Source organism: Pelophylax lessonae, assembly GCF_965119305.1.
Source record: "Pelophylax lessonae genome assembly, chromosome: 8".
NCBI lineage: Eukaryota > Metazoa > Chordata > Amphibia > Anura > Ranidae > Pelophylax > Pelophylax lessonae.
This window is the reverse complement of record NC_138775.1, coordinates 237,209,801-237,281,889: the sequence shown is the minus strand read 5'-3', so window position 1 is coordinate 237,281,889 and position 72,089 is coordinate 237,209,801. Positions and strand designations below refer to the sequence as shown.

Sequence of the window (72,089 nt, the reverse complement as noted above, 5' to 3'; positions counted from 1 at the left end):
TGGATGGAGTCCCGATGAATGCCGGAAACGGCATCGATTGGGTCTCTGATGACGTAACCCGGAGGCGGCGTCCATGATGTCACTTCCGGGTTACTGTGCTGCAAAAGGCGGCAGATTTGAAAAACGGCTGTATGCAAAAATGCATTTTTCGGCGTTTTGCATACAGGGAAGTGTAGTGGAGGGGTCTAGGGTCTTTTAGACCCTCGATCCCTCCATAAAGAGTACCTGTCACACATATTGCTGTCACAAGGGATGTTTACATTGCTTGTGACAGCAATAAAAGTGATCAGATTTTTTTTTTTTTTTAAAAACCTGTAATAAAGTTAAAAAGCCTGCACACAAAAAAAAACGTATACGCAAGTCGAGCCGCGAATGAAATCGCTGTTCAAACCACACATGTGAGGTATCGCCGCTATCGCCAGAGCGTGGGCAATGATTAAAAAAAAGAGCTACACTCTAACTCTAAACTGGTAACCGTTAAATAAATTTAAAGCGTCGCAGATTGAGATCTCTATTGACCGTAGTTTGTCGCCATCCCACGTAACATGTTGGGTATCTAATTACTCGGCGTGACATCATCTTTCACAATATACAAACAAAATGGCCTAACTTTACTGTTTAGTATTTTTTAAATGCAGTGAAATGTGATTTTTCAAATTTTTTCCAAAAAAATGGCGTTTTAAAGACCGCTGCGCAAATACCGCGTGACAAAAAATTTTGCAATGACCGACATTTTATTCTCCAGAGTCTTTGCTAAAAAAATATATATAATGTTTGGGGGTTCTAAGTAGTTTTCTAGGAAAAAATACTGGTTTTAACTTGTAAACAAAAAGTGTCCGAAATAGGGCTGGGGCTTAAGTGGTTAATACCATAAAATTATAACATGTTATCAGATTTTTACTCCAGGAGTATATAATGAGTTGGGAAATTCTAGAGACATGCTTAACCACTTGCCGACCGCCGCACGACTATTTACGTCGGCGGTCAGCCCCTTACAGGCAGAGCGACGTAGGGCTACGTCGCTAGCCTGTGAGGGTCTAGGGAGGGAGCGAGCGCGCGCAGTCACGGACCCCCCCGCGCGTGTGACCAGCGGACCCGATGTCCGCCGGTCACTCGGCGATCGTCAGTGCAGAAGGAGAAAGGCAGGCGGCTAATGTAAACAAGCCGCCTGTCATTCTCCCCTGTGTAGGAATAGTGATTATACGGTTCTACTATGTAGGACCGTTGATCCCTGTTCCTACACCTCAAGCCACAGCCAATCACAGTTAGAATCACGCCCCTAGGGACACACATAACCCCTCCCTCTAAAAAAAAAGTTAACCCCTTCACTGCCAGTGCAATTTTACAGTAACAGTGCACATGTATAGCACTGATTACTGTAGAAATGTCACTGGTAACCCCAAAAGTGTCAAAAATGTCAGTCAAGGGTCTGATCTGTCTGCCGCAAAGTCGCAGTCCCGCAAAAAAAAAATTCACAGATCGCCGCCATTACGCGTTGAAAAAAAAAAAAAAAAACAACAAAAATCTTTCCCTTTGTTAGTAAACGCAATAACTTTTGCGCAAACCAATCAAAATACGCTTTTTGCGATTTTTTTTTACCAAACATATGGTAAAAAAAAAAATTGGCCCAAAATGTTAAAAAAAATTTAGATTTTTTTTTTTTTTTTTGGGGAATTTCATATAAAGAAAATTTGAAAAATATTGTTATTTTTGCAAAATTTACGCTGTTTTTTTGTTTATAGCGCAAAAAGTAAAAATCGCACAGGTGATCAAATACCACCAAAAGAAATCTCTGTTTGTGGGAAAAAAAGGACGTCAAATTAGTTTAGGTACAGCGTCGCACGACCGCACAATTGTCCGTTAAAGTCACGCAGTGCCGAATCGCAAAATAGGCCCTGGTCAGGAAGGGGGTAAAATCTTCCGGGGCTTAAGTGGTTAAATAATGCATTACAATTTGAATAAACCCATTAGATTTTAGTTGACTAAAATACGATTAAAACAATTCAGATGACTAAAATGGCATTTTAATCAAAAGACTGACTAAAAATAAATAGAAATTTGACGTAAACTTTTACATTGGTTGTCAATGACAACTCGAGTCCTCAAAGACCATCAAAAAATTACTTAGAGTGGTTTTCGACCATGCAAACACGATGTCCGCTATAACAGGGATCACGTGCAGACTTGAGGCTTCATTGACAAAATAAGCCTTCAGTTGACAGATGATTCTGCAGCCTGAATGTGGAGGCGTTTATTAGTGAAGTTGTCAGATACAATTACAGACTTTGTATTCCTGGATCTACAGAACATTTTGCCATGCAGTTTTTACTAAAGAAGACTTCTCATTATACATTTAAAATACTTGTTTCTGTATTGCCCAGGTTTACTTTAAGCTTTAGCCTTTGTTTAGGGTCAATTCACATCATATGCAGTCCAGTGCGGATTTTTTTCTGCATCAAAAACACATGGAAAGTAGGTTATATGGTTTCCAATGGCATAGTTCACATCAGTGCTTGCAACGCTGTAAAATGCATTACAAACACACTGTAATGGACCAAAAATGCACTGGAACACACACGTCGTTATTTAAAGATTAAGAAAAAAAAAAGAAGAGGGAAAAATGCACTGGACTGCATCAAAAAAGCACGTAAACGCATCAAAAACACATGCGGAAAAGCATCTGGAACGCAGCCCAACTGCATTTCTATGGTGTGAACTGGCCCTAAATGTTAATCACACTACATTTAAAGGATAAGTTCACCTTGGAACGTGTTATATGTTCCAGCTCCTGCCTCCTCTCGCTCTCTCTCCCCCCTCCCTGTGACAACGGGCAGGGAATCTTCTCCTGTCACAATTTAAAAACAGCATGTCTGTGCGGGACTCCGCTCACAGAGCTGCCTCAATCCTTCACACAGTTCTGTGAGTGAATGAACTAAATCTATTGTCGGCATCTGGGGCTGACAGCTTGTAGTTCTCAATGTACTGAGAGGGCTCTGGTGAGCGCCCTCATAGTTCATTGATTCTTCCTGATAATCAGTAACTGTCTGCATGTAAAAGGTACAAGCAGGAGCCTGGCATTGCACCCGTTATCTGCTGATCACAGGCGCAATGCCTTACAGGCTGCAGAGTAAAAAAAATAATAACAAATGCACATTTTTTTTTACCAGCAAAAAGATGTGCATTTGTGTTCTTAAAGGTGAACTTAGCCTTTAAATTAACTTCAACAGAAAATACACACACTTGCATAAAACTTAACACTGCCTGTTAGCAATAACATTGCAGTCATTCATCTTCTTGACAGGTGAAATATTTGAAGATTTCTGGTATATGTACAGAAAGGTCCCAGGATTAACTGATAGTAGCCATGGGAATCCACAATCACTCAGTTCTAATACAAACATTTGGCCTAGGTCCCAGCAAGCTAGACTCATTTTTCTGCTGGTCAAAATACTGAACAAGAATAAGATGACACAGCTTTGTGAAAGCAGTGCTTTCCCATGTGAAACTCCAATTGTGATCAATGTCCTATCCCTTTAGGGAAGCTGCTCACACACTACACCAAGTGTTTAAATAATATCAATGAAGAGTCAGCTCTTCCAAACCCCCTGTAGATGAAAGAACGTTCCTGATGTCAATACCATCCTGTGGACTTATAGGAAAACCAACAAAGGATGCTTACTATGTAACCAAGTAATATAAAAAAGGTAGAATATAGATTTCTGAAATGAACTAAAGGATATTGCCATAGGGTATTAGTTTTGGTAGAAGCGACTCTTCTTTTCTGTGATGTTATAACACACACACAGATTAACTGCCTAAAATAATTTTATCCTTTGACATCATCTCAAAAAACAAGCTGGACTGATTACTATGTGGTCTTGACATTTTCCATTCACACTTGGTAAGGGTAGGCCAGCACTTCCAAACTGCTCAGTATAACTAGGTAACCGTATTGCCTATATGTTGTTTACATCAATGTTTTGGCACTCTTTTTGTATGTACTATGTCTGTGGCACTGCAAAAAAAAAAAAAACTGTATCATTAGGTAACAGAAGGGTATTCTCTTTGGACATATAGAGAGAACTCACCTCAGAAGGAACATACTGGTCAGATGCGGTAGCTACTGTAGCACAACAAATCCAGAGCAGAACCAGGATAGAAAGAATCAATGTGGCTGCAAGGAGCCAGTTGGAATTCCTGCACAAATCAGATACAAAATGAATGTAACAAGCAGAGACAGACAGAATAATTATGGGGGTGAAATTTCAGGATATACATATGGATACCACATACATAGCAAGACATTTCATAATGCTGGCTCCTCTTTCCAATTCCAGGAAGTCGCCTCTTCTGCCCCATGGTCCCTCTCCTGCACCGTCTTCAGGTGCTAGGTCTGCCACAATATAAGACACAATCTGTCAAATCCATGACATAAAACTGGAGGATAATTCTGACATATGAAGTGGATCGTTCACACATGTCTTGTATCAGACTTACTTTGAACAGTATCCAACAAGTTGCCTCTTGCAGATGGGTTTTGGGAGTACACTGGCGGCATTTGCTGAATTTCTGGCTGAGACTGACCAGGCAAGGAAAAAAATAAATAAAAAATTAAATTGTCAGTTATTTAATATTCTGAAAGCCCCAAAAGGCATAAAATACTAAGTAGCAATTTAAAGTTGAACTAAACTCTAAATAAACTTTAGCCATTTTTTATTCATTTAGGTCATGAGCATTAGTACTTGGATGGAAAGTAGATTATTTATTTCCTTTAACATTTTGGGGTTCCTAAAAATTGCTTGCTGGTTTCTGCCCTAGGTCAAAGTTATGTCATAGAAAACAAGGAGATCAGCGCTAGCCTCAGTGGATATAGGGGAACCACAGCCAACATGAACCAATATAGTTTATTGAAAATTGATAATTGAGAATAAAAATCCAAACCGGTATGTGAAGTCCCTGATGGATGAGGGGTGTACACCAAGCATCGCCACTGGATGGGGTCCGCTCTCGGATGGAGAAAGCTTGAGCAGCGAGGGGAGGGGAGCACACCGAACTAGCCGGTGTGCACTAATGGCACTTTTCCACTGCAAGTACCGTCTCGGCTCTACCCTGCTTGGCCCGGTTTGCTTTTCCACTGCTGGTACCGCATGGTACGGTGTTGGAACGGTTCGGTACGCTACGGTATGGTTTGCTTTTCCACTAAAGTAGTACTAAAGTTAAGTGGGTGGGATAACAACGGGGTGGGTGGGATTCTCTGACCAATCAGTGGCTAGTAGTGACTGCATGCAAAGGATTGTGGGATATGGTACCGGGTATGGTACCTCTTGGAACCACAATCGAGGTGGTACTGTTTTTGAGAGCGGCACCGTTCGGTTCCATGCAGTGGAAAAGCGCCGCTGTACCATACCGTACCGAACCGTTCCTACACCGAACCGTTCGGTTCCATGCAGTGGAAAAGCGACTTCTTCCTCCTGTGCTGCAGAGCTCAGCGGATCAGGATGGATGCGTGCAGCCGGAAACCAGAAGGACGTCACTACTGGATGTGATGAAACAGGAATTCAGAGCCAACTTGACTCGCAAACAATGCAGAGTTGCAGTGACTACATGTTTCGCGGAAGTGCCGCTTTGTCAAAGTCCATTGGGGAATCCATACCCAAAAACTCCCACAACTTATACAAACTTTCCTCCTTTGCTACATTCCATAAAAACTGCTGGGAAACACTTTAACATTTCTTATATGGGCAGAATAAGTCTAATAAAAAAATAGTAGCCTTTCCTAAGCTTTTTTACACCATTCCATTTCTCCCCCTGCTCCTGAAATACTCTGATCTCAAGTGTATCTATAAAATGTTCTGCGAGTTCACCTGTTCTACCAGTTTACTTTTGAACCATTTTTTAAAGAACTGTATATTGTCATTTTACTTTTTGTTTTTCTTTGGCCAAATGTTGTGGCCCCTGACATTTTTAAATGCACTCTCACCTAAAATATGAATTAGAAATATAATATAGTCTAATATATATCAAAAGGCTGAACCACAATGTTGTTAAAAGATCATGTCTTCATCTTTGTGTAGGGGTCAGGTCTTTTACATACATAGATGTGAATACTATTAGCCGGCTTAAGTAAAGCATATTACTTTTTCATTTTAGGTTTTCGCAGTGCTATAAACTGAACTGTATTGGAGCACTGCAAACTGAAAACGCTATTTAACTAATTTTTAATGTTCAAAGCAAACCCGACCATCTTTACAGGTCTCTATGTTTTACTTTGTTGAGAAATCACCTTAAATAACACCCCCCTAGCATTTCTAGTTGCAGCTATCTTAATTCCTCGTCATTCCACAGCAACTGATGAAGGATAATTCATATGAAAATTCTTGTCAGACAAGCTTTTGTTTTTTTGTTTTATTGTTGTTTATGGTTTCTGATCTTGCGCAGTCTGTCTTTTCTGATTTTTCTCGTACAAAAATCGTACGAAAACAATACACAAATGAAAATCGTTCATTTTTTTTCCATATGAGAAAAATTTGGAAAATTCAGAATCGGAAAGTTCTGTTCATATCATACGAAATCATAGCTGTCAGATGCCTCCTGGGTGACAGGTTTTTCTGAGCTACCCTGTGTTTAGTATCCCTGGGTGTGAAATTCAATGCTGAACAATAATCTATCAGGTTCAAGAATGCAACCGGTACAAATTGGAAGATATGAATAGTGGTATAAAACTATCCGCAAGGGAGGAACCTGATATTGTCATAAACCAAGGACAGCCCATGGACACTCTGTTTTATTGGTCAGGGGGATCTGTCAACACCCCTTAGATCCCAGAGAAAAAGGGAGATGCCTAACCAGTTGAGAGAGTTCTCTTGTACCATCAAAGCAGGAACATCTGTTAAGTTTGAGAACCGATAACACCTGGCTCATCGACTGAACTCTGATAACACCCAGGACATTGACTGCAAGTATTCTTCCTTCTCCATTCTACCTTATTTTTCAATTGCTGAATTATGTCTGCATTTCTTTGAAACATCTTTTTTCTGTAAACTATTTATTTGCACAAACTTTGACCTTTTCATTATTAAAACCATATTTTGAAAAGTGTTAACCTTGTCCCTAAGCTCTTAATGCAAGCTAAGAACCCGTCTCTTGAAGAGTGATACTGTATAGGATTAATCCTATGAACATACCTGTCTGTGGTGACAGTGTGTTTTACAGACGAATATTCTAAAATCAGGAATGGTATTTCTAAAATTACAAGCTTCCTCCTCCTCAGATTAAAACTGGGGTGGTGGCATTTAAAGGGTTCATTGCTTAATTAGCCCAGTGACAATCGCTCTCAGCCTGCTGACACCTAGATTGTGATCCCGTGAGCTAGAAAATCTTTGAGCAGGATGCAGCTGAGAGTGGCATTGTTACATAAGTGACAGCGGGGTGTGAGATTGGCTGGTCCTTTGTCCCAAGTTAGTGAGAAGGGCAGGGACCGGAGTCTGTCACATGGGTCACTGATTTTTAAGATATGACGATATGGGCCATAAAGGTACATTATAGTTTAAATCTTTTGTGTGGATACTATAATGTTTTCATCTCCATTACCATTTACTAAAGTGATATATAGTTACCGTGGTTTTCCATTTCTCTTTTTTAAATAAGCGGGAGTCACAGAAGTTAGTGGGGTATGCAGATTATAAAATTTAAATTCTAGTGTAATAAAATGTACACTAGAAACCCCCCCCCCCCCCCCCTGTTGAAAAGTATGAATGCATGCTAACAGTAGAAATGTTTTGACTACTTAAAAGTGAATGCCACCTGTCATCTATTCCCCAGCCTAGGGGAAATCTTTCATCTTTCCTTTTCTTCTCTTTTTCAACGTCTCTTCCCCCCCCCCCCCCTTTTTTTTTTGTTCCTACATTTTTTTTCGGTCTTGTTTGAATACTTCCTCCAGCTTGATACTGGAAGGTCCAAACCTCTGTACAGATCAGGGGCTGGAAGAAGAGTTTGCAGAAGAAAGAATTACACGCACAATCTATTGATTATGGTTGCAATGCTCCACAGGTTTAAATGCAAAAAAATAATAAATTCACATTTTTTCTTTTTGCAAAATGGATTAATTTACTATTTTTTTGCAAAAGGTGGAATTCTTCTTTAAACTTTAAGCTCAAATCCTCTAAATCAGAGCAACAGGGGTAATAGTAATGCACATAATTACGATTATCTTATCCCATGTATACATTGTCAGAAAGATTATAGTTTAATTCTGCTTGCATATACCTGTACTATCAGAATACGTCCATTATCTGCTTGAATGTAGAATGTCCATGACGATGATATAAAACTTTGAGCAGAATCCATCATGTCACTCCAGAAAGCTTTCACCATAGTCAGAGGGAAGAGGACATGTATACGAGGCACCATGTCTGACAGCTGCAAATATTAACATACAATACTGGTCATCATGAAGGCCAATCTAAATATTGAAGCTGCTTTACCAAAGCATAGGAGAAGCACCAATTTAATAATGAATCTAATGTAGCACCAACCTCTTCTTGACGCTTCTCTGCAAAAGGCATCTGGCTATTACAGCCCAGGATACAAGCATACTGCTCATTGGACTGGGGGTAGGCTTCTGTACAGGCTGTAGGAAAAATGGCAAATGTCAAGCAAGGATAGAGGTTACACAGAAACTAGGCCAGGTTTACACCAACAGTATCTCTTATATGAACTTATGATGGGTCTTAATAAAAAAAAAAAAAAAAACATCTATGGATTGTGCTGGATATAGATGTTGCTGTTTCTCTCTGGGTGCAATAAACGTGGTCTCATTGCTCTGCATCTTTACTCGCATTCAAGCTCTTAAACTGTTTATGTGTCACTAAGTTGATGTGCCTGTGGGATATTTTGTTTTTCAGTCAATAGGTCTTAAACTTTACATGTTTTTTTAAAGTCTGCAATCCTGCTGCACATACTTCAGTTTTTTGCAGTTGATCGGTATGGGGGTTTTTTTTTTGCCTTTAGTTCTCCTTTAAAAATGTTAACCCAACAAAGCTTAACCCCTAAGATTTCCTAAAAGTGTATACTCTCCTTATTACATGGGGATGTATCCTCCATCAAATGCTTGCTGTTGGCACTGCAAAATCCTGGCACAGGGACAATAAATTATCTGGCAATGGATTGATGATTGTAAGTAGGAAGCTGTTAAGTGGATTCAAAAATTACAACTTATAGAATTGATCCTGGGAGTTTGTGTTTTTTTATTGGGTAATGGTTGATACTATCCGAGGAAAAATAATGACAGAGCTTGCCCATATTTAACACAAATGTATCACACAGACTGGGTTTGTCTTTATGTACATTTTTTCATTTAGGGCATAGCACGCTCACTAGGACTTGCTGCATGGTTGCTACAAAACTGGACAGACCACGTTTTAGAATTCTAGAAATAGGTGATGGAATGTAGCAAACATCTCCAGACAACGTAAGCTTTCAAGTTTTCCTAAAGTGTCAATTCAAACAGAACAAAGTCTAATGTGTCACAACAGCAGCAACTTATTAATCCCTATAAATCACTGTCAGCCAATAAGAAGATGCTCCTCTCAGGTGACCCATACCCAACTTGCCGTTACCCTCAGGTGACCCATCCCCGACTTGCCGCTACCCTCAGGTGACCCATCCCCGACTTGCCCCTACCCTCAGGTGATCCATACCCGACTTGCCACTACCCTCAGGTGATCTTAACCCGACTTGCCACTACCCTCAGGTGATCCATACCCGACTTGCCACTACCCTCAGGTGATCCATACCCGACTTGCCACTACCCTCAGGTGATCCATACCCGACTTGCCACTACCCTCAGGTGATCCATACCCGACTTGCCACTACCCTCAGGTGATCCATACCCGACTTGCCACTACCCTCAGGTGATCCATACCCGACTTGCCACTACCCTCAGGTGATCCATACCCGACTTGCCACTACCCTCAGGTGATCCATACCCGACTTGCCACTACCCTCAGGTGATCCATACCCGACTTGCCACTACCCTCAGGTGACCCATACCCGACTTGCCACTACCCTCAGGTGACCCATCCCCATCTTGCCGCTACCCTCAGGTGATCCATACCCGACTTGCCACTACCCTCAGGTGATCCATACCCGACTTGCCACTACCCTCAGGTGACCCATACCCGACTTGCCACTACCCTCAGGTGACCCATCCCCATCTTGCCGCTACCCTCAGGTGACCCATCCCCATCTTGCCGCTACCCTCAGGTGACCCATCACCGACTTGCCGCTACCCTCAGGTGACCCATCCCCGACTTGCCGCTACCCTCAGGTGACCCATCCCCGACTTGCCGCTACCCTCAGTTGACCCATACCCGATTTGCCCCTACCCTCAGGTGACCCATACCCGACTTGGCCCTACCCTCAGGTGACCCATACCCGACTTGCCCCCACCCTCAGGTGATCCATAGCCGACTTGCCCCTACCCTCAGGTGATCCATACCTGACTTGCCACTACCCTCAGGTGATCCATACCCGACTTGCCACTACTCTCAAGTGACCCAAACCCGACTTGCCTCTACTCTCAGGTGACCCATACCTGACTTGCCACTACTCTCAGGTGACCCATACCAAACTTGCCGCTTCTCAAATGGTGACCCATATCCAACTTGCTGCTACTCTCATGTGACCCATACCTGACTTACTGAAAATGTACCTCTAATAGGCCAAAATTAAAAAACATGCAAGAAAAAAACAATTGCTAATAGAATTATTCTGATATAAGACTCCCCTCACACCCTGCCCACTCTACTTCATAAAGGGTAACTAAATACATAAAATAAATCCACTAAGATATTACATTATTATTACTGTAAACATACAACACAACCACACATACAGACTCCCTTATACATGTCCACATATCTGTTCTTGAATATAAGAAGAATATGAAATATTTAAAAAAAAAGTTAAAAATTTCACATAAAATTCCTAAAACTTTGCACCTGGTGGGTTTATGGACAATACAGCCATAGGGAATTAAATCATACTTCAAACAATTAGTGTGCATTAAGTACTATATCTTTTATATGATGGCAACAGGGCATACGCACTGTAACCTGGATGGGTCGGATCACTACTAATAGCTTTTGCCCACTTTAACCGTCTGGCATATGCTGGGTTCATATTCCGTAGATCTGTACCTATGATCAGCTATGGTGTTTTCAACACATGAGACAAGCACTTCTTATCCTCCGCCCTGCAGCTGCCATACCACACTACAGAACAGTGGAGAAGAATACTCTCAATGGCGCAATGCTAGAAATTGTCCATAAGGCTTCTGGTCAATCAAGCCTGTTTCAATTCCTGAAGGAAAAACTGTCTGCGGATTTTTTTTTCCACTGGAAAACCAGCATTTTGAGACCATGATAACTCCCTTGTAATATGCACACCCAAAAATGTTCTAGTGTCCACCTCCTATATACTGGGCAATGATTGATCCATCTTGATCTCCTATAATCCACCATTATGTATTTTGCTTTTGCAGTATTGAATATTAAATAATTTTCTGTACACCACTCAACCAAATGTACAAATTCCTGCCTAGAAGCTGTGTCATCATTATCTCATAAGAGTCCAACTACAGTGATGTCATCAAGCAAACTTCACTATAGTATTTGATGCATGTATGGGAGGACAGTCATGTGTAAACAATGTAAACAGAGCTGGACACACATTCCTGTATTCAGAATATTGGTATTGGACACCTGATCTTCTATTCTCATGATTTGTGGCCTGTTTGTTCGGAAATCCATAATCCATGAGTGGGCATACACCCAAAGCATTTAACTTTTGAACTTTGTCATGAACTACTGTGTTAAATGTTGAGCTAAAATCAATGAATATCCTAACATATGTTTGTGTGCTCAAGATGGGTCATCAAAGCAGTATGCAAAGCAACAGAAATTGTATTGTCTGTGGATCTGTTTGTATGACAGGTAAACTGATACTATCCAGATCACAGGGATGTGCAATTCCTATCACCGGATGCCCGGGACCTGCATTTCCGAGTACTGGGCAAGAGGTTTTTTGTTTTTGTTTGCCCTGCGGGCAAGCAACAGGATTTAGAACCACTGATCGGCTCTCTTGTAAAGGCAGCCAACTAGCCATTGGATCGCTTTTACAAGGAGTGAGAGGGGACTGCTCCCCTTTACTCCTCGCTGGCGGTGGAATGAGTCAAGTGATAAGCCACGCAGTGTGCACATGTTGGCAAAGACATAGAGGGCCGGGGCTAGGGGAGGCTCGGCCTGTCTATGCTGGCGCTTGTTGCTTACGAGAGTAGCAGTGGCTGGGCTTGTGGAGCAACATGGAGCTCCGGGGGGAACGGAGCCATCAGAAATCTGGCCCCAAGAGGGTTTGGTTCCTCTACCTCTGATATGAATGACCTGAAGACTTCATGATGACAAGTTTACCTGAGGGCCCCACTGACACCATGAGCTCCACATATATGGCAAGAAGTCACTCCTCCATCCTGCAGTTCCTATCCACAGATTCCTCCACCCTTCTTTTCTTATCAATGGATTCCTCCATCCCTATCCCCGGCTCTTCCATCTCACCCCCCCCCCCCCCGACTCCTCCAATTCGTATTCCTGGACTCTTCCAGCTTTCCATTGCTATCCATATATTCCTCCATCCTTACATTCCTATTTGTGGATTCCACCATCTTTAAATTCTTATCTCTGGACTCCTCCATCCTTCATTTTCTATCCATGGATTTTTCCATCCTTCAGTTCCTATCTCCAGACTCTTCCATGCTATATCCATGGACCCCTTCATTCCTTTCCTTTACAAATCATGGATTCCTCCATCCCTATTCCCAAGCTCTTCCATCCCTCGACAGAACGATTCCGGTCATTGTCTACCTCTGTGATATGATGTTTGGTATCTACTTACTCGGCGTAACATCATCTTTTATATTTTAACAACAAATTTGGGTTATGCATGTGTTATTTTGCATTAAAATTCAAAAAAGTATTTTTTTTGCGTTTGAAAAACTGCTGCGCAAATACCATGCGACACAAAATTGCAACACCCACCCAATTTATTCTCTGAGGTCTTTGCCTTAAACAAAATATATAATATTTGGAGGATTCTAAGAATTTTTCTAGCAAAAAACAAACATTAAAAGGTTTAAGTCCCTATAAAGCCCGTTTGGTTTTTAAAAGCCCCAGACATTCCTAAAAGCACCTCTGCCTAATAAAAACACCAACTCTTCCTACTTTCCACCCATTATTATTTATACTTTTTTTTTTATCATCAGGCCAGGTAAATTGTCCCGAGGGACAAGTAGATTGGGACCGCCAATTTAGTCCCTTGGGCAAGTTTTTTTTTTTTTTTAAATTTCCACACCCCTGAGATCAACAGGAATGCTTGTCTTAAGATTTGATAATACAAGCCTATCAAAACACATCATGATGATAGGAGACACTAGATGATAAATTGAAGCATGTTACTGCAGATTTTTTTTTAAAGGTATTGGGACAATAGTAGATTTAAACAAGAAGTTATTGCAGCTTATCGCAAAGCCACTTAATAAACTTCTGCTCTAAGATCTCACAATGGCAACTGCCTGGGCATATGGCCAGTTGGCCACAAGAGCGCCATTGCAGGGCAGGATCAGCAAATCCAAATTCTGATATACCCCCTTCATAGAGATCACGTCTGGATGCTGGGATCGCAAAGCAGCAGTTTTGGCAGCAAACATGATTCCAAATTTTGCTACACTGGCCATGTATATTATCATTTTTTTTTCAGATTTCAGTGCGTAGATCTCCAGAACAACAAGCTGTCATATCCATGCCAGAGTATAGCGCTGCTAAACCACTATAGATGCCTCTGCATCTAAAAGCATCTCATCTCTGACTTCCCTCCATATCAAAGTCCTTCACTTATCCTACATTAGAATATATTATATATAAAACACAAGTGTACTTCAGTACTGCATCCCATAATACCTAGCTACCAACATTACACTGTAGTGTTGCAAGCCTAACAAAAGCTGATTTGCAATTGGTTGCTAAGAGTTAATGCAAGAATGGCATTTGATATGCAATTACAAAATCCCTCAGATATTGGCCTAACGAATTGCAAGTATTTTCCATGTGTATATCATCACCTGATTCACACTCCAGCTTAGTCTTGTTCAAGTCTTCTCCAATCCCTGCAAACTGACAGATAGAGAAAAGACGACATCCTCTATGGCAGGCAAAGAGCTCCTCCTCCTGTACAGAAACGGAAACACAACAGAGCATGTTATTTATGGCAGAATGTGACCCTAAAGGTATATATTATAGGTATTTAGATATTTAATATTATATCAGATAGGTAGGTATTTATATCATGCAGACAATTTACGCAGCACTCTACATACTGTACATTCACAACAACCCCTGCCCTCAAGGAGCTTACAATCAAAAGGTATTTACCTCACATGCATACCTACACGTAAAACACATACTGGGGCCAATTTAGACAAGATTTGGACAGGAGACGGTTAACCTACCAGTTTATCTTTGTTGGAGGAAACCAGAGTACTAGGAGGAAATCCAGGTACACAAAGGGAGAACATAAAACCTCCATGCACACAGTGTCCTGACTGATATCAGACAAACAAGTCAAACACACACAAGGATACGCAGTACAACCCACACCAAACTTTGATATAAACCTTTATCATAAGTGCTCATAGTTCTCCCCGTCCAAAAATAGTACAATGATCATACAAAAAATATTCTCCATGCATCCCATTGTGGCAATTATTATTTACAAGGTTTTCATTCAACCTCAGTACTGCCCCAACCAAGCTCACCTATTTCTATTTGTCACACATTGCCACAAAGGACATTAGTATATAAAAGAAAAACAGTGCAAACAGCAATCACACACAGTTTCCTAAGGTGCGTTGTGTAAAATCTACATAAAAACAGAATGCAATGATTTGCAAATCTCACAAATCCATATTTTAATTTACGGTTTAGGTCACATGGTCGACATACTCCTGGATTGGATTTTAGTTATTTTGAGTCTAACGGCTTTTTTCTGGCTGCATTTTCTCCAGCTTTCCGGTTCCCTCACTGTGTGTATACTTTGCGGAGCACTTCTGACATCCCATTTGAGTCTGTGCAAGTCTCCTTCATTTTACCCCAGCTGTCACCAACTCCGTCCCTTGTCAAGACCCCTCAGGAGATCCAGAGGCTGGGCCATCCATCCATTCAACCTGGCAGTAAAGTGCACCTTACCATCTTTGCGAGTTTTTAAAGGCTCCTGTACCACTGATGGCTAGCGGTCTCTGTCCCTGGTTTTGTTTACATTCATCTGTCAGCAGGAAACCCCGCTGACAGATGAATGAGTCATCAATTGTTAAGGACACGGCGGCCCCAGTTCCAAACAACTGCTGCATTCTTTTGTGTAATTTCAGTTGTCAGCGGGAGAAACCTGCTGCCAGCTGAAAGAACCGAACCAGCAGGTATTGGTTTTAAGTATCGGTGCATTTGCACACGTACCTAAACTTGTGCAAATACTTAGGATCGGTGCAAGCCTAATAGTACGGGGATGTACACAGGGATATCACCCCAATGGATGCATAGTGAGTACAGATTAGGGGTGTACACAGGGATATTACCCCAATGGCTGTATAGTGAGTACAGCACAGGGATATTACCCCAATGACTGTAGAGTGAGTATGGCACAGGGGGTACACAGGGATATCCCACCAATGACTGTATAATGAGTACAGCACAGGGGGTACACAGGGATACCACCCCAATGACTGTAGAGTGAGTGCAGCACAGGGATATCACACCAATGATTGTATAGGGAGTACAGCACATGGATGTACACAGGGATATCACACCAATGACTGTATGGTGACTACAGTACAGGGGGTACACAGAGATATCACACCAATGACTGTATAGTGAGTACAGTACAGGGGGTACACAGGGATATCATCCCAATGACTGTATAGTGAGTGCAGTACAGGGGGTACACAGAGATATTATCCCAATGACTGTATAGTGAGTGCAGTACAGGGGGTACACAGGGATATCACACCAATGACTGTATAGTGAGTGCAGCACAGGGGGTACACAGGGATATAACCCCAATGACTGTATAGTGAGTGCAGTACAGGGGGTACACAGGGATATCACACCAATGACTGTATAGTGAGTACAGTACAGGGGGTACACAGGGATATCACACCAATGACTGCATAGTGAGTACAGTACAGGGGGTACACAGGGATATCACCCCAATGACTGTATAGTGAGTACAGTACAGGGGGTACACAGAGATATTACACCAATGACTGTATAGTGAGTGCAGCACAGGGGGTACACAGGGATATAACCCCAATGACTGTATAGTGAGTGCAGTACAGGGGGTACACAGGGATATAACCCCAATGACTGTATAGTGAGTGCAGTACAGGGGGTACACAGAGATATTATCCCAATGACTGTATAGTGAGTGCAGTACAGGGGGTACACAGGGATATCACACCAATGACTGCATAGTGAGTGCAGTACAGGGGGTACACAGGGATATCACACCAATGACTGTATAGTGAGTGCAGTACAGGGGGTACACAGGGATATCACACCAATGACTGCATAGTGAGTACAGTACAGGGGGTACACAGGGATATCACCCCGATGACTGTATAGTGAGTGCAGTACAGGGGGTACACAGAGATATTATCCCAATGACTGTATAGTGAGTGCAGTACAGGGGGTACACAGGGATATCACACCAATGACTGTATAGTGAGTACAGTACAGGGGGTACACAGGGATATCACACCAATGACTGCATAGTGAGTACAGTACAGGGGGTACACAGGGATATCACCCCAATGACTGTATAGTGAGTACAGTACAGGGGGTACACAGAGATATTACACCAATGACTGTACTTGCCACCCAGAAGTGTAGAAGACTGGTCAGGCCTCCTTACCTACCCTGTACTGTATGTCAGTGAAAGCTGTTCATCAAAGTGGTGAGCTACAGGCTGGAGGGTCATTAATTAAATTTATAGCCTTAAAAAATACCAACTTACCTAAAACCATTACAATTATGATTTTAAAACATGAGCAAAATGCATGCATGTTTGCCCATGTTTTAATGCTTTAAAAACGGCGCAAGTCCAGAAATGCATGCTGCTTAAGATTTTCCTGTTGTGCCTTTTTCTAGACTAAAAAAAAATGGTGTGAGCCCTACCCAGCTAGCTTTTGCCAAGCAGAATCTCTCCCACTCTTCTGATCCCCATGAAACAAAGGTGAAGTATTTTGTAGTCAAAGAATGTGGAGGGGTGACTGAACTCTGAAATAAAGGAATTGTGCCCAGAACAGAGGATAATTTTTTTTTTTGCAGTTATCAAAAATCTATAACAAAAACCTTTCAATGGCATAATTAACCAAAAGAAAGCAAATAAGAGAAAGTCATTGTTATGCAGGAGAAGCCTTCAAAAATGATTGCGCTATGCATCTTGGTCCACAGGCAACTCCACTCCTCAACATAAAGGAAAACTGGAGTATTACATAATGTAAATATCTGTATAGGCTCTGCTGTCAGAGGTATGACAGAACTCACATTATATACACCTATATATATATATATATATATATATATACCCTTGGTTTATAGTAACTATAAGTTTGATGTGTTCTTTCCAGCAGGGTCCACCTGGATCCCAGCCATCTCCTCATGCACAGCCACCACCTCACAACCCCAACATGATGGCTCCTCACAGTCAGGTCAGTGACTCCTTTAGGATCTTACATGAAATATTCCATGTCAGCTGGAGTCAGTGGTGCCTCTGTTTGGGCCACATATGATCTTTACTCTCTAGGTGTAATTGGTATTCTGGAGCTACCATACTGATCTGCCTCATACTGTACAGTGTTTACTTTCTGCCTTGGTTTGAAGGAGGTGCTCTGCATGTAAAGAAATGTGAGACTTTGCACACTCAGATGTACAGGCTGGCTATTGGGGAAATGGAGAAGCTCCATGCCGGATGTTGTGTTCAGCAATGGATGTTTATGTTGTTGTAGAGCTGGAGGAGGCGGGGCTCGGCGTGTTCGGTCTCACACTCACCTCAGGGTAGGTGTGCAGGGGGTAGGTGCCCTCACAGACATGGTGGCAGGACGAGCTGTCCCCTAGGGCGGTGTCCAAGGAGCCCAGAGCCCCCCAGTTACAAAACAGCAACAACACTGCGCTGCAGAAGACCTGCGATGCCGCCATCTTTCTCCTTTCAATCACTTCCGGATACTGTATCCGCGTCCTGACGCCAAGCACGCAGGTTGCGTTTGCCGGTGTCATCAAGGCGCGACGGACAGCGGATAACCGGAAGTGAGCATCCAGCTTGGAACGCAAAGTAGCAACATGGACAAGTTCATCATCAGAAATCCCAATTCGCGGGCCCTGGAGGAGAAATCTCCAGCTGTGAAAAAGAAAGGTCCCATGAGCCAGGCCACCCTACACTCCTTGAAGGTGATTATTAATGCTGGTGACCGTTACTTCTGCTAAACCTGTGTTATTTACTAAAACTGTCTGCATGCCTGAGTGTAACATGGGCCTTGTTCACATTGGCTTCAGCTTCTATGCTAGCTGTGTTCAAGTTTTTAATCCTTTCACTGCCAGAGCCAGTTTTGCATTTTTTGCACACATGTTTAAAAACTATTTTAGGCCAGAAGATTAGGTAAAACCCCCCAAAACGTTGTATGTTTTCTGAAGGCAGAGACCCTGGAGAATAAAATGGTGGGAGCTCCAATCTTGTATGTCGCATGATATTAGGGCATTGGTTTGTCAAGTGCAAATTCTCAGTAAGAAAAAAAAAAAAATACACTATAGTTAGTTTTAGGGCACACAAATACACTATATTACTCAAAAAAAAAAAAAAAAAAAAAGATAAGGGTGTTCTAAGAAAATAGATACTCGGCAGAGATTCAGTCAGTAAAAAAGAGACACTCGCCGTTCCAGGGATCCAGTGCCATCCTCACCCAGGCAGATTCTTCACCTCCTCATTGTGGCTTTGCAGCCGGCTGCCCACTGCACGCGTGTGAGGAGCCATGCTGCACCCTGTCTTCTGGGACCAGTGATGTGTTCCAGAAGGTTAGGGGCAGGGAGGAACTTCTGCTCAGATCACCTAGGAGATACTAGCAGTGCGAGTGGGTACCTGTAAAAACCAGGTGCCCGCCCCCCCCCCCCAAAAAAAATATATATATTCCAAACATGGCAGAGGAGGGGGAGGAAGAGCAGAAGTTCTCCCTTTTGGGTAAAGTTCCACTTTAAGCTTTAAAATTGTTCACACCTGCAAAATAATGACAAACTTCAGTACTCTATATTTTCCTAAGGTGACATTTTAAAAGCTCCAACAGGTCATCAGTTTGGAGTTATGCCTCGTACACACACATCGATTATTGGCCGGGAATTTTCGGCCAACATCCGATCGGGCCGATTTTCGGCTTGTTAGTATGATGCTTTCGACAAACAACTCCGACTTTTCAGCCGAAAAAAATCTGGTGTGCAGATTATAAAATTTTTGTTGGCCGTCAACACTACGGCCGATTTTCCGTCAGTCAGTACAGATTTCGGCAGACAAACATCTGATGAGAAAGACTGGGCATGCTCAGAGAAGAAAAAACACACGGAAAGTAAACCAGCACATGACATCACTTCTGAAGTAGATTTTTGTTGGCCGAGAAAATTCCTGTGCAGTCTAGGCACATTCCAACCAACAAAACACAACTCTGGACAAAAGATGGACGATCAGTCGGCCGTTAATCGTTGCGTGTGTACAAGGCTTTAGTCATGAATAATGGCCCTAGAATTATTGCTCTCTCTCTCTCTCTCTCTGACATGCATGATGATATATGTGTATAAGCAAAGTTTTTGTACATAGGCGTCCCCAACAGGTGCATTTATTTTCATGTGTGCATGTATGTGGGGATATTTTTTGGGGGTGATGTTTTAAGTGCTTGGGTGTAATTTTATTTTTTTCCTTTTTTTTTTTTTTCAGTAAAGCTCTATTTATATCACATAGGAGACTAAAGCCCCGTACACACGTACCGAATATCATCCGAACGATCGGCCGTCTTTTGTCCGGTGCTGTCCTGTCGGTTGAAAAGTGCTAAAGACTGCACACGAATTTTGTCGGCCAACAACAGCCAACTGCAGAAGTGATGTCATGTGATGGTTTACTTTCTGTGTGTTTTTTCTTCTCTGAGCATGCCCAGTCTTGCTCATCTGCTGTCTGTCAGCCGAATTCTGTACTGACCGGCTAACAATCGGCCGTTCTGGTGTTGGCCAACAAAAATTTTAATGCCTGCACACCAGATTCTGTTTGGCCGAAAAGTCGCAGTCGGTTGTGGGAAGCATCATACTAACAAGCGGACAATCGGTCGGTGGCCGAATATTTACGGCCGACAATCGCTACGCGTGTACGGGCCTAAAGGGTGTTTTCACACTTGGCGTGAATGCCTGTTCTGAACCCGAGTTCGATTGCTCCCCCTCCCCTGCCCCCGATGGACTGTGTTCACATTTGATTTTTGTATCCGAACCACGGTACACTTGTGTCATCAAGCTGCAGCCGGCGCGTACTCATGTTGCTTGGCAACCGCTGTAAACGAGAAGGTGCAAAAATGGATAGAATTGCTTGCTTTGGTACGATTGCGTTCTCATCAGAAGCGAACCGTACTGGAGTTCACATGAACCGTACCCCAGACCACCCTTTTTAAGTGGACTCGGGTACGGTTTGCGGGTGCGCAAATTCTGACATCAATCGAACCCGGGTGCGCACCAAAATTGCTAGTGTGAAAACACCCTAAAAGTCCCCTATGTGATATCATATTTTATGACCGGTTCTCTTTGAGACATCAGGGGTCTACTTTTTATATATTTATTGCTTACTAATTATGCTAGGTTCCTTCTACCTTGTTGTTGTGTTTAGAGGGTGGTGGTGCTGGAAGATATAAAGAGATGGAAATGTATTCTGGAGTTGCCCAGCCAGACTAAAGAGAATCTCCTGGAAGCCTTATCACAGCTGAAGAAGAAAATTCCCTCAGAAGAAGTAATACGAACAACAAAAATCGGTAAACCCCGTGACTGACGGTGCTTATTTGACATGATGAACATCTAGAATCATTGTAAAGTAGTCACACATAGGTGTTTTACAACAATGGGCTTCTCATGTGGCCATTTACAAGCTATAAAAACATATACTTGGTATTCTTTAATGCCAAGCAGAACGAAAACTTATTTTTCCCCTTCCACGAAAAGTTTTTTAGCTGCTCTCTGTCCCCAATGGAAAGACATCCAAACCATTCCCTGGTATAGGACAGGAAATGAGAAGAATATTTTCAGTGGTGACACACTTGAATGTTATAACCTGTGTTAGTTTTTTTGTTGCTTAGTTGAGATTTTTTTTTTTTCTTTTACCTCCTGTGCCCTGACATAAGAAGAAAAGATGCAGACAGTAATTACAACCTTAGTGTAATTTCTAACCCTTCTTACTCACATCATTGTTGCTCAGACTGAAGCAGTGCCTTTGCTATCACCTTCCTTTCCTCTATTCATTGGGAGCCAGCATGAACAAAGACATGTAAGGCCAACTTCTAAGTAGTTTGTTGTGTTTTTTGCCACTACAGGTTTTTTACGTGTTAAAAAAAGGACAAGTCACCCCTTTTCTAGCCCGCAGCACTACTTCACTTCTCCTCTTTTTCTGATATCAGGAAATTGAAACTGACAATAACAAACAAATGTAGAGAGTTTTTATCAGTTCTGTTCATTAAAGTACTAGTGAAAGCCAATAGTAATTTAGCAAATAGGATTTTTTTTTTTTACTTAACTCACATTGACTTTTATACAAAATAGGTTATGTACCTTTTGTACCTTTTTTATTTGATGGTCACATGAGCACACAGCTCCCTTGACATTTTTCTTCCCCATACTGAGGGCATGTCAGCATAGCAAGCATCTGTTCAGAGAGAAAGTATGTTCTCTATTTGTTTGCACTGATTTCAGAAGTTGTAAGCTGCTGTCATGAAACACAGGAGGGTTGGGCAGGGAGATGGCAGGAAACACACCAGCATAAATCTGCTTCTGTGATTGGCATGGTCAGAAAGAAACCAGAACAAAGGAGAAATGGCAGGATCACCAGGAATTTAAGAGCAAATTAAACAAAAACAGCCTGAAAACAGGCACATATATTCTGATCTGAATTTTTGGGGGTAATATACACTTTGAGAGATGATTTGGCCCCTGTATTTAAAGTGGAGCTCCAGGCTCCTTCAGAAAAAAAAATTTAAAGTCAGCAGCTACAAATACTGTAGCTGCTGACTTTAAAATTCGGACACTTACCTGTCCAGGGATCCGGTGGCATCTTCACCTGAGCCAATTTTTTAATCGGCTTTTCGGTGCTGCCGCTGCTATCTTGGCTGAGAGAAATTGGCATTAAAGCTGCACAGCCGTTTCCCCTACTGCCCATGTGGGAAGCACACTGTGCTTTGCGAATGGCCTGGACGCGGGGGAAGGAGGAGGGAGGCCAAACATCCGTCCGAGTTTGCCGCAGCTTAGTCAGCCGGAAGTAGGAGCGGGTACCTGTCAAAACCATGTACCCGCTCCCCCCCTCCTCCCTGAAAGGTGCCAAATGAGGCAGCACGGGGGGGGGGGGGGGGGGGTTGTAGGCAAATGAGCGGCGCTTCCCCTTTTGGTTAGAGCTCTGCTTTTAAAGAGTTCCTCCACTTTTGTTGAGAAAAAACATTCCCCTCTGGGTGATCTATGTACATTGCAAGGATTTTAATAAACTTTGTTGCAGATTCCTACCTTTTTGTTTTTCTGAAGAAATCACTTTGTGTTTCTCTGTGTCCATGTAGTAAGTGAACCTAATGGGAGTGGTTTCATAATCATCAGTCGGCTGCTGCACCTGCAGGGCTCTAATGAGGAAAAGTGCAGGGTCTGCATCCATTTAGACGTGATTTCCTATTGGGAATTTCTCACTAGAAATTAAATTTTTGTTGAAGAGGACGCCAAAAATCTGATGTGTGACTTAAGTGGGGTACACACTAGTAGAAAATCTGTGGAAAATTCCCGTCCGAGGTACACAACTTTCAGCAGCCGATGCTGACATTTTCAAGGAAAGAAAACGGAGGGACAAACACCAAAATTTTTATCGTCCGTCCCCAGACGACCAATTTTCATTCAATGTGTATGCAGTACGTCCGTGAAAAATACGAAAGACTGTCCCTCGGTGTCCTCAAGTCCAGGGCAGGGCTATAGACTCTGGTCTTGATGTCAGGATCTTAAGTGGGGTACACACTAGTAGAAAATCTGCCGAAAATTCCCATCCGAGGTAAAATCGTACGATTTTCGGCTAGTGTGTACACAACTTTCAGCAGCCGATGCCGACATTTTCAACGAAAAAAACCGGAGGGACAAACACCAAAATTTTTATCGTCCGTCCCCAGACGACGAATTTTCGTTTAATGTGTAAGCAGTACGTCCGCGAAAAATCCGATACGAAAGACCGCACTTGATCTGAAGTTGCTGACGACCCGGAAGTCTAGGAACAAATGTCCCAAAAAAAAAAAAAAATCGGACGAGAAATTTCATGAACATTTATGCACTGTCAACTAAAAATGGTTATAAACGCTTAGCAAGAGATGGAAAAATCGGAGGATATTTTGTCCGATTTCCATCAAGTGTGTACGGGCCTTTAGTGCAGACCAGCGATGTATAGTAAGGGCTTTTTCACATGGGCGATCCGATCAGATCCGCCTGTCAGTTTTTTAGGCGGATCTGATCGGATCCTCCATGCAGTTCTATGGGGCAGCGGATGTCAGCGGAGACACCTCCGCTGACACCCGCTGCCATCCGTATCCGATCCTGTCCGTGAAATCTGGACGGATGGAAACCCTATTTTTCCATCCATTCAGTAATCCGATCCCCCATAGAGGGCAGCGGGGGCTGAGACACCTCCCTCTCCGCTCTGCAAGCGGAGACGGAGCTGTCATCCGCCGGCTCAGCGGGGATCGCGGATCGATCCCCGCTGAGCAACACGGATCCGCCTACGGAGGCGGACCGTGTGAAAGAGGCCTAACTAAGTAGAACTTCTTCACTACTGTACTTAAGTACCGAAAGGCGGTATCTGTACTTTCCTAGAGTATAATTTTTTTTCTCCTACTTCCACTTTTACTTCACTACATTTTTTCGATGATTTCAATATTTCTACTCTGATATTTTTTTTTTGTGCTGCATAGTTACTCGTTACTATTATAAAAATTACCACTGCCAGAACAGTAGATGGCAGGTTTCATGAAGTTCAAAACATGTGTATAATCAGCGCATACGAAAATAAATGCTACTGTATGTATAAATAAAAGCTGCATTTGAAATAATAAAAAACAATATGATGTTCAAACTTTTGACTTCTTTCTTTAATAACTACATAACACAGTACTGTTTAATAACTACATAACACAGTACTGGTACTTTTACTTTCAGTACTTGAGTAGCAACATTTAAAAAAAAAAACTACTTGCAATACTTAAGTACAAAAAATGTTGAATACTTTAGTACTTCTACTCAATTCACTTTTTGACCGAGCACTTGTACTTTTACTCAAGTATGGGTTTCGAGTACTTTATACAACTCTGGTGCAGACTTCTGGGAAAATCAGTAAGCCAATCACACAAACAGGAAATTGTTTCTGGGGGGCGTACTATACACCGTCTTTGTACAGAACAATTCCAGGTTGCCATATTGCATTGCATTTTACAGAAAATGACAGCGCTGCAGATTGAAAAGGAAAGGTCATTTTTTTTATAATATTTAATTAGAATATGACTATTGTCGCAATTGTATACACTATATTATTATTTTTATATTGATATTTTTTCCATACGAAAGTGGAGTCACCCTTTAAAAACCACTGATTGTGAAATCATTTGGATGAAATAGACGTATCTCTCAGCTGCAATTCAGTGTTGTATTTAACATCCGGGTAATGTTGTTTGTTATATGTAATGGTGTTTTTTTTTCTTTCAGGCGAGGCAGTGGAGGGCCTGCAGACACACTCTGATAGTGAAGTATCTGAACTAGCTAAGGAAGTTTACTCACAATGGGAAACATTTTTAAGAGAAAACCGTTGCAAACCCACCATAGAAGTTAGAAGTGATCCTGCTACAGAGAAACTACGTAGCAATGCAAGGCGAATGTTGTGTGAAGCCCTAGAAAAGGAGGTAAGGAGCCATCTTCATAAAAATACAACCCCAATTCCGAAAAAGTTGGGACGCTGTGTAAAATCTACATAAAAACAATGCAATGACTTGCTAGTCTTATAAACCCATATGTTATTTACAATAGAAAACAGAAAACATATCAAATGTTTAAACTAAGAAAATGTACCTTAAGAAAAAAATAAGTTAATTTTGAAATTGGTGGCAACGACACTTCTCAAAAAAGTTGGGGCAGCGCCATATTTACCATTGTGTAGCATCCCATCTTCTTTTAATAACACTCTATAAACATCTGGGTACTGAAGAGACCGGTTGCTGGCATTCTGTTCTCATGTAGATTTTACACCGCGCCCCATTTTTTTGGAACTGGGGTTGTACATGTAACAGGATTAAAGCGCTACTGCATTTGCTGGTATGTACAGTATATTGTAGCGTGTAATGAAAGTCTATTGTATATTCACAGTTGAAATTTTTGTTGCTTACCTAAAGCCAAGCTCCAGCCAAACGTTTTCTCAGAAGAGTAGAGAAGGGTTAAATCTTCTGTCAGGTTTTTATTCCTGTCTGTGTTAACAACTCCCACCCATAAAAAAAATAACCTGCAGCCATTGCATCTAGGAATTGGTAAACTGCAAAACAATAAATGTTTGCTTTTGGGTTTAATACTGTTAAAAAAAAAAAAAGCATTTTTTCTTTTTCTGTAGTTGCGTAGACTGCAGTAAAACCTGGCAAGAGTTCAAATCCTTCCCACTCTATCCAAAAAAACGATATACACTTTAAATGTTCCTAATAGCAAATATGTATGTATGTGTGTGTATATATATATATATATATATATATATATATATATATGTGTGTGTATATATATATATATATATATATAGTACAGACCAAAAGTTTGGACACACCTTCTCATTCAAAGAGTTTTCTTTATTTTCATGACTATCACACTTCAAGAGGTAGTCACCTGAAATGGTTTTCACTTCACAGTTGTGCCCTGTCAGGTATAATAAGTGTGATTTCTTGCCTTATAAATGGGGTTGGGACCATCAGTTGTGTTGTGCAGAAGTCAGGGGGATACACAGCTGATAGTCCTACTGAATAGACTGCTAGAATTTGTATTATGGCAAGAAATAAGCAGCTATGTACAGGAAAACGAGTGGCCATCATTACTTTAAAAAATGAAGGTCAATCAGTCCGAAAAATTGGGAAAACTTTGAAAGTGTTCCCCAAGTGCAGTCACAAAAACCATCAAGCGCTACAAAGAAACAGGCTCACATGCGGACCGCCCCAGGTAAGGAAGAATAAGAGTCACCTCTGCTGCGGAGGATAAGTTCATCCGAGTCACCAGCCTCAGAAATCGCAGGTTAACAGCAGCTCAGATTAGAGACCAGGTCAATGGCACACGAAGTTCTAGCAGCAGAAACATCTCTAGAACAACTGTAAGAGGAGACTGTGTGAATCAGGCCTTCATGGTAGAATATCTGCTAGGAAACCACTGCTAAAGAAAGGCAACAAGCAGAAGAGACTTGTTTGGGCTAAAGAACACAAGGAATGGACATTAGACCAGTGGAAATCTGTGCTTTGGTCTGATGAGTCCAAATTTGAGATCTTTGGTTCCAACCACCGTGTCTTTGTGCGATGCAGAAAAGGTGAACGGATGGACTCTACATGCCTGGTTCCCACCGTGAAGCATGGAGGAGGAGGTGTGATGGTGTGGGGGTGCTTTGCTGGTGACACTGTTGGGGATTTATTCAAAATTGAAGGCATACCGAACCAGCATGGCTACCACAGCATCTTGCAGCGGCATGCTATTCCATCCGGTTTGCGTTTAGTTGGACCATCATTTATTTTTCAACAGGACAATGACCCCAAACACACCTCCAGGCTGTGTAAGGGCTATTTGACCAAGAAGGAGAGTGATGGGGTGCTGCACCAGATGACCTGGCCTCCACAGTCACCGGACCTGAACCCAATCGAGATGGTTTGGGGTGAGCTGGACTGCAGAGTGAAGGCAAAAGGGCCAACAAGTGCTAAGCATCTCTGGGAACTCCTTCAAGACTGTTGGAAGACCATTTCAGGGGGCTACCTCTTGAAGTGTGACTCTACAATTTTCATAGTCCTGAAAATAAAGAAAACTCTTTGAATGAGAAGGTGTGTCCAAACCTTTGGTCTGTACTGTATGTATGTATGTATGTATATATATTTTTTTTTTTTTGCTAACGGGAGTTTTAATTGTTTCTTACTGTATCCAAAACAAAAAGGTTTTAGCTTCAGACATACCTTACATCAAATGTACAGCTTTATTTCACATCCCACTTACACTTGTGGTGCTCCGTTGTGCCCCGTGGGTCTTTTTGCTGGACCTTATGTCAGAACAGGACACAGCAGTGACATCGGGCTCAGAGAAAGGAGCCAAAGACAAAGGAAGCGCAAAGCCAAGGACTAATGCTTCTGATATTACTGGAATTGTTGAACGTGAAGATTCTTTAGGTGGGCTGTAGCTTTTAAATAGGACATAGGTCAGGTAAGTATAAGGCCTCTTCTACTGCAGGTTCTACTTGGCTGCATTTTTTTAAGAATAAGTTTTATTAGGTTTTTAAACACAATCGTATATACAGAAACATTCCAAGCAAGGATTAGTAAAGGAGGATCAATGAGACAAAAGGCTATTCTCATCCTTGTTGATGAAGCTACAAATATCTATTACAGACAGTTATGACATGAGCAACATTTCTTAACAAATATTAAGCACATAAAGGCAGATGTATCAGTGCAGTTGTGTCGTATGGCCCCTATGGACATAGAGAATAGAGCACCCATCATCAACATAACCTCAGGAGGCTAAAGAGTAAGTCAGGAAAGAAAGGAGAAGAAAATGAAAGAAAAGATAGGGAGAAGAAGAGTATTTAGTCAGAAGCTTGACCAATAAAGTGGAACTTCACTCTCCCAATCAACATTGATTTTTTTTTTTTTTTTTTAAATCCTCATGCTGGTATAATTCGTAAATGGATAGGAAAGTATGTCATATTTACCTGTTAAACTTTTTTTTTTTTTTTTAGTTACTTTCTGGTCTCCAAGCATAGGCAAACAATGTCATACATCTTTGGAGTCTTCAGGATGGGAGGAGGTTTTTTTTTTTTTTTTTTTTTTTTTTTTTTTCAGCTATGAACAAAACTAGGGGCAGATGGATTCCAGAAACGAAATACTACATGAATCATCTGCCCTTACTCATGATGGCCATGGCCAGAAATGCTGGGGGGTTGTTTCTCAAAGTGATTTCTTGACAAATTAAAGCATAGAAGGGTTGATTTACTAAAACTTGGAGAGTGCAAAATTTGGTGCAGATGTTCATGGTAGCCAATTTGTTTCTAACTTTAGCTTGTTTAATTGAGTTTTGACAAAAAAAATAAAAACAAACTGGAAGCTGATTGGTTTCTGTGCAGAGCTGCACCAAATTTTGCACTCGCTAGTTTTAGTAAATCAACCAAAGAGACATGGATGGGTGGGGGAGTTTGCTTTGGATATTAAAAATTATTTTAATAGTGTTTGTGGTGCTCAGATGTAGTGAAGATCCGCTTTAATGTTCTTAGTTAATGGCAGGAGTAGATTATAAGTGTACCTGCATTTTTACATTTTAACATCCGATTAATTAAAGTTCATAACAGCATTTACACTACTAAGTGGAAATTAAAAGACTTTTAGGATTGTAAAAAAAAATAAAATAAAACGTCACTTTCTATAATTATAATTTTACATGACCCCAGAATGTCCTTTACAGAAACTGAACTGTTGGTGGCCACGATTATCCTGTGGGCTTGCAAGTCATCCAAGTGTAAGGCTTTTTGCAAATTGGTTGCATGGTATTGGCTGTTCCTTGCCATGGCACTGGAGAGCTTGGAATGCTCTGTGCAGAGCCAGATTGCATTGAGCGAAAGTGGCTGGGCCTGGACCATAAGCTTGTCCGTCAGAGAAGACAACGGTATTGTTCATGCTTCCTCCCCAAAATGGCATGTAGTTAATAAGTTCTTGTGGACACTGCTAAAGTAAAAGTGGCTATGCTGTCATTAAACAAGAAGCAGCCTAGCGTTGTCACCCTCTAACAGGAGATTACATACATAAGAGCGCTCTGGCAAAATCAAAAGGTATTTAGTATGATTTGCAGGGAGAATAACAAATGAAAAATATACAAGGGGCTAACTTTTTATGCTAAAAATATCAGTTTTGAACTTTTGTCTATATGTGACCTTTTGGGATTGCTTAAATATGTGACCTTGATCAGTAAAATAAGTATTACTTTCTCTTTAATCAGGTCGGCGACTCTTTGGCTGAGTGTATTGAACGAGAGGCCTTCCACCAAAGTTCCCGTCTGATCAATGTTCACTACCGAAGAACGGTTCGCGCTCTGGTGTTTGCTTTAAAACACAAGCCAGAGATACGATCACAAGTGAAGGATGGACACTTACCTGTCAATAAGTTAGTAGAGACTCATAGGAAGTGATATGCTGCGCTCATTAGGACCGAGCATGGCCTCAACCATCCTATTCAACAAAAATCACTGACCAGATTCAGGTGGCTCTCAGGTGTCCTGCATACAGTATAGTAGGATGTTCTGATTAAGTCTAAGTTTTTATTAATGAAATGAATACCTAGAAATTGACCAAAGGACAATACATATGGAACCCTATATAATAATTGCAGTTATTTATTTTTTTACTTTTTAAACATAAAATAAAAATGCTGTTTTATCTTTAAGGATGATATGTTTGGCTTTTGATTGTTTAATAGTGGCTTATTTAAAAAGGTAAGTGATGGATGATATGTAACATGATATACTTCTATGTGTGTGTTTTTTTTCCCTATCATTAATGCTTATGAGAAAAAGGGCACATGATATATCAGCTGGCACTTGATTCTGTAATCCTTGTTCCTCGGTGCAGTTTTTAAAGTTGTTGGTATTTTGTAGCAGAAATACATTTTGGTGGTGACAACATGTAGAAAAGTAAAACACCAATGAGGTTGATTAACTGAAACTGGAGGGTGCAAAATCTGGCGCAGCTCTGCACAGAAACCAATGAGGTTGATTTACTAAAACTAGAGGGTGCAAAATCTGGCGCAGCTCTGCATAGAAACCATTCGACTTCCATTTTTTTGTCAAAGTTTAATTGACCAAGCTAAATTTAAAGCTGATTGGATTCCATGCACAGCTGCACCAGATTGTGTACTCTCCAGTTTCAGTAAATCAACCCCAGGGCTGCTGTTAGAAACCACAGAGCCCTATACAACAAACTTTACAGCTACACTCCCTCCCCAAATAAACACAATTTGTTACACTTCAGTTGTGAATGAGCACAGTAAGTGCACAAAGAATTTATCAAACCCTTTCCCCACACTGCATCATGAAAGATCCTATTTTGTGCCTGCAGCTGCATGTTGGAAGAAGAGGAGGGAAGGCGGAAACACTGCGAGGGGGAGGTGGGGGGGCCTGGGCAGCAGGGAGAAACGTATGGTGTACAGAGAGGGTGATCAGTGTGTGTGGGGGGGGTCAATTCCAAGAACAGATCTCTTGTATGGCTCTTTCTGCAGCAGGTGAAAGCCAGTGGGAGGGAGAGGAGGAGAAGCCATCTTTCAGCTGCTGCAGAGAGACATACAGGGAATCCGTTCCAGTACTTGCACCCCCGCTACACCCCCCTGCACTGATAACTCTCCCTGCACATATCTGATTCACTCTGCTACCTGGGCCCCCCTGTTGGTCCGGACCCCGTACAGGATGACTGATGACGCCAATGGTATTTTGAATATTTTTCAGTTGTATGCACTTCTGGATTGCCACAGGAGTTAAACATACAGCACAATAGGCTATATATTCAAAACTAATTTTTTTTTTCCATTCTCCTCTGAAACAGATGCAGTTTGGCAGAAACCCTTTAATTTATCTTTAATTTATCTTCCAGTTCCACTAGACAATATGGATACTATGGTAAATATTCATATATGTAACTGTAATCTGGTACATCGTGAAGATTATAGTCTGTTCCATGTGATACAAATATAAATAGGCAGAGTACAAAGATCCTGGATAATGTAAAGGGCAACAAAGGACATAAACTTTGGGTCTGTCTCCTGAACGGCTTCTGTATCAGGAGAGTGCCCCGCTTGCTATGGGGGCACCCGAGCCGATTTGAGCTGCAGCTCCCTGTGTTAATTTAGACACAGAGCTGCCAGTCGGCCCCGCCCCCTCTCTCTCCTAAGTGGCTAACTCGCTTTGACAGCAGCGGGAGCCAATGGCACCGCTGCTGTGTCTCAGCCAATCAGGAGGGAGAGTCCCAGACGACAAACAGACTTGTGGACATCGCTGGATAGAGATAGGGCTCAGGAAAGTATTTGGGGGTGCTGGGGAGGCTGCTACACACAGAAGGCTTTTTATCCTAATGCATAGAATGCATTAAGATAAAAAAAAAAAACTTCTGCCTTTACAACCCCTTTAAGGGAATCTCTTGGTGCCCTCCAGGTCTCCCCTCTATTACTTTTCTGGGGACAACCCAAAATTTGGAATTTTCTTTTACTTTGAATGATAATGGTTAACAGGGCAAAAAGAGAGGATGAATTTCCCTAACGTGGGCTTAGACAACAATAAAAACTGACAGAGGGTCTAATCTGTATCCAAAACTAAAAAAAGTTTTGCCTTTAGTTATACTTAAATCCTGAGCTCAGTAGATTGTTATCGGATTCCCTTGTGTTCAAGCACTTTGGAAAACATCAATACTCTTTGCAATACAAACAATGTACAACACAAAAAATGCCGAAAATTATAGCACAGAGAATGCAGTGTACCAATGGCTCTTGTTTTCTATTCTTGCATTAACTGACTACAACAGGTTACCTCACTGTAAGCCCTTTTATTATCAGTAACCTGATGTTTTGGGAACGCCTAATCTGAATTTGTGATTGTGCAGGTCAGGAACATTTAGTTTCAACCCAGTGGAGTTGCTTTGCATTTTTATTTATGCACACCCCCCCCCCCCAGTACCACTATAGTACCCCTGTAGTCTAACCCAGACCTTCTAAAACCAATGCTTAATCTGGCACTGGGAAAATGATTTCAAAATCAACTCAATTGAACCATGTAGTCTTTCTGAGTTGCCCTCTTGGTGGTTGTCCTGGATTTCCTTAGAATTCTGCTGGTTGCCTAGATTTGTCTTTGAGTAATGTAACCTGGCATACATAAAAAATAGATATTCAGGTAAGCAGTCCTTAAAAGATGTCTACATATGGCTTTAGTTCTGTGGGAAGTGTCTCCTTGGGTGTATACAGCTTGCAGACTTCAACTCTTGCTTCAAGTCAGAGCTTGGTGTGATACAGCATCTTGCGAAGCATACATCCCTATTGGCTATTGAATTTTGCACATGGGATACTGATTGGAGATAAGCAAATATTTTGGTTTGGAGCTCAAACCAAAGTCTGCTCGTTGAGAACACCCAAGGACTCAGAATTTGCTTCCACAGAATTAAAGCAATGTGCAGGTGCTTTTGATGCCTGCTCTTGGGGACTTTTATCAGTTCAAGTTTGGATTGACTTTCAGTGCTAAGCTGTGAAGAAAACCACGTTATTAGGTAGTCCGCTTTTGAATTTGTCAGGCTTTTCTTTCCAAATACCCAAGATGGACTGTTTCTTCCTTAGCTGTAAAGGCTTAGTTCTTCACTAATAGCATCTTATTCTTCCAGACTTTCCTTCTTTGTAACGATTGTCATAGTGATTATGCTGATACTCATCTGAGGTATATGGTCACAGTAGAACCAACCCCACCACTGCAATGATCATGAGGATTCCAGCCAATATACAGATGCTGATGAAGACCACATCACTGCTATCCTGCCCCCGATCACTGCTCTCTGATGCCTCTGCCTCTGGAAGCTGGGACTGCTCAGTATTCTCCACCAGTCCCTGGAGCTGAGCTGGGTCTGAACCAGACAAGATACGTACAGAGGCTTCTTTCCTCTTGGGTTCACACTGCACCTCGTACTGATGAATGTCCTCCTGAGCACCCAGAGAGAAATCTATATAAAGTGTGCTCACAATGACTGAGGTGTTGTTCCGTTTCTGCAAGAAAAGCAGAGAAACATCACTATCAAAATAGGTTTTATTTACATTGTAAGATAGATCATGGAGCATGCAATCAGATGTTCTTTCTTCATATTAGGGCTAGGGCTGTGCCCTGAAAGAGCTTCTCCAGAAAGGCGGTAAAGTTCACTTTTTTTTTTTCTAAATTCCATCTTCCCTATGAACCAATATACCATTAATGTACTTCTTTTGCAGAAATAAAAAAAGCTTTCTATTTATCCTACACAGCCCTTCTCTCAATGTCCAGCTTGTTGTATAAAAAAACTTCTCCATTATTAAAAACATGCATCGGCAGAGGTTGGTGGGAGCGATCGCCTGGAGTAGGAGGGCAAATGCAGGGTGTGTGTTTATGAGGTCAGCTGGTGAACTCCTTCCTGTGTCTTAGTAGTTTTTGTTGCCTTATGAGTTTATGTGTAATCTCCATTACTGTGGCCTGAGGAGGAGTTATTAGAGACTGTATATAGATGGGTGTAAATATATATGTACCAGATATTGAGTTTTGATCTTACATTGAGTTGACATATAATTGATAATCATATAAAGTTGTGTGACTTCAGTCTGCAGGCAATAGTAACTTGATTAACAAGTCCATTTGAAATGCCAGTTCAATTTGCACTAGAAAACAAACTGATATGCAGAATAGTACCATCCTGTACTTACGTTCCTGTTAGCCAGACATTACGGGGCCAGAAAATAATTGACAAATCGTCCATGACAGGTCATTCCTTTATCTCACCCTCTAATTCAAAGACTCAATCTTTAGATATGCAATGAAGGTGATCGTCGGTTCAGGGATGGGCAATTTGCCCAATCCTGAATAATATACGCCCAAAGGGAGGAGAAGGGTAAGATTGCTACACCAATCAGAATGGCTCTGAGCAAGGCGAGATGGGTCTATATTAATATAGGTGAGGAGAGAGACCACTCTCTTGCAAGCAGACTAGGATGAAGCTACTGGGGATGGTAAATATAGACTATACCTCTCACACTTAGAATGTATACATGCCTTTTCTCTTTAGTGTTTGAATACACATGGCAGGCACCATGCCTGAAGTGAAAAGGTAACTTAACTCCATGCTCAATACGTACATGGTATTGTAAATAGGGCTATTGTGGGTGATTTGTAAATAACATTGAAAGCCAAGGGATCTGTACTAACAATGTGTTGTAAATAATGTTTAGTGTGTAATTTGTGTGTGTATATATATATATATATATATATATATATATATATATGTATATATATATATATATTATGTAACCCTTTCAATAAATGTGTATTGCTGATTGAACTACCTCTTTTGTGTAACGATTTCTCTGGATCTTGATGTGTATAGGTGCTTGCTACTACAATAATTGGGGTGTATGCACAGGTACACAGAACAAAAGGCAACATTTTCATGTCCCAAGGTCCATCCAGGAAATAATGGGGAAGCTTTTTTTGTACAACAAGCTGGACACTGAGGTAAGTGCTGTGTAGGATAAATAGAAAATTTTTTTATTTCTGCAAAAGAAGTACATTACCAGGTTCCGGACTGCCCGCTGCACATTTACTGCGGCAGGCTGGTCCTCCTGTGCCAACTGATGTAGCCCTACGTCAGTAGCGTGCTTGGCACAAGGCAACGGGGATGCCGATGCACGGGGCCGGCAGCCGCGATCACTTCCCGCTGAGAGAGAAGAACTGTCTGAAATGATCAGAGTGCCTGTGATCCTTCTACATAGAATCACAGGTCTCTATGGTCATTTCACAAGCCCCTCCCCCACAGTTAGTAAACACTCCCCTAGGCTCACATTTAACCCTTTGATCACCCAATAGGTTAACCCCTTCCCTGCCAGTGTCATTACTACAGTAACCATGCATATAATTACTGTAGTAATGTCACTGGTCCCCCCAAAAGTGTCAAAAATGTCAGTTAGGTGTCTGATCTGTCTGCCGCAATGTCGCAGTCCAGCTAAAAATCACAGATCGCCATTACTAGTAAAAAAATAAATAAAAATGATGAATATTACCCCTAGTTTGTAGACGCGATAACTTTTGCGCAAATCAATCAAAATACGCTTATTGCGGTTTTTTTTTTTTTTTTGCTTTTTTTTTTTTTTTTGTACCAAAAGTATGTAGCAGAATACAAATAGGCCTAAAAGGATGAAAACATTTTCATTTTTTTTTTTTTTTTTTTTTTGTGGGAATGTTATACAACAGAATGTGAAAAAAATATATATTTTTTTCAGAATTGTCGCTCTTTTTTTGTTTATAGCGCAAAAAATAAAAATCGCACAGGTGATCAAATACCACCAATAGAAAGCTCTATTTGTGGGAAAAAAAGGACATCAATTTTATTTCAGTACAGTGTCGCACGACCACGCAATTTTCTGTTGAAATAACGCAATGCTGAATTCCAAAAAATGGCCTGGTCATTAAGGGGGCAAATCCTTCCAGTCCAAAAGTGGTTAACGGTATATTGTTACATAGGGAAGATAGAATAAAAAAAAAAAACAAAAAACAAAGGTGAACTTGGCCTTTAGACTCCATTCACACCTGGGCGTTTTCAGCTCCAAAAACGCTCAAAAGAAACACTTCCAAAACGCCCAACAAGTAAAACCCCATTCATTTAAATGGCCCCTGTTCACATCTGAGCGTTTTGCAAAACGCCTGTAGCTGAAAAAAGTACACGAGCTTCTTTTTGGGCTGATTACCAGCGTTTTTGATAGATGTCAATGAAAAACGCCTGAAAAAATCGCGGTAAAAAACGCTACGCTCAAGTGTGAATGCAGCCTTAAAGCCTAAATTCTGCCAAAATGTATTTAGTGGTTGTGAGCAAAGTGGAGAAGGTTAGAATGTCTGTTGGATTAAAGCTGGATACACACTATACAACTTTTGTTGGTAGATTTCCTTTAGATTTACTTTCAACTATGTAGTATAATGGGCCATACACAATATACACTAATATATATAATTTAGATTTACCAAAACAATATAATATGAGGTCAAATCTAAACACTTTCAATGTGTATGCAATCAGGACGGCCCTTGCACTACATAGTTGAAGGTAAATCTAAAGGAAATCTAACAACAAAAGTTGTATAGTGTGTATCCAGCTTAGGGGCCTGGCTGATTGCATACAACTTGAAAGTGTTTAGGTTTCACCTCGTATTATATGGTTTTGGTGAATCTAAAGGAAAAAAATCTAAAGAAAATTGTATAGTGTGTATCCAGCTTTAGCCTTCCTGTCCCTGTGACAACATTAGAAGAAATGTGAGGAATGTGGGTCACCAGGCCATAAATATTCAGGCAGCAATTAACACCTTACAGAAGATCTTCTCTTTATATACTCTACTAGAATGTTTTTGTTGATATCGCTGACCACATTGGAGAGATTTCTAATCACCGTCTTTCTGATCCCAGGTGTGATGAGAACCTTCGCTAGTAGGGACACACAGAAAATAGGTTCTAAACACCTAAACATTTAAAAACACACTTTTGGCTGGATTTTGACTTTCAAAAGTAAAAGCTCTATATTGAAGAAATTCACATGTTAAAGTGGTTATAAACCTCAGACATGAAATATGAACAAAGCACTCCCTCTATAGTGTGTACTGGTCTCAATTAAGAGCACTAGGTGTCACTTTTGCCTGCTACTTTTTTCCTATGCTATCAGCATGAACCACTTCTGACAAGTTTTCCTGACACCAATAGAAAAATGGTGACAGGAGAAGGATCTCCAGCTGATTGACAGTCTCAGCTCTGTTCCTCTGTGCTGTGTGAAGGGGGGTTTGTAACTTTCCTCCATTCGGCTGTCAGACCTCTCCTTACTGAGCGCTGCAGAGTGTAACTTCCCCCTTTTTTCTGACAGCTCAGACAAGCTTTATAAATTCTGGACTTTGAATGGAGGTAAAAAAGAGAATGCTGCAGAAAAACCAGTACAACTTATGTAGGAGGATTTGTTTAATCTCTGTGTATCACTTGAGGCCAGTTACTTTACTGGGTGTATGTACAGGTTTACAGACAGTTTAACTTTTTTACTTTTTCTTTATTAAGTAAGGCTCCTTTCACTTGGTCCGCTGTCCGGTGCGGACCGTTCTCTGCTCAGTGGGGATCGATCTGCCGATCCCCGCTGAGCAGGCAGATGACAGCTCCGTCCCCGCACTGTGTGCGGAGAGGGAGGTGTCAGAGCCCCGCTGCTCTCTATTTATTTATTTCAGGTACTTATATAGCACTGTCAATTTACGCAGCGCTTTACATATACATTACACATTCACATCAGTCCCTGCCCTCAAGGAGCTTACAATCTAAGGTCCCTAACTCACATTCATACATACATAGTAGGGCCAATTTTATACAGGGTCCAATTAACCTACCAGCATGTCTTTGGAGTGTGGGAGGAAACCGGAGTACCCGGAGGAAACCCACACAGGCACAGGGAGAACATGCAAACTCCAGGCAGGTAGTGTCGTGGCTGGGATTCGAACCAGTGACCCTCTTGCTGCTAGGTGAAAGTGCTAACCACTACACCACTGTGCCGGACTCTATGCGGGAATCGGATAAGAGCGGACCGCCTGTCCGCTCTCATCCGATCCCCTGGGCGGATGGAAAATAGGATTTCCATCGGTCCGGATTTCACGGACAGGATCGGATGCGGATGGTAGTGGGTGTCAGTGGACATGTCTCCGCTGATATCTGCTGCCCCATAGGGATGCATGGAGGATCCGATCAGATACGCCTAAAAAACTGACAGGCGGATCTGATCGGATCGTTCGTGTGAAAGGGGCCTAAGTCTGTACTTCGAGAAACATTGTTTTTTCTTACCTACAGTACTTCTGATAATACTAACCCTGCTTGGATATTATATTACTCCTCTGATCTCAGATCTGAGTTATTAACTTGGAGCTTACTTCAGGTCAGTTATTCATACATTTTCCATACCATTAGACCAGCATAACAGCCAGGAAACTAGAATTTTCAGGATTATGTCAGCCCCATTTACATCTATGGATATAGGGTTCCATTAACTTCATGGACCTCTCTTAAGCTGGATACACACTATCCAACTTTTTTGGTTAGATTTCCTTCAGATTTACCTTTTCCATGTAGTGCAAGGGCCTGCCAGATTGCATACAAATTGAAAGTGTTTAGGTTTGACCTCCTATTATATGGTTTTGGTGAATCTAAAGGAAAAAGTCTTCAGAAAATCTTATAGTGTGTATGGCCCATAAGTCCCCTTTCATACTGATGGACTGTCTAGGTCTGCCTGTCAGTTTTTCAGGTGGACCGGATCAAACCCTCCATGCTCTCAGTTAAGCGGCGGATGTCAGCAGACACTTGTCCCACCTCCCAGCATCTGATCCAATCCCGTCTGCTAAAAACAGACAGATGGTGGATCCATCCAGCGGATCAGATCACAATCGAATGGAAATGGACTGGCCGTCCGTTTCCATCCGACAGCCCCAAAGAGGGGAGCAGGCTGTGTCTGTGTCTGGTCATCACCAGCAGACCGGACACGGACCTGTCATCCACCTGTCATCAGCGGAGAGATCCCCTGCTAAGCGGACACATCCACTGCCGGCGTCTTCCCCATGTGAAAGGGGCTTTAGGGATTGTATTGCAGTCCAGGCTTGCTCCTTTTGCTGGGTTTTTAGAGGAGTCTACAGAATTCATTTAGTCCATCACACATAGGCTATATGGGTTAGCAAGGAAGTCCTACCACTGGTACATACAGGAATGTACCTCCTGCTTTATGATATCCACAACGGTGCATAGCTAGTCCACTGCTTACCTTTGGTCCTGTCCCACACGTATCAAAGCGGGCATAGATCTTGAAGTTACTGCCAGAGAGTTGGGCAGCACAGGCTGGTGTACCCAGGTAGATGTGGTTCCTCTCCAGCTGAGGGACAGACTGGCTCGGAATCTGGATGTTGAAGTCTGTACGGGTGCAGCTGACATTAACTGGGACAACTGATCAGAAAGAAAAAAAAAAAAGGTCAATGTACACCCCTTCTAAATGAGCCACTAATCATAAAATTACCATTTCAGGGCAGAAGGGAACAGTTCCTTGTTCCTATGGAGGAGAGGGAGCTCTGGGCTAGCCATCAAATTGTATTGCAAATCTGTATTTAAAGTGTATGTGAACCCTATGAGTTAAGGCCCGTACACACGTGCAGATTGTCGGCCGAAAAGATTCGGCCGACGAGCGATCGGCCGATTTTCGGCTTGTTAGTATGATGCTTCCGACAGCGCACTTTCGGCCGAACAGAATCGGGTGTGCAAGCATTAACATTTTTGTATGCCGACACCAGAACGGCCGATTGTTCGCCAGTCAGTACAGATTTCGGCCGACAGACAGCAGATTTGCAAGACTGGGCATGCTCAGAAAATAAAAAACACAGGGAAAGTTAACCATCACATGACATCACTTCTGCAGTCGGCTGTTGTTGGCGGACAAAATTCGTGTGCAGTCTTTTGCACTTTTCAGCGGACACGACAGCCCGGGGACAAAAGACGGCTGATCGTTCGGCCGACGATCGGTACGTGTGTACGGGGCTTAAGGCTGTAATGGCCGAAACATGTCAGCATTGATCCTGTGTGTATGATGTAGCCAAATAAAGGATAATACCAAGTTATCGAGTTGCCAGCTAATTTCTGCTTTATATGTGAACCCTCACCTTGCAAACAACCCAATAGTTTAAAATAGAAATGAAAGGCAAAACATTTGTGAATATATATAAAAACATTATAAATACCTTTTTTTTTTTTAAAGTGATCACATAATCTATGTTTTCGGCTGCATAAGGAGTTTAGAAAGCTGTGGGAATAGCTGTGCAGGGGGGGGGCATGTCAGCCCAATCATTGGACAAGCGGGCTGTTCTCCAAGCACAGCCAGAAAACTGACCACCCTGGGATAGATTTGTTGTCATGCCCAGTGTGGTCAGTTTAAAATAGGAGAGCAGGGGGACAGGCAGGATCACAGAATATTTCACACAAAGGAAGCAATACAAATAGAACAGGATTCCTTTTAACACAAGTGCATGGTACAGCAGGCAAATATCAGGAATATAAAATGTTGGGGTAACGTATTCTTTAAAGCTAAATTTGCAAAAAAATGCAGCTCTGTATTCATTTATGAATAATTCAGTTTATTTTTTTTTTCAATGCAAACAGTGTAAGTCCCTGAATTTGACTTGGGATCGACCTCACGCAATCCCCTGTACAGCAGAGTTCAGACTCAGTAATGGATTGGCAACATTAGACGAAAATTGTGTGAGACACATACAAATGTGTGGCTGGATATGGCCCTTTGCTTGCCTTTATCAGGCCCTTGGGGCACCATGCCATCCACTAACACCAATGATCAGTTACCATACCTCCCACAGATGCCAATGATGGGGTTCCATTCCTCCCACGGACGCCAATGATGGGGTTCCATTTCTCCCACAGGTGCCAATGATGGGGTACCATTCCTCCCACAGATGCCAATGAAGGGGTACCATTCCTCCCACAGACTCCAATGATGGGGTACCATTCCTCCCACAGATGCCAATTATGGGGTTCCATTCCTCCCACAGACACCAATGATGGGGTTCAATTCCTCCCACAGACACCAATGAGGGGGTTCCATTCCTCCCACAGACGCCAATGATGGGGTTCTATTCCTCCCACAGACGCCAATGATGGGGTTCTATTCCTCCCACAGACGCCAATGATGGGGTTCCATTCCTCCCACAGACGCCAATGATGGGGTTCCATTCCTCCCACAGACGCCAATGATGGGGTTCCATTCCTCCCACAGACACAAATGATGGGGTTCTATTCCTCCCACAGACGCCAATGATGAGGTTCCATTCGTCCCACAGACACCAATGATGGGGTTCCATTCCTCCAACAGACGCCAATGATGGGATTTCATTCCTCCCACGGACACCAATGATGGGGTTCCATTCCTCCCACAGACACCAATGATGGGGTTCCATTCCTACCTTGAATACCAACAATGGGCCACCATTCCTTCTTATGATACCAACAATAGGGCACTATTCCTCCCACCAAAACCAATGATGGGACACGGCGATTGATGCAATTTTCCTGTTTCCTGGCACCAGCATGGCAGCATACATGTGGTAGTATGCTGCCATAGATTGGCACCAAGAAAGGTAAATTACGGTAAGTATTTGATTCAATTTTCCTGTTTCCTGACACCAGCATATATGTGGTGGTATTTGATACAATTTTCCACTTGTATTGTTGTTTGTGTGTACTGGGGACATTTCTTCCATTTTCTGACACCGGTCACCATAACAGGAAATGAACGGAGATCTCTTTACATGGACACAGACAGCAAAAAAAATCTGATGGAGGTTCCAACTTTTCCCAACACTATACAAAACTAAAGAAAATGTTATGATTAGACTGATACGGATATGATATGAAAGTCACCGTGAAAGGAAAATCAGTAGAAGACAGCAAATTGAAGCATCTCAAACTGAACTTACACGAAAGTTGAAAATACCTGAAAATGCCGCATTTACCTGTCCACATCAAGTAGCATATAAATCATAAGGTACATAAGGTCATTGGATGCCACTGGAATGACAATTGTTCCTCTGGAAATCAGAAACCGGTTTGTCAGTAATATGGCTTCTACTCTCCACTTGTAAACTACAACCTTGCTAAGCTCAGGTGACAGGTACCCTTTTATAATAAAACCTCGGCAAGGGTTAATTCACAATGCCAGCATTATTTTTGCAAGTAACAACATTGCGGCTGAGTCTGTAATTCTTCTAGTAAATCAATAAGAGATGAGGAAGGCTTCTTATACCCAGTACATTAGAAAACCATTAAGAGGTTTTCCTATATACAAAAAGAGCATTACAGCAAGTGAGGGCGAAACTGAATCCCCTGGCCAAGCCAGACGGATTGTAAATCACTGGAAATTGCATTTCCTTTGCTTTCCTGCTTCCTTATTTAGGACCTCTCATGTCTCGGAATAATTTAATTGCACCAAGTCTCATAACTTGTGTCTGAAATCAGCACTAGAGGCTGGAGAGGACACATCCCTCTGCTGCCTTATATAAGTGGAACACCATTAATACAGTGCTTGTCAGCTGCTGCTTATCTCTGCGTAATTCATGTCAAGGAACTTGGCAATGACCTGGCGTATTTACTATGTTCATTAGCACTTTACTGAAATGTTTTGGGATGTTTAAACCTAAACTACACTTAAATTCCAACTCGGGGCAACTAAAAGTATTAGCCCTTTGCGTGTCTGCACTGGACTAGGAGGCACAGTCACCTTACCAAATGGGCACGCTGGGCAGTTGCCTGGGGGGCCCCACCTGCCCAGGGACCCAGCCAAGCATTAGTCCCGATTCCCGTGTGTATCTCGCCGCCAAACTTAGCAGGTGGCAAGCGCCTGTCGGCCCTGCGCTGCTGTCAGGCCACTTGGGCCGTGGAGGGGGAGCCCACAACTGCAGGAATGCCTGTCCGTCTCTATGGGAACAGGCACATACAGGACAGTCGAGTCGGACTCCCATCCGTGTGTGCTCACCAGACCCAGCCGCTGAACTTGGAAGCTGTCATTAGCAGTGGCGGCCGGTGTCTTAGGTGGCGCAGGGGCGCCGCCCCCCTATCCATGCATCCGGCCCCCTAATCTACATGCAGGGGCGCCAGACGCATGGTGTTCAATGGGGTTTTTTTTTTTTTCTGAAGCACGTGATTAGAGCCAGAGGCTCTAATAGGCTTCAGAAAAGGGTGGACCCGGGGTGCAGAGCAGTGCGCCCCGAGCCCACCCATTGTGTGACAATAGTGAATGAAAATTCGCTATTGTCACACGGATCCTCCTCCTGGCCAATCAGGAAACGGGTCTCAGGCGAACGTTTGCCATTGGCCGAGGAGGAGGAGGACTCGGGAGACGCGCAGGACTGAATAGAAGCCGCCGCCGGATCAGGTAAGTGCTGGTCTCTCTGCACACTGTGGCACTGTGCATTGATTGGGAGCGCACTGTGCATTGATGGGGGGCACACTGTGGCACACTGTGGCACTCTGCATTGATGTGGGCACGCTGTGGCACTGTGCATTAATGGGGGGCACACTGTGGCACTGTGCATTGATGGGGGGCACACTGTGGCACTGTGCATTGATGGGGGCACACTGTGGCACTCTGCATTGATGGGGGGCACGCTGTGGCACTCTGCATTGATGGGGGGCACGCTGTGGCACTCTGCATTGATGGGGGCACGCTGTGGCACTCTGTATTGATTGGGGGCACGCTGTGGCACTCTGTATTGATTGGGGGCACGCTGTGGCACTCTGCATTGATTGGGGGCTTGCTGGTCACTCATGTTTCTGTTTGCGCCCCCCCAAAAATTTTGAGCACCAGCCACCACTGGTCATTAGCCTGGTACTGCTGTAGCAATAAATATGGGCTTATCGATCATTTACATTTTTACTCTCGTGGGTGATTGTGTAGGCAGGGCCCCAGTGCACTGAATTGCCCGGGGCCCTTTAATGCTCTGAAGATGGCACTGCTAGGAGGAAGAAGGTTTACTTACCATGTCCTCTATTCCTACCCACAGCTAGAACAGTCCCTGCCACTTTTTTCTCCCCCATGCGCCAACGTTTTAAGGTCCTGATGTCATCAAGATCTAAGCAGGGTCCATAGCCCTGCTTTGGACGTGATGACGCCAAGGGACAGTCCACTGCTAGAGCGCAAGGGAACTCCATCATTTAAAGTGGTTGTAAACCTCAGACAATACATATGAATAAAGCATATCCTTCTATGGTGTGTACTTTTTCCAATTAAGAGCACTAAGTGTCATTTCTGTCTGCTGCTTCGTTTCTTTGCTATCAGCATGAATCACTTCTGACAGGTTTTGCTGACACCAAGAGCAAAAAGGTGTCAGGGGAGGCACCTCCAGCTGATTGACAGGCTCAGCTCTGTTCCTGTGTGCTGTGTGAAGGGGTGTGTTTTCCTTCCTTCCAATCAGCTCTCAGAGCTCTTCTCACCTTTTTTTATGAACTCTCAGACAAGCTTATAACTTCAGCACTTTGAACAGATGTAGAGAAGAGAAGACTGCAAATAAACAGGTACAACTTATGTAGGAGGATTTGTTTGATCCCTTTGTATCACCTGATATGTGTAAGGGTTTACAACCACTTTAAGCAAAACCGCTTCTCCTCTCCCCTAGACAAATGAGCAGTGCAGGAACAGCCCCACTGCATGGAATAATTTAAAATTTTCCGATCGGCTCAGATTGCCGCCTAACACCCGCGATCGCTCCCCGCTGAGAGAGAACAACGGTCAGCTATTGTAAACACAGCTGACCTTTCTTCTCCCTGGAATGATCATAGAGCCCATGTGATCATTTCACAAGCCACGCCCCCCACAGTTAGAATCACTCTCCTAGGTACACATTTAACCCCTTGATCACCAACAGTGTTAACCCCTTCCCTGCCAGTGTCATTATTACAGTAACAGTGCATATGTTTAGCACTGATTACTGTAGTAATGTCACTGATCCCCCCAAAAGGGTAAAAAATGTCAGTTAGGGGACCGATCTGTCCGCCGCAATGTCGCAGTCCCGCTAAAAATTGCAGAACGCTGCCATTACTGGTAAAAAAATAAAATAAAAATGACATAAATCTTTTGCGCAAACCAATCAAAATAAGCTTATTGCGATTTTTTTTTTTACCAAAAATATGTAGCAGAAAACAAATTGGCCTGAAATGTTAAAAAAAAAATGACATTTTTTTTTTTTTGGAGAATGTTATATAGCAGAAAGTGAAAATATTGTTTTTTTTTCCAGAATTGTTGCTCTTTTTTTGTTTATAGCGCAAAAAAATAAAAATTGCAGAGCTGATCAAATGCCACCAAAAGAAAGCTCTATTTGTGGGGAAAAAAGGACATAAATTTTATTTAGGTACAGCATCGCACGACGTGCAATTGTCCGTTAAAGTAACGCAGTGCCGAATCGCAAAATATGGCCTGGTCATTAAGGGGGAAAATCTTCCGGTCCAGAAATGGTTGAAAAGAAAATCTAAATCTTACTTCCATTTCTTGCCTTCTCCATCCATTGTGTACCCCCAACACAAACTACAGATCAGCAGCCAGCTGAGTCTAAAATGGCATTGCCCATGCTGGGTTATTTTGGGGTTCAATCCTTCAATGGGTACAGCATATGTTCAGCATCAGCATAATTCTTTACTGTTCATTCACACAATTTTTTATTATTATACAGGATTTATATAGCGCCAACAGTTTGCGCAGCGCTTTACAATGCAAGTGAATGAGTCTGCACATGTATTGAAAACAATGCACTCCCTATGCGGCTGATCTCATAAGTTGTTAGAGAAAAATAAAGTACTGCTGCGGGTATAAAGTGCAGGCACGTGAAGGTGCACATACCTGTTGCAGTTCCTAAAAACATCCTGTCATGGCTAAAGCTTCAGCACTTCTTTATAGTGCCTAAAGTGTACCTGTGCCCAGACAATGGAAATTACCGCTTAAGACCAGGTGTGCGTTTACAGTATATATGGCAGCATTATGGTGGGCTATGATACCAGGTTGCCACATGAACTGTAACCCACGATAAATGCTTGAGGCTCCTTGCTTAGGTTATCAAAGTCTGATTAATTGGATGCTGCTACCTAGTGAGAGGCAAGGCTGAGGAGAAGTCCACCAGACCCAAAGCACACTGCAGCAATAGAAAGTGTTAGCCATATCGCTGCACACCTCACCCGGCCTGAGTGGTTAGCAGGTAAAAGCAGCCTAAGCTCAATTCATCTGAGCCACGTCCCCAACATGTTTCATCATGGAGATCATGATTTACAGTATGTTCTCGATGTAGGCAGGTGCAGTCTGCTATCCCCTCTGCAGGTGGCGCTCAATTGCAGCGGGAATGCAGAGGGAAAGGAAGTCATGGGGAATAAGGTTCCGCTAAGGTTTACTGAATCACTGGGGTAGCGATCCATATAGGGGCTGGCAGCCCATGTCACATGGGTGGCCATCTTAGGTGTGGCAGAATCTATTTAAGACCCTGCCCCAGGGGCGTAACTACAGGGGTTGCAGGGGTTGCAATCGCTACCGGGCCCCATGCTCCAGGGGGCCCGGTAGCAAACCAGTGGGTGAACTTCCAGGATCGCAAAGGTTACACTTGCGACCGGACCCTGGCATTTCACCACTGTGGGGAGGCCCCAAGATTGCAGGAAGGGGGCCCACTGCAGAACTTGTGAAAGAATCCTGCTGCGGGACTGTAATAAAAGGCCATGCAACGAGTGTAAAGAGCCCCAGGATTAGTGGGAAGAGCCCTGGGCTTGAAGGTAAGGGCCCCGGCCCGGGGTCTGGGGGGCCCTTCATGGTTTCTTGCATCAGGGCCCTGAAGGTTCTAGTTACGCCTCTGCCCTGCCCCCTAGGTTTGACGTGCTTATTGGAGTGGGTAGAGTAGGGAAAGGTACCCTCTCTGTGAGGGGAAGTACTAGCAATTGGAAAAGGTTCGTGATGAGGAGGGAAAGCTTAGGGTTGCATCTTTCTGGATACCTAAATGATTTGGCATGAGATAGCCAGGCTGCAATCTGTCCCCTCTCAACAGAGGCTGGAACCTACTTTTTCATGTTATTGGAACTGTGAGTGTGCCCAGCTGGATAACTTTCCCACTGGGTTTGTTGTGAACTGTTGCTGAGTTACTTCAATAAAAGTTTTCCATTGCACTTGACTGTGTGAATTATTGCCACCGCACCCTGCTACACCCCACCTACATGAAGATCATGTTCTCCATGATTAATCCTCGGGGGTGGGGCCAAACATGTTGGGGATGTGGCCTGGATAAGTTGAGGCTGCTTATACCTGCTAACCACTCAGGCCGGGTGAGGTGTGCGGCGACTGGGCAATCTCTTTCTATTTCTGTAGCCTGCCACATGCACTAGTCAGCCATAACTTTGTGACCACTGACAATGAATAACATTGATTATCTTGTTACAATGGCATCTGAAAGTCAGTGGTATATATTAGGCAGCAAATAAACATGTTGTCCCTGAAGTTGATGTGTTGATAGCAGAAAAAATAGGCCTCACAGTTTGTTGCGTATGGGGCTGCATAGCTGCAGACTGGTCATGCTGGCCATGCTGACCCATGTCCACAGCCAAAAGTGCCTGCAATGGTAATGTGAGCATCAGAACTGGACCACAAAGCAATAGAAGAAGGTGGCCTGGTCTGATGAATCACTTTTTCTTTTACATCATGTGGATGGCCAGGTGCGTGTGTGTCGCTTACCTGGGGAAGAGATGGCACCAGGATGCAGTATGAGAAAGCAAGCCGGCAGAGGCAGTGTGGTGTTTTGTGCAATATTCTGCTGGGAAACCTTGGATCCTGCCATTCATGTGGATGTTACTTGACATGTACAACCTACCTAAAGATTGTTGCTGACCACGTACACCCCTTCATGAAAACAGTATTCCCTGATGGCAGTGGCCTCTTTCAGCAAGATAATGTGCCCTGCCACACTGCAAAAATGGTTCCAGAATGGTTTGAGGAACACAACAACGAGTTGGAGGTGTTTACTTGGCCTCCAAATTCTCCAGATCTCAATCCAATCAGGCATCTGTGGGATGTGCTGGAAAAATAAGTCTGATTTCTGGAGGCCCCACTTCGCAACTTACAGGACTTAAAGCAGGCATGTCCAAAGTCCAGGCCGCTTTAATACGGCCCCACAGATAATTTGGAAAAATCTATTGTTGTGGCCCCTGTGAATCCCAGAGCGCTGCTCAGGACCACTGGGATCTCCGGATCTTTCAACACCCATGTTACTTGTGAATACACTAAATGTTAACATCCACCGCCCATCCCCACCAGCTTTATATCCCTTGCTCAATATGGACTCAGACTTCTTAAGGCCCGTACACACAATACTAAAAATCGGAAGTAAAATTTCGTCCGACGAACGATCTGCCGATTTTCGGATTGTTAGCATAGTGCTTTCAACAGCCGATAACAAATTTTCGGACGACAAAATCTGGATGTGCAGGCTATAAAATTTTTATTGTATGTCAACACAACGTCCGATTTTCCTTTAATTAGTACAGTTATCGTCCGAAAAAAATCGTAAGAGCAAGGCATGCTCAGAAACGAAAGAACGAAACGAAAGAACACATACAAAACAATTCAACACATGAGATCACTTCTGAATTTGAATTCTATCGTACGGAATTCTCGTATGAACGTAACCTCTTCACTTTCGATATGAGACTAGCATGCAACAAAAATCAGGCGCAAGATTGTTCGCTAATCTGATCCTGTGTACGAGGCTTTAGCCTTATAATGGAGCACTAAAAAACACAAATAAATTTGGCGCTAGTATGACAGGACCAGCGCTCTCTCCATGATAACTGGCATAACACCTGTTTAGATTTGTCATCCATGTGACGAAATGAAAAGTATGCCGTTTGCAATAAACTTTGCATAAAATAGTTAATTTGCATTTAATTTTAATGGTCCAAAGAATGTCAGGCAAAATGGTCGGCCCTCACGCATGTTCACTTCATCAAATCTGGCCCTCTTTGAAAAAAGTTTGGACACCCCTGACTTAAAGGATCTGCTACTGACTGCTTGGTGCCAAATACCACAGCATACCTTTAGAGGTCTAGGGGTATCCATGTCTTGATGGGTCAGGACTATTTTAGTGGCAAAAGGAGGACCCACTAAATATTAGGTGGGTGGTCATTAAGTTATGGCTGATTTGTGTATATGAATACAGCTGGCATCGTTGTTTTGTGCTGGGAGTGCGCTCCTTCGGCGCTTCCAGCACAGAGACAGTGCTGTCACCAATAGCTCACGGTCACTGTTTGACTGGGAGCTGGGAACAGGCTCCTGATAATGTGATCACCGTGACAGCCAATTACAGCGATCACATGAAGCCCACTTCTGAAACTTGGCATTAAAGCAGTAGTAAACCGCTTTTTTGTTTTCAAACCCTGTAAGACAATTGCATAATGCACTAGTATGCATTGCATACCAGCACATTATGAAATACTCACCATAGAACAAAGCCTTCCAGCAGTGCAGTGTCACCGTTAAATGCCCTTCCATCTTCGCCCGGTCTTCCTTCCAAGTTGGCGTCCTCTGGCTGTCTGACTGGCTGTGCCGCAATGACGTCACTCCCGCGCATGCATGCAGGAGTCACTGACCGCGGCACTGAGCTCTATAGGGATGGCGCGGGTATGCCCTCCCTTCAGTGCCCATGCACCGGTGACATCACTGACTGCATGCAGTATAAATATCTTCTAAACAGTGAAAATTTAGGAGATATTTAAAGTACATACAGTACAGGTAAGCCTTATTATAGGCTTACCTGTAGGTACAAGTTTACAAAAAGTGTTTACTTCCACTTTAAGGACCCACTGGCTGGGAGCGGTTAAACTACTTACATGTTTTAACAACTATTTAAAGAACTTTACAGCAAGCCATGCTTGACCTCTCTATCTGAATTTAGTGTGAAAGTATTCATTATCAAAGATCACAAAACTCTAAAGTGAGTTTCAAACAGCTTAGAAACATCTGCTTTGTGTTTACATTGCAGGGCTGGCAAGCCTGCCAAGATCTGCTCCCAGGGAAAATCACTATGCCTCTTTTGTGAACTTTGAAATTCATTTCTCCATATTGCTTATAGATACAGAGATGAATTGTTTTGCTTTAAAGTGACTGTTGTTCAGAATATGTAAATACTTTAGTGTGTATTATCTGGGCACAGTTTTATTCTAAGCATGCATACCTTTTCCAGCCACCTGCACATTCCTATTGGCCAGAGAGCCCTTCCATCATAGTGAAGGGCCAATAAGATTGTATAGAAGAGAAGCTTAGTGGTAAGCTCTTAAACTGCTCAGTATGGGAGTTATAAAACAACTTGAAATTCCACCATGACAGGGTTTGGGAGGCTACTGCAAGTGTGTGTAGGCACCTCTTGCTAGACAATAGTTTGACTTCCTAGGACAAATTCTTTAAACATACTGTACATGCACAGTGTAATACCTATGGATATTTAAAGGGTAACTCCACTTTTGTTGAGGAAAAAAACATTCCCTTCCGGGTGATCTGTGTACATTACAAGGATTTTAACAAACTTTGTTGCAGATTCCTACCTTTTGTTATTCTGAAGAAATTATTGTTTGTTCCTCTGTGCCGGGTGGGTCAAATGGGAGTGGTTTCATAATTATCTATCAGCTGTGCACCTGCAGGGCTCTAATGAGGAAAGCTGTTGGGCCTGCATCCCTTTAGGCATGTTCCTATTGGGAGTATCTAGGCAGTATCTAGAGTATCAAGGGATGCCAGAAATCTGACTTGTATTTTAGGCAGACTTCTGGGAAAATCAGCGAGCCAATCACACAAGCAGGAAATTATGTTTCTGGGGTGTCGTCAGTACACATTCTGTGTACAGAACAGCTCCAGGTAGCCATATTAAATTGCAGTTATAGAAAATTACAACAGCTGCAGATTGAAAAGGAAAGGAAATTTTAATAACATTCAATTACAATATGATTTGTGTCATAATTGTATACACTATATTGTTTTTTTTCTTTATTTTCTGATTTTTTTCCCCCACAAAAGTGGAGTCACCCTTTAAACCATGATCATTTAACAGAAAGGTAATACAGCATTTGGATCTTCCAATCATCATGTCATGTCTATGACTAGCCCTGTAATGAGTTGTGACATTAATACAGGATATGGACCTGTACCAAAGTTATTATATGGTCACTTCAGTCTCTGGGCTTCCTCTACGTACCTGTGTCAGGAAAAATAATACATACTAATTTATATGATAACCATCGAGAAGTGGTGCCTGCACTGAGTATGGCTTTACTTTATTGCAAATTATTTGCAATATTCTCTTGCTGTCTGGATAAACCATTAAACTGCCAGACAGTAGAGGGCCCCTTGTGTTCCTGGGCCCTATGGATATTACACAGTTTCTTGCGGCCATAATATGCATGACTTATTAATAAGGCTAACGGAAGAATCGCCTTTGCTGCTCATTAACAAATCATAATAATCCTTTCACCTGTCTGCCCTGGGAAATAGAAACTCTGCAGTGAGTAACTTTTATCATCTAAAAGAGACTATTCTCTCAGTCCTATTTTGAAATAAGAACCAATACAATCCAAACGCAAACACTAGATAATGCAAAACTATTGCTGTTGCATACTTACCGCCAATGTAAAAAACGGAGAAGCCCTTACTGGCTGTATCTCTGTCTGTTACGAGCACCAGTAGCAGATTGTTCTTGCTAGACATGATTGGTGAGGGGATCTCCGTACCACACCATTTTGCTAGAAGTTTGTTGCCTTCATTTTGCCCATCGTAAACCGACACGTAGTCGTAATCGCACTGTTCCGTCAAGCTGTTCCTCTCCTCCAGCTCCAGGTCTCGGAAGAACATCTTAATACGAAAGCCTTGGGGTAACTGGATGTTCCACTGACAGATAATATTATTGGGGTACATTTCTGGATAGCGAGGACTGGTGATATTGCCCTTCACTGCTTTGAACACATCCTGACATTCACCTGAGAAATCAAAAACAATGAAAGAACGTTGCATCAGGACCAATTTTGGGAGCAATAGCAGATTATGTTCACTGCATCACAACTGTTATTTTGAACCGATACATGGACGTTAATAAAGGTCATGCTCTGGTGGGCCATCAAAAGACTCAGTCTTGGGTCACTCATACTAATGTCTTCCAATAGATACTCTAGTCTAAAGGTCACAATTAATCTAATGTAGGTTGAAATAGCTTGTAGTGTTCCTCTATACCAGGGGTATTCAAACTATGGCCCTCCAGTTGTTCAGGAACTACAATTCCCATCATGCCTAGTCATGTCTGTGAATGTCAGAGTTTTGCAATGCCTCATTGGATGTGTAGTTTCGCAACAGCTGGAGGGCCGTAGTTTGAGGATCCCTGCTCTATACTTTGCTCACACCTTCCTTACAGAGATGTTTAGCACATAACAGATAAACTATATTACCAAATGTATTGGAACGCCTTCCTTTACACACACATGAACTTTAATGGCATCCCAGTCTTAGTCCGTAGAGTTCAATATTGAGTTGGCCCACCCTTTGCAGCTATAACAGCTTCAGCTCTTCTGTGAAGTATATCCACAAGGTTTAGGAGTGTGTCTATGGGAATGTTTGACCATTCTTCCAGAAGCGCATTTGTGAGGTCAGGCACTGATGTGAACGAGAAGACCTGGCTCGCAGTCTCCGCTCAAATTCACCCCAAAGGTGTTCTATCGGGTTGAGGTCAGCACTCTGTGCAGGCTCCTGCACCCCAAACTCACTCATACATGTCTTTGTAGACCTTGCTTTGCATACTGGTCCAAATCATGTGGTGGAGAGGGGAGTTATGGTGTGGGGTTGCTTTTCAGGGGTTGGACTTGTCCCCTAGTTCAAGTGAAGGGAACTCTTAAGGTGTCAGTATACCAAGACATTTTGGACAATTTCATGCTCCCAACTATATGGGAACAGTTTGGAGATGGCCCCTTCCTGTTCCAACATGACAGTGCACAAAGAAAAGTCCATAAAGACATAGATGAGCGAGTGTGTGGTGGAGGAACTTGACTGGCCTTCTCAACCCAATAGAACACCTTTGGGATGAATTAGAGCAGAGACTGCGAGCCAGGCCTTCTTGTCCAACATGAGTGCCTGACCTTACAAAGGCACTTCTGGAAGAATGGTCAAACATTCCCATAGACACACTCCTAAACCTTATGGACAACCTTCCCAGATGAGTTGAAGCTGTTATAGATGCAAAGGGTGGGCCAACTCAATATTGAACCCTACGGACTAAGACAGGGATGCCATTAAAGTTCATGAGTATGTAAGGGAAGGTGTCCCAATACTTTTGGTATCATTGTGTAAAAGATGGTTATTCTAAAACTGTAGGAAGCGTGCCTTGGTTTTTTTAGATGCACCACAATCAAGTGGGTAGAACTGAATTGAGTCTGTTATGAGGATTACTGTAATAAAAAGGACATTTCTTAGGAAGCCTGTCTTATCCTTTGTGAATTTTTTTTAATGCAAACTTAGCAGTGAGTATCTAACTTGATCAAATACCTGTGGAATCTAATTTTAAATTAGAGTGGGAAGAAGAAATGTCATACCAGATGAGAAATGAGCCTTGAAGCCCCTGGCTCCAATATTGAAGTCAGATTTGAAGACCACATGCAGCTCATTGGAGGAGGATGTGATGTCTGGTGGCTTGGTGGTGCCACAGTAATGGCGGACTTGTTCTTCAATACCATTGCCATCAAGGACAGCAACATAATCAAAGTTACACTCCTGGCTCTCCAGCTGGAAGTCTGTGAACACCAGGCGGATGTTGGTGTGAGGGGCGGCCCGAATCAGCCAATGGCACTCCGCATTGTTGGGGTAATTATCAGGGTAGTCAGGGCTGGTGATAACTCCAGAGAGGCCAGTGAGCACTCCTCCACAGATATCTGAATGACAAAGTATGAAGGAAACACAAAAAACCATCATCATCATCATCACTATAATATAAAGCATAAAAAAACAAAGCCAAGCCTATAATCTGACGAAACTCTGCCCCAAAATTCCTTACATGGACAAAACTACCCCCACATTTGAGTAGCTCCACCTCTTTGTGGGCTCAGTAATTCATCCTGTGTGGCTGAAATAGCAATATTGAGTAGATATAAAAAAGAAATTAGCATTTTAAAGCAGTCACAATTATATAGATATATTTTACATTTAAATATGGGTTCAAAGAAGACTAAAGTGTACCTAGAGTTAGAACATTTTCACTAAGTTTTGATTCGAGTGGAGAAGTCTTAGACTCTCTTTAAGTTTCCTTATTGCTCTCTGTTAACGCCCAGAGATTTGGATTATTTTTGTCCTTGAACAATTTTCTTGAGAACAAAGTGATGGAAGATCCAAAATTGACAGCTGTCATCAGAATAGGAAATTTTTTAACCGGGAAACCTGTTCTAGCGACTGCTGTCTAAGACAGGTTTTCCATTTTTCGGAGCAATTTCCACTCACTTCTCTTTGTTTCTCTGGGGCAGGAAGTTAAGAGAAATCTCACCAGTGATACACAGGCAGTAAGAAAAAAGCAAGAAAGGTTTAAACCATGCTTTACTTGAAAACTAAACAAAAAAACAAAGAGGCGGCTTTAGACATGCTGTATGCAATCCAAAGTGAAGGCTTAATTGAATTCAATTTGGAATGTGTTAATGCTTTTGATTAAAAAACCCAGCAACAATTATCTGGGAGTTAATGCAGCAGAGACATCTCTTTGTAAGTTGAACTTTAATACATTTCTAAATTAAAGCTACACATAAGGCCCACGTACATTATCTATTTTTGTTTTTTTAAGACAATGGATCAAAGATTCAATAATCAGTTACTGTAGAATTTACGAACACTCGAAAACCATTTTAAAGTAACAACATTATTGATCATGAAGTTCTTCCTGGAAGGGTCAAGCATAAAATTGTTCCCATGTCAGAAATTAGCTGTGAAATAAAAATTTTAATAGTTTGGAGATCAACAAACGAAAACAGGCTTAGTTACCATGGGAAAGCACAGAGGATGAGGGCCTGGTGAGAACACCTCAATTTGGCCCTGGAAATGAAAGGTTGGGAGCGAACTTGGGTTATCCACAACTAAAATATAGTTCTAAAAAGGGTTACAGCTAAACTTTTGTTTAATTTTGTATGGAGTAGGGAATGGTTAAAGTGGTAGAATGCATTAAGATGAAAAACTTTAAGGCTTTACAACCACTTTAAAAACCCCGGTCACTTCATTTTGACAGTAGAGTCCCATTGCTCCAAAGTGAGGGAAATCCACTCTAAGAGTTGTCATGGGAATGTCCCTATTAAGTTTCCACTCTATTCTTGTTCTGGTGACAATTTACATTTTTGGATTGTCTTGTACTTTCTGTTCCAGTGATAATGGTTGCCAGGACAAGAACAAAGAGGGGATTTCGTGAAGGGGGTGGGGGTTGGGACAACAGTGACAAAATCTGACAAAGAATCTAACCCCTCCCTACTTCCTAGTTAAAACTTTAAAGTGTTTTGGCAAATTTATATGGGTCTGCATACCTTCAACAACCATTCAAATACTATACCAGGGTCATATACCATACAGACACTGCCAACATATACCAGACCAAGGAGGTGGGACCAGGGACCAGAGGACATATTCAATACAATGCATATCTGACCCAGGAGGTGAAAGGACCGAGGATATATAATACTATACATACCGCGTACACTACCATCATATATCATACCTACCATACCAGACCAAGGAGGTGAGAGAGACTGGGGGACGGTAGCTGTCTCTTGTGCTGAATATCTGGGGATGTCTCTTTGCTGGATTGGATTCACTTTTATATATCAAGTTGTAAGAGTGTTAAAATGAAAGTGAATGTACTGAAGGACCGGCCAGTGGTACAGATTCGGTGGGGTGGCTGGTGGGCGGGCCCTGGGAAAGGTTGGTGGTCCGGCCTGGGGGGGGGGGGGGGGGGCAGGCCTAAAGCTGTGTAAGGGGCCCAAAAATTTCTGATGGCTGCCCTGACCATTACAAAGGGTTCCCATTCTTCCAACAGCACTTTATTATTATGTATTATAAATGTATTCATGAAGGTAAATCTATTATGAAATAAATACAGTATCTCACAAAAGTGAGTACACCCCCCACATTTTTGTAAATATTTTATTATATCTTTTCATGTGACAATACTGAAGAAATTAGACTTTGCTACAATGTAAAGTAGTGAGTGTACAGCTTGTATAACAGTGTAAATTTGCTGTCCCCTTAAAATAACTCAACACAAACAAAAGTGAGTACACCCCTAAGTGAACATGTCCAAATTGGGCCCAAAATGTCAATATTTTGTGTTGCCACCGTTATTTTCCAGCACTGCCCTAACCCTCTTGGACATGGAGTTCACCAGAGCTTCACAGGTTGCCACTGGAGTCCTCTTCCACTCCTCCATGACGACATCACGAATCTGGTGGATATTAGAGACCTTGCACTCCTCCACCTTCAGTTTGAGGATGCCCCACAGATGCTCAGTAGGGTTTAGGTCTGGAGACATACTTGGCCAGTCCATCACCTTTACCCTCAGCTTCTTTAGCATGGCAGTGGTCGTCTTGGAGGTGTGTTTGGGGTAGTTATCATGTTGGAATACTGCCCTGCGGCCCAGTCTCTGAAGGGAGGGGATCATGCTCTGCTTCCGTATGTCACACACATGTACACACAGTACATGTTGGCATTCATGGTTCCCTCAATAAACTGTAGCCCTCCAGTGCTGGCAGCACTCATGCAGCCCCAGACCATGACACTCCCACTACCATGCTTGACTGTAAGCAAGACACACTTGTCTTTATACTCCTCCCCTGGTTGTTGCCACACACGCTTGACACCATCTGAACCAAATAAGTTTATCTTGGTCTCATTAGACCACAGGACCTGGTTCCAGTAATATAGATCCTTAGTCTGCTTGTCTTCAGCAAACTGTCTGTGGGCTTTCTTGTGCTTAATCATTAGAAGAGGCTTCCTTCTGGAATGACAGCCATGCAGACCAATTTGATACTGTGTACGGTGTATGGTCTGAACACTGACAGGCTGACCTCCCACCCCTTCAACCTCTGCAGCAATGCTGGCAGCACTCATATGTCTATTTGCCAAAGGCAACCTCTGCATATGATGCTGAGCACGTGCACTCAACTTCTTTGGTCGACCATGGCGAGGCCTGTTCTGAATTCAACCTGCCCTGTTAAACCGCTGTATGGTCTTAGCCACCATGCTGAAGCTCAGTTTTAGGGTCTTGGCAATCTTCTTATAGCCTAGGCCATCTTTATGTAGAGAAACCATTCTTTTTTAGATCCTCAGAGAGCTCTTTGCCATGAGCTGTCATGTTGAACTTCCAATGACCAGTATGAGAGAGTGAGATAACACCAAACTTAACACACCTGCTTCCCATTCACACCTGAGACCTTGTAACACTAACGATTCACATGACACCGGTGAGGGAAAATGGCTAATTATGCCCAATTTGGAAATTTTCTCTTAGAGGTGTACTCACTTTTGTTGCCAGCGGTTTAGACCTTAATGGCTGTGTGTTGAGTTATTTTGAGGAGACAGTAAATTTACACTGTTATAAAGCTGTACACTCACTACATTGTAGAAAAGTGTCATTTCTTCAGTGTTGTCACATGAAAAGGTATATTAAAATATTTACAAAAATGTGAGGGTTTGTACTTACTTTTGTGAGATACTGTATATCATACACACTTGGGGAGCCTCCAGCCAGCACCTGTGGGGGACCATGGAGACCAGATTTGGCCTTTCCCCAAACTATCACATTTGACTGAACTGACCATTAATAGGAATGCTTGTATTAACACCTGATTCCCTATAAGTTTATTTATAGTTCCGTTCACTCTATAAAGTGCTGTGCAATATGTTGGCACTGTATTATTATGAGAAATAATTGGCGGCACAGTGGTGTAGTGGTTAGCACTTTCACCTAGCAGCAAGAGGGTCCCTGGTTCGAATTCCAACCACGACACTACCTACCTGGAGTTTGCATGTTCTCCCTGTGCCTGCGTGGGGTTCCTCCGGGTACTCTGGTTTCCTCCCACACTCCAAAGACATGCTGGTAGGTTAATTGGATCCTGTATAAAATTGGCCCTACTGTGTATGTATGAATGTGAGGTTAGGGACCTTAGATTGTAAGCTCCTTGAGGGCAGGGACTGATGTGAATGTGCAATGTATATGTAAAGCGCTGCGTAAATTGACAGCACTATATAAGTACCTGAAATAAAAAAAAAAGTAATAGGGATTAGGAACAGTCACTGTAGCTTCGTACTGGCACTGTTTTGGTAAAAGACAAAGACACTTCTCACTCAAAGTTGCTCTACAGCTGGAGTCAGCAACCGGTAGATCACAGACAGGTGATTGGTAGATTGCGATCTCGACTTGCTGACCTGTCATCCTAAAGCATCAAACAGAGTGCAAGGGACTACTTGTAAAGTATCACGTTTGGCAGGCGGTAGCACCAAAAGCAACCTTGGGTTTAATTCCTGCTGCGGCATGTGTACACCTTTGGCTGCTTACAGGGGGTAGGGATTGGGGGCGGTAAATCTGCGAATCAACTGCAGGCTTTTAAAAAAATTCTGTTTGTTGCTTTTGGTGCATGCACATGAAAGTGTTCAGCAGATAATGCTGTATACACTATATTACCAAAAGTATATACAAAAGTAATATACCAAAAGTAATATACACTGTATTATTACCCCAAACTCACTCTTCCATGTCTTTATGGACCTTGCTTTGTGCACTGGTCCTCCTGGAGGAGGAGGGATAATGGTGTGGGTTTTTCAGGGGTTGGGCTTGGCCCCTTAGTTCCAGTAAAGGGACCTCTTAGGGCATCAGCATACCAAGACATTTTAGACAATTTCATGCTCCCAACTTTGTAGGAACAGTTTGGGGATCGCCCCTTGCTGTTCCAACATGACTGTGCACCAATGCATATACACATAAAAGACGAAAGACTGCACTCCGACATGAAAGAATAAGTGGATTTATTCACAATTTCATGGGACAGACATAGACATCATGGACAGGATCCAAATAGTTGACGCGTTTCACGAAATCACATTCGCTTACTCATGAGTAAGCGAATGTGAAGTTGTGAATAAATCCACTTATTCTGTCATGTCGGAGTGCAGTCTTTCGTCTTTTATGTGTATTTGCTGCCGGGATTGTGGATCCGACATGCACCCGACCTCTGATTGCTGAATCTTCTACACCTGAGCGGCTATCTCTCTGTGACCTTTGGTCTTTCTCTGTGCGCACCAGTGCACACAGCAAGGTCCATAAAGACATGGATGAGCGAGTTTGGGGTAGAGGAACTTGACTGGCCTCAAAGAGTCCTGACCTCAACCTGACAGGACACCTTTGGGATGAATTAGAGCGCCTGACTTCGCAAATGCACTTCTGGAAGAATGGTCAAACATTCCCATAAACACACTCCTAAACCTTGTGGACAGCCTTCCCAGAAGAGTTTATGCTGTTATAGCTGCAAAGGGTGGGCCAGCTCAATATTGAACCCTACAGACTAATGCCTCGTACACACGCAACGATTATCGGCCGACCGATCGTCCAACTTTTGTCCAGAGTTGTGTTTTGTTGGTTGGAATGTGCCTAGACTGCACACGAATTTTCTCGGCCAACAAAAATCTACTTCAGAAGTGATGTCATGTGCTGGTTTACTTTCCGTGTGTTTTTTCTTCTCTGAGCATGCCCAGTCTTGCTTATCAGATTTTTGTCTGCCGAAATCTGTACTGACTGACGGAAAATCGGCCGTTGTGTTGACGGCCAACAAAAATTTTATAGCCTACACACTAGATTTTATTCGGACAAAAAGTCGGAGTCGGTTGTCGAAAGCATCATACTAACAAGCCGAAAATCGGCCGATCGGACGTTGGCCGAAAATTCCCGGCCAATAATCGATGCGTGTGTACGAGGCATTAGACTGAGTTTAGATCTTTCTTTGCTACCTAATAGTACTGAGAAGTATTGTTTTGTATAATGTTGCTGTAAAAGACCCTGGCACCAGAAAAATTGATGTCAGTAACAAAAAAATTTTAGCCACTTTCCGTCTACTACAATCTTTTTTACATGTGTGTTTTCCCTATCTTACAGTAACTGAGAGATCAATACATTTGCCTATTTACTGTTCCTGGAATTTCAGTATTATCTGGCAGCATCCTGTTTGTTTTCAAAAATATGATTTTTATGGAAAATAAAGTCATTAATGTTTAGTGCCTATTTACACTTGTTTTGCAGTAAAACACATAAATGTTACTACAATAAAATGCATTAGAAGTAGAAATCCCACTCTTTCCTATAAGGCCGATTCATATCTATGGTTTTTAGTTTAGCGTATTTTTAAAGGGAAACTTTGAGGGCAGATTCACACCTACATTTGCGTTAAAGCCCAACTTCTGGCTACATTATCTTCTCAGAGTAAATAACAAAAGTTGCCGCGATGGATGTTGAAAAAAGAATAAAAAGTGTCCATATAGTGAAAGAGTTGGTGCTGTTCTTTGTAATAAAAACATGACAAGTGAATGTAAACTTCCTGATGAGTATCCAACTGGGGTGAATAGGATCAATGCAAATACTGGTCACCCAAGTGAATCTCCACCAAAAATCATCTAGAATGCCTCCTTACCAGAAGGCTACACTTTAAATTATAGGAATCTAGACAGATGTAGGAAACAAGCACAGAAGATTCAGTAAGCTCCCTCTGTTATGCTGAAGGTGATTATGCAATCATGACTGATGGTAGGGATTACTCCATATCAGAGCCCATAAGGAAGAGATAAAACGCCCACAAAGTGTGAAACCATATAACAATTTATTAAAAAAACAATAGTACTAAAAACTTACAGGAATCCAGTTAAAATCCAGCATATAATAGTCAAACATTCCCGGGAATCAGTTAGCATGTACACAAGTTTGGCGTTCATGGTAACCTTACGGACATGGACTCCGCCCTACGCATTTTGTCAGAGATGACGTCATCGGGGATATGGAGTCCATGTCCATCACCACGCAAATAAATACTGTCCAAAGCAGAGAGGGCACAGCTGTCTCCGCTGTTCTAATCACATCTCCCGTAAGTATGGCTGCAGTTGTATAAAAACAGATGGCCAAGCCTCGTTCTGAAATCAACATGGCCACCAAAGGACATTCAAGCCTCGTTCTGGTTTTGAGTGCCAGGCCTCATTTTGGTGTCGGAGTAATCATCAGAGAGAGACTAGATCATATAATAAAACGAGGTCTGGATTGGCCCAGAATGAAAGGCCGCTGTATGAACAAACCTTTATATGCATTATCTTCTCCCCAGGTCACTGCCCCCTTCTCCTCTGAAGATCCCCAAGTGCATTTTCTATACATAATTTTTTGAAGTCCTTAGGCTGGGCACATGACACTACAAGGTCTTCTTCCTCTTCACCTCTTGTCTGCGTTCAGTGCTCCTTTTCAATGTAAATAGAATGTCATCACTACTGTCAATGCCAGTACATGTTGAATAAAGGACACTGTGCTGCCATCTCAAGGGGACGGCCTATAACTCCCTGCATTCACAGTATGTCTTTAGTCTTCTGGGCTGACTAATGCTGTCCATGATTTGACCTGGAAGACTGAGGACATCTTGTGGCAAAGAAGAGGTACTGCGGGAGACATTCAGTTTTAAAAGAATCCAAAATTCTGGTTAACAGACACAACTAAACCCTCCAATACTTACTTCTGCCCCAGCAATGTGACATCCACAAGCTTCCTCACCAGCTTCTACATCTTCTCCACAACTTATTTTGGATTTGGGCCATCTGTAGCCATCTTGATTGGCCAGGTGACATAATTCCTGCGCATGCCCAATGGAGGTCATTCCAAAGCATTTTGCGAGGAGGAAGGGAGGAGCCTTTATTGCAGAAGAGACATAGTCAGTCATGTCTGCAATAAAAAAATCTTTACTGCTTGCAAGTTTTGAAATTCCAGGTTAAGTTTCACATTAAATAAAAATGGTGCCTGGAGTTGGGCTTTAAAGGGCCGTACACACTTGACGAAAATCGGACGAAATATCCTCCGATTTTTCTCTGTCTTCTCAGCATTCATTACCGTTTTTAGTTGACAGTGCATAAATGTTCACAAAATTTCTCGTCCGATTTTTCTTTTTTTTTGGCACATTTGTTCCTAGACTTGCGGGTTGTCAGCAACTTCAGATCAAGCGTGGTCTTTCGTATCCGTTTTTTCACGGACGTACTGCATACACATTAAACGAAAATCGGTCGTCTGGGGACGGACGAAAAAATTTTTGGTGTTTGTCCCTCCGTTTTTTTTTCGTTGAAAATGTCAGCATCGGCTGCTGAAAGTTGTGTACACACTAGGCGAAAATCGTACGATTTCACATCGGATGGGAATTTTCGGCAGTTTTTCTACTAGTGTGTACCTTGCTTAACACAACCACTGCAAGAGGTGTGAATGGATGCAGGTGAACGCTTTTGAAAATGAGTGTATGAAATTCTGGATTCACACATTAAAGCGGAGTTCCGGGCACAAAAACGATTTTTTTTTTTTGTGCCCCTCCGCTAGGTAGAGCTCACCTGAAAAGGAATTGGATAGTTATTTTTATTTTTTTTTGTTTACTCACCTTTTTATTGAAGATCGTAAATACTCACCTATGACTGCTTCCTCCTCCAGCGCCGAGGCTCACCCCGTCACTTCCTGCCTCGCGATGATTCCTGGGAGCTAAACGTCATAGCTCCCAGGAATCAATGCGACGGCACCGGCCCCGCTCGTCATTTCCGGGCGACGCCGCATTCCCCTGCTAAACAGCTTCTGGGCATGCCCAGAAGCTGTTTAGGAATGCGGCGCCGCACCGGAAGTGACGAGAGGGGCCGGTGCAGTGCATTCTGGGACACGAAGACGCGGAAGAAGACAGAGAAGAGGACCGCGCCGGCTTCATCTGCCCACAACAGAGATGGAAACGCTGTGGAAGAAATTTTCTAAGTAAGTATTTCTTCTAAAAGGTAAGTGCGAACCGGGACAGATCAGAGGCTAGCCATTGTGGAATGTGCTAGCCCTGACTGTCCCGGGGGTATGTTCAGCAAAAAATAATTTCTGTGCCCGGAACTCCGCTTTAACATCAACAATTTTATGTGTTTTTACATGGGTTAACAAGTTATAGGATCTCCTATCAAAGACATAAAATGCCAACACCATTAAAAGCCCATGGGCTGATGTGCTTTAAAATTTGTGTGTTAAACTGTATAGCTGTAAATGGGCTGCTAAAACAACAACTGGCCATGTCTGGGTGAGGTCTATGGATAGCCTTGTACTACTTGTAAAGCTTTGCAGTCTTTTGAATCCAGATAAACATTTGAAGAAATGTAGGGTCAATGTAGGGTTGACTCACCTTTCCTGTAGGTGGCAGAGAATCCTGTACTTCCCACGTGTTTGTCTGAATGAAAAATAACAGACAGCACGTGCCATGAAGAAGTGAGATTTGGGGGCAACTGAGAACCACAAAATATTCCCAACAGATTCCCTTCATCCCTGGAGGCCCCATTGTAAATCTTGACGTAGTCATAGTCACACGTGTCATGGAACTCCAAGTTGAATTCATCAAAGGTCAGCTGGACCGTGAATCCCTCAGACACAACGATGAGCCAGCTGCACTCAGTGTAAGGTGGGTACAATCTTGGGAAGTTGGGGCTGAATATATGGCCTATGGGAGCTGAAAGCACACCCCCACACTTCACACCTGTGGAAGAATAGGGCATTTTAGGTCATTCATTCATTGCTTTGTTCCCTTATTTTTGTTCTTTTGATAAATGTTCTAGCAGCAGAGAACTTCAAATCTTCAAATACGTTTAAACACAATAGCAATTAAAGCATTTGTTACCGTAAAAAAAAATAGATCCTGTTCCCTTAACCACTTAAGCCCCAGCCCTATTTCGGACACTTTTTGTTTACAAGTTAAAAGCAGTATTTTTTCCTAGAAAACTACTTAGAACCCCCAAACATTATATATATTTTTTTTAGCAAAGACTCTGGAGAATAAAATGTCGGTCATTGCAAAACTTTTGTCAAGCGGTATTTGCGCAGCGGTCTGTAAAACGCCATTTTTTTTGGAAAAAAATTGAAAAATCACATTTCACTGCATTTAAAAAATACTAAACAGTAAAGTCAGCCCATTTTTTTTGTATATTGTGAAAGATGATGTCACGCCGAGTAAATAGATGCCCAACATGTTACGGTTTAAAATTGCGCCCCCCCCGTGGGATGGCGACAAACTAAGGTCAATAGAGATCTCAATCTGCGACGCTTTAAATTTATTTAACGGTTACCAATTTAGAGGTAGAGTGTAGCTCTTTTTTTTAAATTATTGCGCACGCTCTGGCGATTGCGGCGATACCTCACATGTGGGGTTTGAACAGCGATTTCATTCGCGGCTCGACTTGCGTATACGTTTTTTTTTGTGCGCGAGCTAACGGTGACGGGGGCGGCGAAATTTTTTTTTTTTCCTATTTATTTTTTATTTTTTTTAAACTTTATTACAGGTTTTTTAAAAAAAAAAAAATCTGATCACTTTTATTGCTGTCACAAGCAATGTAAACATCCCTTGTGACAGCAATATGTGTGACAGGTACACTTTATGGAGGGATCGAGGGTCTAAAAGACCCTAGACCCCTCCACTACACTTCCCTGTATGCAAAACGCCGAAAACTGCATTATTGCATACAGCCGTTTTTTAAATTTGCCGCCTTTTGCAGCACAGTAACCCGGAAGTGACGTCATGGACGCCGCCTCCGGGTTACGTCATCGGAGCCCCGATCGATGCCGTTTCCGGCATTCATCGGGACTCCATCCAGCCGGCGGACGTCCCGGCTGGGTGCTCGGGGCTCCCGGTGGGATGGGAGCCCCGGGCAAAGCCACGGAAAGCGGCGGCAGGGAGGGGGGACGTCCCCTCCCTCCCCCCCGGGTAACGATCGAGCGGCTCCCGAGCCGCATCGGTCGTTACCGACGGAAAGCCGACCGTCGGCTTCAAACCACGGTACCGGGATGATGCCTCTAACTAGAGGCATCATCCCTTTATAAACCCCCAAAATATACCGACGTATCGGTACGTTGATATGCGGTAAGTGGTTAACCACTTGCCGACCGCTCACGTTGAGCCTACTGTGGCAAAGTGGTTAGTTATCGTCCAGCGACGTAGACCTACGTCCCTGGACTCCTCCCCTTGTGGGCGGCGCGCGCGCGCCGCCGGAGGCTCGCTCCTGCTGTATTCAGTCACAGCGGGAGTCGGGCCAGGGGAGGAGCGGCGGTGATCACCGCCGCTCTTCCCCGATCGTCGGGGATCAAGTGTGGAGAACAAAGCGGGCGGATCTCCTAAGTGACAGGCAGGGACAGATTGCAGGATTCAGCATAGCTGAACCTGCGATCTGTGCCTGTGTCACACAGTGCCCTCCCCCCACACATGTCAGTAAGCACTAGGCATACATTAACCCCTTGATCACCAATAAAAGTTAACCCCTTCCCTGCCAGTGTCATTTTTTACAGTAACAGTGCATATTTATAGCACTGATTACTGTAGTAATGTCACTGGTACCCCCAAAAGTGTCAAAAATGTCAGTCAAGGGTCCGATCTGTCTGCCGCAATGTCGCAGTCCCGCAAAAAAATTGCAGATCGCCACCATTACTAGTTAAAAAAAAACAATAAAAATTTCATAAATTTCCCGTAGTTAGTAGCTGCGATAACTTTTGCGCAAACCAATCAAAATACGCTTATTGCGATTTTTTTTTTACCAAAAATACGTAGCGGAAAACAAATTGGCCTAAAATGTTAAAAAATTTAGATTTTTACATTTTTTGTTTTGGGAATTTCATATAAAAAAATTTGAAAAATATTGTTATTTTTTCAAAATTGTCGCTCTTTTTTTGTTTATAGCGCAAAAAGTAAAAATTGTGATCAAATACCACCAAAAGAAAGCTCTATTTGTGGGGAAAAAAAGGACATCAATTTAATTTGGGTACAGTGTCGCACGACCACGCAATTGTCCATTAAAGTAACGCAGTGCCGAATCGCAAAATATGGCCTGGTCAGGAATGGGGTAAAATCTTCCGGTCTTAAAGCGGTTAAAAATACGCTCATTGAGAATTTTTTTGCTAAATACATTTTGGCCTAAATGTATGACAAAAATTGAATATTTTGGATATTTTTTAACTGTCAAAGTAGAAAAATATAGTTATTTTTTCAAAATTGTCGATTTTTTTTATGAATATCGCAAAAAATGAAAAGCGCAGAGGTGATCAAATACCACCAAAAGAAAGCTCTGTTTGTGGGGAAAAAAAGAACGTAAATTTCGTTTGAGTACGGCGTTGCATGACCGCGCAATTGTCAGTTAAAGTCGCACAGTGCCGAATCGCACAAAGTGGCCTGGACGTAAAGCAGGAAAATACTCCGGTGGTAAAGTGGTTAAGCATGAATAACAGCACAGTGCTTGTGCTCTGTAATTTGGCCCCTTGTATAACCTAAAAAACCTGTCTGATCCTGCCTGGCGATGCCCTCCTTCCTGTAAACTGACCATGTTTTATCATGGCTGCTGAGCCCTGACACCGTGGTCGGTTTACGTGCCTCTGCCATCCGCAGCTCTCCTCTGTCCTCCCCCCCCCCTCCCTGACTGTCAGCTCCATCCACTTCCCAGCCCTCCCCTCCTGCTGCTATCATAACTACCGTAAAACCATACAATCCCCTCTGTAAAATACCATCAATCGTCCCATTGTCTGTGTTATATCAGAGCGTCTCCCGGTGCTCCGTGACAGCTCGGCGCTCTCTCCTCTCTCCTCCCTGGCTGACGTCGGCGGGAGTTCTCGGCCCCTCCCGCTATAGCTGTCAGCCGGGGAGAGGTGAGAGAGCCGAGGAGTCACGTGAGCGCCAGGAGACGCTCTGATATAAGGTAGAAATCTGCATATTTTTTATATACCACAGACACTTGGACACATAATGTTACATTAAACAACCACTTTAATGTTGATAAGGATGTAACTGAAGCTTAAAGCGATATCCACTTGACCTCCAGGAGATTTACCCCCCTTCCTGACCAGGACAAATTTATGTCCCTTTTTTTCTCCACAAATAGAGCTTTCTTTTTGGTGGTATTTGATCACCTTTGCGTTTTTTATTTTTTGCGCTATGAATAAAAAAAGACCAACAATTTTGAAAACATTTTTTTTTAAAACTTTTTGCTATAAAAATATCCAATAAATAAGTTGAGAAAAATCTAATTTCTTCATAAATGTGGGCCAATATGTATTCTGCTACATGTTTTTGGTAAAAAGAAAATCCCACGAAGCGTATATTCATTGGTTTACGCAAAAGTTATAGCGTCTACAAATTATGGGATATATTTATTCATTTTTATTCATTTTTTTTTTTGCTAGTAACAGTGGTAATTAGCGACTTATAGTGGGACTGCGATATAGCGGCGGACATTTGGACACTAACTGAATCTTTTGACACTTTTTGGGGACCAGTGACACTAATACAGTGGTCAGTGCTAAAAAATATACATGGTCACTATACTAATGACACTGGCTGGGAATGGGGTTAACATCAGGGGCAATCAATGGGTTAACTGTGTCCCTAGCCTGTGTTTTAGTGCTGGTTCACACATATGCGATGCGGGAACCCTGAGAATCCACTGCTGGTTCCGGCATCACACTTGACTCACAGGCAGTTCACACTGCCATATGCGAAACGATGGGGGTGTCATTACAAAGGTAACAACACCCCCAGATCAGCTCGCATATCGCAGTGCGAACTGTCATTTTGGACATAAATCGGATCGCATGGACCATCGGTCCATTCTGATCCGATCCCTTCCGTTCCGATCCGCTGGACGGATGGAAAATAGGGTTTCCATCCGTCCAGATTTGACGGATCGGATCGGATCAGATGTCAGCGGACATGTCTCCGCTGACATCCGATGCAACATAGGGATGCCTGGGGGGACCGTTCAGATCCGCCAAAAAAAACGGACAGGCGGATCTGAACAGTCGGCCTGTGTGAAAGAGCCCTTATAGTTTTCTTCAGCCACAATCCAGATAGTTAAAGGGTAACTCCACTTTCGTCGGGAAAAAAAATTCAAATAAAGAAAAAACTATCTAGCGCATACAATTGCGACACAAAACATGTTGTAATTGAATGTTATAAAAAATAACCTTTCCTTTTCAATCTGCAGCTGCTGTAATTTTCTGTGAAATGTAATACAATATGGCTACCTAGAGCTGTTCTGCACACAGAATGTGTACTGACCACACCCCAGAAACATCATTTCCTGCTTGTTTGATTGGCTCACTGATTTTCTCAGAAGTCTGCCTAAGATACAAGTCAGATTTCTGGCATCCCCTGCAACAAAAATTTAATTTTTGGGGAAATACTCCCAATAGGAACACGTGTAAAGGGATGCAGGCTCAGCAGATTTCCTCATTAGTCCCCTGCAGCTGCCACAGCAGATAGATTTGATCTACTCAGCACAGAGGAACAAACAGGGATTTCTTTAGAATAACACAAGGTAGGAATCTGCAACAAAGTTTGTTAAAGTCCTTGTAATGTACAGAGATCACCCAGAGGAGAATGTCTTTTTCTCAACAAAAGTTTTACGCTTTAAGTTCTCTTTAAACTTCAGTTGGGTTTTAAATAGAACTCATCAATGGCAACTTTCAGAATTCTGTGCTTAGAGATTGCCCTTATGTCATTTTTTTATGTGGTCCTCCCTTTCATATTTTATTTCTAAAGGTAAAAGTAGAATATAAATTACTAACTAAAGTTAATACAGTTTATCTCTTTTTTTTTTGCACCAACCATTTTGGCATTAGCCAGAGTAGCCAGCACACCAGTCCAGCTCTAATTGCATGCCTGTTTTTTTTTAGGGTTTGCCTGCAAAACTCCCCTAAAATCATTTGGCACAGTAATACAAACATGCAGACTATCTCAACTGCTAACCAATCATTCAATGCCAATGTCCACATTGTACAGGACCAATAAAAGCTACTCAATGACTGGCTGCCCTGACACTTGGAGCATTACAGGGGCCTAGTATGGTAAAAATATACAGAAAAAAGCTAAAGAAAGCACCTAAAGTTTCAGGTTTCTCTTACATCCGGCCGATTTACAAATGTTTAAAGTGTAAAATTCAGTTCTATTGGAAAGGAAAAAGACATTTAAGAGGATTCCCTCCATCCAATGCAGACATAGAGAACCACTTGAAATCTCTGCTTACCTTTCCGGGCCTGAATCACGGGGACTCTCCATAGCACGCTTATCACGAAGATAAACTTGCAATGAATATTCTGCATATTGGAAAGCTAGTGCTGTAATATATCCAGTCCTCGCAGAACACTACAGATAAGACTCAGAGCTGCTATTGAATAAATAATTCATCTCTTGTCTGAATAGGAACTTGATCTCACTTTGCTCTCCACCCTCGATGTTCTGATGTGTATTGGGTATCCCTGGATTTACACATTCACCCTACCTGCAGTAAATCACAGGGGCATGGGGGGCATTGCATTTCCCTGGCAATGCTGTGGCAGCAGGCTAAACAGTTTAGCGCTTTCTGTGTACATCCCAACATGAGACATCAGAGCAGGGCAACATAAATTATTTGGGTCAATTTATTTTAGTTTGTAAGTTTTTAAACTGACATTTTATATTATATATCTATATCATAGGCGTGCGCACGGGGTGTGTCGGATGTGCCTGGGCACACTCTAATCTCCCCATATGCATTACTATTATCCAGGGGTGGCACCAGGTGGGTGGTTGGGGGTGCCAGTGGCCAGTGTAAATGTCCCATTATAATAAAGGCTAGGTTCAACTTTAGGAACACGTTACACCAGTGTTTAGTACAAGTTTATTAGTGTCACCACAGGATGACACTGTGGACACTAAGATAATTCTGTGCCTCGTCCTAATTAATATTAAGAGAAAAGTATGGAGAAATGGACTTTGTTGGCACAGGACAATATATCATAAAGAAGTATTTTTTTATTATGAAACTATTAACCTTCCTAGCGGTATTCCCGAGTGTGGCTCGCGGTTAAATTTCAGTGCCAAAAGCAGTAACCCCCGAGCCACGCTCGGGGTACCGCTAGGAAGATCGCTGTATCCCGGCGGTGTGCGGCGGTGGATTTTCCTCCCGATGCTCTGTGTGCCCCGGCTTCCGTCTCCTGCGACGTGACGCTCGCAGGAGGGTGGAACCAGCGGCAAATTCAAAAGTAAAACACACCAAACACACTGATACATTGCAAAATAAAATAAATTCACATTGGTTCGCCCCCCAGTGCCTTTTCCTGCAGTTTTACTGTACTTTTTATGTGTATATATATATATATATATATATATATGTATATGTATATAGTATATATATATATATATGTATATATACAGTATATATATGTATACATACATACTTTAACTTATTTATAGTTATTTATTATATTATAATTTATGATTTTGTGTTCCAAACTTTATCATACCTGAGATGTTATAAAGAAGAACGCACAGTAAAAAAAAAATCATATGTAAATAGTTGGTTTGGGCTGCTCATTCTTAAGAATTATGCCCCGTACACACGTCCAGATCGTCGGCCGAACGATCGGCCGTCTTTTGTCCCCGGGCTGTCATGTCTGTTGAAAAGTGCAAAAGACTGCACAAGAATTTTGTCCGCCGACTACAGCCGACTGCAGAAGTGATGTCATGTGATGGTTAACTTTCCCTGTGTTTTTTCTTTTCTGAGCATGCCCAGTCTTGCAAATCTGCTGTCTGTCGGCCGAATTCTGTATTGACTGGCGAACAATCGGCCGCTCTGGTGTCGGCATACAAAAATTTTAATGCTTGCACGACAGATTCTTTTCGGCCGAAAGTGCGCTGTCGGCTGTCGGAAGCATCATACTAACAAGCCGAAAATCGGCCGATCGGTCGTCGGCCGAATCTTTTCGGCCGACAATCTGCACGTGTGTACGGGCCTTTACATGCAAAATAATTGTACCGCTTCCAACACCTAAAATCCGAAAGAATCATACCGCCAGGGAGGTTAAAAAGGTGTATATGTATATATATATATATATATATATATATATATATATACACACACACAAAACAGACAAAAAGCAAAAACAAAAAACATGATCTTTATAATGCATAAGCAAAGAAAAGACCGTGACCACTCAAAAAGAGCTTAAGGGCTCTTTCACACGGTCCGCCTCCGTAGGCGGATCCGTGTTGCTCAGCGGGGATCGATCCGCGATCCCCGCTGAGCCGGGCGGATGACAGCTCCGTCTCCGCTTGCAGAGCGGAGAGGGAGGTGTCTCAGCACCCGCTGCCCTCTATGGGGGATCGGATGAGAGCGGACCGCTTGTCCGCTCTCATCAGATCCGCTCCGCTCCGATTACTGAACGGATGGAAAAATAGGGTTTCCATCCGTTCAGATTTCACACACAGGATCGGATACGGATGGCAGCGGGTGTCAGCGGAGGTGACCTCCGCTGACACCCGCTGCCCCATAGAGCTGCATGGAGGATCCGATCAGATCCGCCTAAAAAACTGACAGGCGGATCTGATCGGACCGCCCGTGTGAAAGAGCCCTAATGGTGATGAATATGGAGAGCAGTAGGTTCCAACGGTATACTAGCGAAATGCATCGTGGTCCCTGCAAAACCCGGAAGTCCAGAGAAAGACTGACGTCACCTCCACACTAACATTGGAACGCACGCCGTACCGCTGCAACGCTACAAGGGAAGCTAAAGCGAGCAACAGGAAGCTGCAGATCCTGTGCTCCCAACCCTAATAAGATCTTGTAGCAACCAATGTCCATTGCCCTGTGCCAGGCGGGCACAACAATATGTAAGCAGCCAATTTTTATGATTTATTTTATTTCATAATAAAACAGTATTACACACATTTTTGGCTTTATATTTGTCTCCCTGCATATGGGCTATATACTCATCTACATGAAAAACAATTGGAGGAGTGAGGAGAAGGAGAAATTTATCTTTATGTTATCCTTTGATACCAAACATATAATTAATGAGGAATGAAGGAGTC

At 42.6% G+C, this 72,089-nt stretch overlaps 3 protein-coding genes across 3 annotated transcripts in view; 1 reads left to right on the top strand and 2 right to left on the bottom strand.

Moving 5' to 3' along the window:
• TMEM59 (transmembrane protein 59) overlaps nucleotides 1-18,374 on the bottom strand; it is a gene marked incomplete at its 5' end in the record, with an annotated part of 20,623 nt that extends 2,249 nt beyond the window's left edge. Inside the window, 7 exons of the mRNA XM_082266098.1 lie at nucleotides 4,089-4,197; nucleotides 4,294-4,393; nucleotides 4,498-4,579; nucleotides 8,266-8,418; nucleotides 8,535-8,629; nucleotides 14,171-14,276; nucleotides 18,150-18,374. Coding sequence (XP_082122224.1) covers nucleotides 4,089-4,197; nucleotides 4,294-4,393; nucleotides 4,498-4,579; nucleotides 8,266-8,418; nucleotides 8,535-8,629; nucleotides 14,171-14,276; nucleotides 18,150-18,374 — 870 coding nt within the window. The remainder of the gene's footprint in view (nucleotides 1-4,088; nucleotides 4,198-4,293; nucleotides 4,394-4,497; nucleotides 4,580-8,265; nucleotides 8,419-8,534; nucleotides 8,630-14,170; nucleotides 14,277-18,149) is intronic.
• Nucleotides 18,375-18,404: 30 nt separating this feature from the next.
• Nucleotides 18,405-30,043, top strand: TCEANC2 (transcription elongation factor A N-terminal and central domain containing 2). The gene is made up of 4 exons (XM_082266062.1): nucleotides 18,405-18,545; nucleotides 21,004-21,145; nucleotides 25,098-25,291; nucleotides 29,598-30,043. The coding sequence occupies exons 1-4, from the start codon at nucleotides 18,438-18,440 to the stop codon at nucleotides 29,784-29,786; spliced, it is 633 nt and encodes a 210-aa protein (XP_082122188.1). The 5' UTR covers nucleotides 18,405-18,437; the 3' UTR covers nucleotides 29,787-30,043.
• A 2,996-nt stretch (nucleotides 30,044-33,039) lies between these two features.
• CDCP2 (CUB domain containing protein 2) lies at nucleotides 33,040-69,367 on the bottom strand. The gene is made up of 6 exons (XM_082266199.1): nucleotides 69,265-69,367; nucleotides 63,396-63,743; nucleotides 53,544-53,879; nucleotides 51,591-51,944; nucleotides 39,178-39,356; nucleotides 33,040-33,385 (listed from the first exon to the last, which is right to left on the bottom strand). Exons 1-6 carry the CDS (start codon nucleotides 69,338-69,340, stop codon nucleotides 33,071-33,073), a joined length of 1,608 nt encoding a protein of 535 aa, XP_082122325.1. The 5' UTR covers nucleotides 69,341-69,367; the 3' UTR covers nucleotides 33,040-33,070.
• Nucleotides 69,368-72,089: the final 2,722 nt, after the last annotated feature.

Excerpts from the sequence above, each read along its gene's own strand:
- TCEANC2 (XM_082266062.1), top strand. The coding sequence starts at position 18,438 with ATGGACAAGTTCATCATCAGAAATCCCAATTCGCGGGCCCTGGAGGAG. Across the intron at positions 18,546-21,003 it reads CCACCCTACACTCCTTGAAG|AGGGTGGTGGTGCTGGAAGA; the intron begins GTGATTATTAAT and ends TGTTGTGTTTAG. Across the intron at positions 25,292-29,597 it reads GTGAAGCCCTAGAAAAGGAG|GTCGGCGACTCTTTGGCTGA; the intron begins GTAAGGAGCCAT and ends CTCTTTAATCAG.
- CDCP2 (XM_082266199.1), bottom strand. The coding sequence starts at position 69,340 with ATGCAGAATATTCATTGCAAGTTTATCTTCGTGATAAGCGTGCTATGG. Across the intron at positions 53,880-63,395 it reads CTCTGCCACCTACAGGAAAG|ATATCTGTGGAGGAGTGCTC; the intron begins GTGAGTCAACCC and ends TTTGTCATTCAG. Across the intron at positions 39,357-51,590 it reads CTCCGTTTTTTACATTGGCG|TTGTCCCAGTTAATGTCAGC; the intron begins GTAAGTATGCAA and ends CTTTCTGATCAG.